This window comes from Macaca fascicularis, chromosome 11 (genome assembly GCF_037993035.2).
Source record: "Macaca fascicularis isolate 582-1 chromosome 11, T2T-MFA8v1.1".
In the NCBI taxonomy this organism is placed as follows: Eukaryota; Metazoa; Chordata; class Mammalia; order Primates; family Cercopithecidae; genus Macaca; species Macaca fascicularis.
Genome location: NC_088385.1, coordinates 53,230,889 through 53,302,977, shown reverse-complemented (window position 1 = coordinate 53,302,977; position 72,089 = coordinate 53,230,889). Strand labels below are relative to the sequence as shown.

Sequence of the window (72,089 nt, the reverse complement as noted above, 5' to 3'; positions counted from 1 at the left end):
TGGGGGCAAGGCATAGTAGAACAAAAGGCAGCAGACAGCTTCTGCTGACTTAAACATCCCTGTCTGACAGCTCTGAAGAGAGCAGTGGTTCTCTCAGTATGGCATTCAAGCTCCGAGAACAGACAGACTGCCTCCTCAAGCAGGTCCCTGACTCCTGTGTAGCCTGACTGGGAAACACCTCCTAGTAGGGGGTCAACAGACACCTCAAACGGGTGGGTGCCTCTCTGGGATGAAGCTTCCAGAGGAAGGATCAGGCAGCAATATTTGCTGTTCTGCAGCCTCTGCTGGTGATACCCAGGCAAACAGGGTCTGGAGTGGACCTCCAGCAAATTCCAACAGACCTGCAACTGAGGGGTCTGATTGTTAGAAGGAAAACTAACAAACAGAAAAAAATAGCATCAACATCAACAAAAAGGACATCCACACCAAAACCCCATCTGTAGGTCACCAACATCAAAGATCAAAGGTAGACAAAACCACAAAGATGGGGAAAAACCAGAACAGAAAAGCTGAAAATTCCAAAAAACAGAGCACCTCCTCTCCTCCAAAGGATCGCAGCTCCTTGTCAGCAACAGAACAAAACTGGATGGAGAATGAGTTTGATGAGTTGACAGAAGTAGGCTTCAGAAGGTCCATAATAACTAACTTCTCTGAGCTAAAGGAGCATGTTGCAACCTATCACAAGGAAGCTAAAAACCTTGAAAAAAGGTTAGACCAATGGCTAACTAGAATAAACAGTGTAGAGAAGACCATATATGACCTGATGGAGCTGAAAACCATGGCACAAGAACTTCGTGATGGATGCACAAACTTCAATAGCCGATTTGATCAAGTGGAAGAAAGGATATCAGTGATTGAAGATCAAATTAATGAAATAAAGTGAGAAGACAAGATTAGAGAAAAAAGAGTGAAAAGAAACTAACAAAGCCTCTAAGAAATATGGGACTATGTGAAAAAAACAAATATAAGTTTGATAGGTGTAACGGAAAGTGACAGGGATAGTGGAACCAAGTTAGAAAACACTCTTCAGGATATTATCCAGGAGAACTTCCCTAACCCAGCAAGGCAGGCCAACCTTCAAATTAAGGAAATACAGAGAACACTGCAAAGATTCACCTCAAGAAGAGCAACCCCAAGACATAATTGTCAGATTCACCAACATCGAAATGAAAGAAAAAATATTAAGGGAAGCCAGAGAGAAACGTCAGGTTACCCCAAAGGGAAGCGCATCAGAATAAGAGCAGATCTCTCGGCAGACTGTACAAGCTAGAAGAGAGTGGGGGCCAATATTCAACATTCTTAAAGAAAAGAATTTTCAACCCAGAATCTCATATCCAGCCAAACTAAGCTTCATAAATGAAGGAGAAATAAAATCCTTTATAAACAAGCAAATGCTGAGAGACTTTGTCACCACCAGGCCTGTCTTACAAGAGCTCCTGAAGGAAGCATTAAACATGGAAAGGAAAAACCAGTACCAGCCACTGAAAAAAACATGTCAAATTGTAAAGACCAGAGATGCTATGAAGAAACTGCATCAATTAACAAGCAAAATAACCAGCTAACATGATAATGACAGGATTAAATTCAAACATAACAATATTAACCTTACATGTAAATGGGCTAAATGCCCCAATTAAAAGACACAGATTGGCAAACTGGGAAAAGAGTCAAGACCCATTGGCATACTGTATTCAGGACACCCATCTCACATGCAGAGACACACATAGGCTCAAAATAAAGGAATGGAGGAAGATCTACCAAGCAAGTGGAAAGAAAAAAAAAAAAAAGCAGGGGCTGCAATGGTAGTCTCTGATAAAACAGACTCTAAACCAACAAAGATCAAAAGAGAAAAGACCACTACATAATGATAAAGGGATCAATTCAACAAGAAGAGCTAACTATCCTAAATATATGTGCAGCCAATACAGGAGTACCCAGATTCATAAAGCAAGTCCTTGGAGACTTACAAAGAGACTTAGACTCCCACACAATAATAATGGGAGACTTTAACCCCCCACTGTCAATATTAGACAGAGCAATAAGACAGAAGGTTAACAAGGATATCCAGGACTTGAACTCAACTCTGGACCAAGTGGACCTAATAGACAGGTACAGAACTCTCCGCCCCATATCAACAGAATATGCATTCTTCTCATCACCACATCGCACTTATTCTAAAATTGACCACAAAATTGTTAGTAAAACACTCCTCAGCAAATGTCAAAGAAGAGAAATCACAACATTCTCTCAGACCACAGTGCAATCAAATTAGAACTCAGGATTAAGAAGCTCACTCAGAACTGCACAACTACATGGAAACTGAACAACCTGCTCCTGAATGAGTACTGGATAAATAACAAAATGAAGGCAGAAACAAAGATGTTCTTTGAAACCAATGAGAACAAAGACACAACGTACCAGAATCTCTGGGACACATTTAAAGCAGTGTATAGAGGGAAAATTATAGCACTAAATGCCAGCAAAAGAAAGCAGGAGAGAGCTAAAATTGACACCCTAACATCACAATGAAAAGAACTAGAGAAGCAAGAGCAAACAGATTCAAAAGCTAGTAGAAGGCAAGAAATAACCGAGATCAGAGCAGAACTGAAGATTGAGACACAAAAATCCCTTCAAAAAAACATCAATGAATCCAGGAGCTGGTTTTTTGAAAAGATCAACAAAATGGATAGACCACTAGCAAGACTAATAAAGAAGAAAAGAGAGAAGAATCAAATAGATGCAATAAAAAATGATAAAGGGGATATCACCACCGATGCCACAGAAGTACAAACTACCATCAGAGAATACTATAATCACCTCTATGCAAATAAGCTAGAAAATCTAGAATACATGGATAAATTCCTGGACACAAACACCCTCCCAAGACCAAACCAGGAAGAAGTGGAATCTCTGAATAGACCAAAACAGGTTCTGAAATTGAGGCAATAATTAATAGCCTACCAACCAACCAAAGTCCAAGACCACACGGATTCACAGCCGAATTCTACCAGTAGTACAAAGAGGAGCTGGTACCATTCCTTCTGAAACTATTTCAATCAATAGAAAAAGAGGGAATCCTCCCTAACTCATTTTATGAGGTTAGCATCATCCTAATACCAAAACCTGCTAGACACACAACAAAAAAAGAGAATTTTAGGCCAATATCCCTGAGGAACGTCAATGTGAAAATCCTCAATAAAATACTGGCAAACCAATTCCAGCAGCACATCACAAAGCTTATCCATCATGTCAAGTTGGCATCCCTGAGATGCAATGCTGGTTCAACATAGGCAAATCAATAATTGTTATCCATCACATAAACAGAACTAATGACAAAAACCACATGATTATCTCAATAGATGCAGTAAAGGCCTTTGACAAAATTCAACAGTTCTTTATGCTAAAAACTCTCAATAAACTAGGTATTGATGGAATGTATCTCAAAATAATAAGAGCTATTTATGACAAACCCACAGCCAATATCATACTGAATGGGCAAAAACTGGAAGCATTCCTTTTGAAAACTGGCACAAGACAAGGATGCCCTCTCTTACCACTCCTATTCAACATAGTGTTGGAAGTTCTGGCTAGGGCAATCAGGCATGAGAAAGAAATCAAGGGTATTCAATTAGGAAAAGAGGAAGTCAAATTGTCCTTGTTTGCAGATGACATGATTCTATATTTAGAAAACCCCATCATCTCAGCCCCAAATCTCCTTAAGCTGATAAGCAACTTCAGCAAAATCTCAGGATACAAAATCAATGTGCAAAAATCACAAGCGTTCCTATACACCAATAATAGACAAGCAGAGAGCCAAATCGTGAGTGAACTCCCATTCACAATTACTACAAAGAGAATAAAATATCTAGGAATCCAACTTACAAGGGATGTAAAGGACCTCTGCAAGGAGAACTACAAACCACTGCTCGGTGAAATAAAAGAGGACACAAACAAATGGAATAACATTCCATGCTCATGGATAGAAAGAATCAATATTGTAAAAATGACCATACTGCCCAAAGTAACTTATAGATTCAATGCTATCCCCATCAAGCTACCACTGACTTTCTTCACAGAATTGGAAAAAAACTACTTTAAAGTTCATAGGGAACTAAAAAAGAGCCCACATAGCCAAGGCAATCCTAAGCAAAAAGAGCAATGCTGGAGGCATCACACTACCTGACTTCAAACTATACTGCAGGGCTACAGTAACCAAAACAGCATGGCACTGATACCAAAACAGATATAGAGACAAATGGAACAAAACAGAGGTCTCAGAAATAACACCACACATCTGCAGCCATCTGATCTTTGACAAACCTGACAAAAACAAGCAATGGGGAAAGGATTCCCTATTTAACAAATGGTGCTGGGAAAACTGGCTAGCCATATGTAGAAAGCTGAAACTGGATCCCTGCCTTACACTGTATACAAAAATTAACTCAAGATGGATTAAAGACTTAAATGTAAGACCTAACATCATAAAAACCCTAGAAGAAAACCTAGGCAATACCATTCAGGACATAGGCATGGGCAAAGACTTCATGACTAAAACACCAAAAGCAATGGCAACAAAAGTCAAAATAGACAAATGGGATCTAATTAAACTAAGGAGCTTCTGCACAGCAAAAGAAGCTATCATCAGAGTGAACAGGCAACCTACAGGATGGGAGAAAATTTTTGCAATCTACCCATCTGACAAAGGACTAATATCCAGAATCTACAAAGAACTTAAACAAATTTACAGGAAAAAAAAAAAGAAACAACCCCATCAAAAAGTGGGCAAAGGATATGAACAGACACTTCTCAAAAGAAGACATTTATGCAGCCAACAGACATATGCAAAAATATTCATCATCACTGATTATCAGAGAAATGCAAATCAAACCACAATGAGACACCATCTCATGCTAGTTAGAATGGTGATCACTAAAAAGTCAGGAAACAACAAATGCTGGAGAGGATGTGGAGAAACAGGAATGCTTTTACACTGTTGGTGGGAGTATAAATTAGTTCACCCATTGTGGAAGGCAGTGTGGCGATTCCTCAAGGATCAAGAACTAGAAATACCATTTGACCCAGCAATCCCATTACTGGGCATATACCCAAAGGATTATAAATCATTCTACGGTAAAGACACATGCACACATATGTTTACTGAAGCACTGTTCACAATAGTAAAGACTTGGAACCAACCCAAATGTCTATCAGTGATAGACTGGATTAAGAAAATGTGGCAGCCAGGCGCGGTGGCTCAAGCCTGTAATCCCAGCACTTTGGGAGGCCGAGACGGGCGGATCATGAGGTCAGGAGTTCGAGACCATCCTGGCTAACACGGTGAAACCCCGTCTCTACTAAAAAATACAAAAAACTAGCCAGGTGAGGTGGTGGGCGCCTGTAGTCCCAGCTACTCGGGAGGCTGAGGCAGGAGAATGGCGTAAAAACCCGGGAGGCGGAGCTTGCAGTGAGCTGAGATCCGGCCACTGCACTCCACCCTGGGCGACATAGCGAGACTCCGTCTCAAAAAAAAAAAAAAAAAAAAAAAAAGAAAATGTGGCACATATACACCATGGAATACTATGCAGCCATGAAAAAGGATGAGTTCATGTTCTTTGCAGTAATGTGGATGTAGCTGGAAACCATCATTGTAAGCAAAGTATCACAAGAACAGAAAACCAGACACCACATGTTCTTACTCATACATGGGAGTTGAACAATGAGAACACATGGACACAGGGAGGGGAACATCACACACTAGGGTCGGTCAGTGGGTGGGGGGGCTGGGGGAGGGATAGCATTAGGAGAAATACCTAATGTAAATGGTGAGTTGATGGGTGCAGCAAACCAACATGGCACATGTATACCTATGTAACAAACCTGCACGTTGTGCACATGTACCCTAGAAGTTGAAGTATAATAAATAAATAAATAAATAATAAAAACGTTTTAAAAAAGAACACATTTATGCAGCCAACAAACATATGACAAAAAGCTCATCGTCACTGGTCATTAGAGAAATGCAAATTAAAACCACAATGAGATGCCATCTCATGCCAGTTAGCATGGTAATCATTAAAAAGTCTGGAAACAACAGACACTGGAGAGGATGTAGAGAAATAGGAACACTTTTACACTGCTGATGGGAGTGTAAATTGGTTCAGCCATTGTGGAAGACAGTGTGGTGATTCCTCAAGGATCTCAAACCAGAAATGCCATTTGACCCAGCAATCCCATTACTGGGTATATACCCAAAGGATTATAAATCATTCTACCATAAAAACACACGCATACGTATGTTTATTGCAGCACTATTTACAATAGCAAAGACTTGAAACCAACTCAAATGCCCACAATGATAGACTGAATAAAGAAAATGTGGCACATACACACCATGGAATACTCTGCAGTCATAATAAAAGAATGAGTTCATGTCCTTTGCAGGGACATGGATGAAACTGGAAACTGTCATCCTCAGAAAACTAACCAAAACCAAACACTGCATGTTCTCACTCATAAGTGGGAGCTGAACAATGAGAACACGTGGACACAGGGGGTGGATCATCACACACTGGGGCCTGTTGGGAGGTCAGGAGAGAGGGGAGGGAGAGGATTAGGACAAATACCTAATGCATGTGGGGCTTAAAACCTAGATGACAGGTTCATAGCTGCAGCCAACCACCATGGCACATGTATACCTATGTAACAAACCTGCATATTCAACATATGTACCCCAGAACTTAAAGTAAAAAATATATATAAAGCAAGACTCAAACTACTACTTGCTCATGAATATTCATAACATTCACAATAGCCAAAAGGGGAAAATAACCCAAATGTCCAAGAATGGATAAATGGATATAAACAAATGGTGCTACATAAAAAATATATATATATATTATTGGTCACAAAAAAGAATGAAGTGTTAATAGACACTACAACTTGGATGAACCTCAAAAATTATGTCAAATGAAAGAAGCCAGACACAAAAGGTCACCTGTTGTATAATTTCTTGTATATGAAATATCCAGAAAAGGCAAATCCATACAGACAGAGAGCAGAGGAGTGTTTGCTAGGGTATGGGTGGAGAGGGAAACAGGGAATGAGTGCTTGATGAGTATAGGGTGTTATTCTGGGATGATGAAAGAGTTTTAAAACTAAAGAGAGGTGGCTATTGCACAATGCTGTGAGTGCTCTAAATATGACTGAATTGTACACTTTAAAATGGTCAACTGTGTGTTATGTGAATCTCATATAAGAAAAAACACCATACAAGATCTACTCATTAGAGCTTCACCATTATTTGAAACACTTGAAAAGTTACATTTGTCAGTAAAAGGAAGCAAAGAGCTATTAGTCTTTAAATGTAATTTCAATGACTGTAAACTTTTCAGTCATCTTAAAATTTATTTGACATGTTCTATCAGATACATATTTGAACAAATTTTTTCATTAATGATGGTTCTTAAGACTTTAAGGAGATCATCATTAGAATGTCTTGATCAGGAATTGAATGTAGCCGTTTCAAGCATAGGATTAAAAAAATGTATTTGTAACATTTCAAGATCCTTCAAACATTTGAAAAGATTTTTTGGAAGTTCTTTTTATTTACAAATTCACTATTTAACATATCTGTCCTCTAATACATTTTGTTAAATTTTTCTTATCATTATTATATAGTATAAGGATGTTTCTTTTTTTTTTAACCAAATGCCATACCGGAATTAATCCTAATTACTTCCAAATTTATAAATAAACTAACTAAATAAGATTATTTTCTATGTGTACCATGATATGAAAACTGTTAAAAAGTTAAGAAGTATCTGCACCTCAAAATAAATTCAATATTGTACCTTTTATTGCTAAGTCTTGTATTCCCAAGTAGATCAAAATTTGCTCAAGAAATGTGATGATGCCTTCAATCGCTATACTCTTATATTTTCCATAACAAACAGTGTGAGTAGCTCAATAAATCCCTGTTGAACTGAACTGTATCACAAGGAAGATATTCCACTCTGTGAGGTTAGCGCAAGCCTGGCCTTGAGCTGTTTACTTTGCAACAAGCATAACACCATATCCAGAAAGACTTATGGTAAATATTTGACTGTCTAGAAAATCTCAGGAGCTCTCTTACTTTTATTCACTTTCAACTGTGGTCTTCCTATTTCCCCAAGCCACCAGAAGGCTTGTGTGCCTTAGGCTGGAGCCATGTGTGCTCATGATTGTTGACTGAAGTTGTGTCCCCTCGTGGAACATTAGCCTTGAACTGGTGTTGTCATGGGACCATGGACAATCTACTCAACAAACAGGAAAATGAGATTGCTCCTCCACAGAACTGAAAATCAAATGGAGATGAAACAGTCTATTTTATAGGGATCTGAAAAATACCTCCTATTTCAACACTCTCCTTGTGAAGAAGAAAAAAAAAAAACCTGTGTGCTTTGATTTGCTAGCTTGTTTCTCATTGAAAAATAAATCAGAAGTTCCAACTTAACCAAAATTGGAAATTAACTGTATCTGTATGCTCCACTGCCAGAAACCATGCCAGGTGTTTTCTTCTCCTGACACAACAGAAGCGGGTGGGAGGATCTCAACTGAGGCAGAAGGAAGGGGATATGCCAGGCCAGATTTAAATGTGGGTACGAATTTCTATGAAGTTTATGTGGTCATTTTAAAATAAAACTTCATTATTTACCCTGTTTACAAGAGTTTTTTAGAATTATACAGAATAAATAATAGCTCATAGAACAAGAAAGGACAAATGAGGACTAACTGAGATTATTGCCAAGTCTCAAGGCTATTTTTACTCACAGAATGAGAGAGGAAGGAGTCAGGATATATGGGCTCAGTCTCTTTAAGTGTCCAGCATTTCCACCAAGGGGCTCTGCAGAAACCTCAGAAGCATATACCTAGTTAAAGCCTAGTTAAAGCCAGCCACATGCACTTATTTCTGGAAAGAATGTCTCAAATTGAACATGCACTTACCATTTTTCTATTCACATTGTCTTTGGTCCTCACAGCAGGAACACATGCTGTGCTGTACATCACGGCTGCTTGGCCCTGGGGAATCAGGCCCCTAAAACTGTCTTTGTTGCCCATGGGGTTGCATGTAACACTAAGCTATTTCTGGGATTTTTGAGAGTAAAGTAGCTTATTACTGAGATATTAACTGAAGGGGAGGCTGAGAATGGAAGAGGAAAGTGTGTTAAGCCAATGGCACTAACCTTTAGCTGACCAGGAGAAGAAAATGAGAAATGATTTCCATGAAGCTGAGGACATTACTCTTGAGTCATAGTCTCCTTACTATGCCATCCACATTTTACCAAAAGGAGAAGGAGGGGTGAGGGAATGTTAGGAGCCATAAATAATTTTTTTCTGTTTCTGAAATCCAAGGTTTTCCAGCAAGCATATTTCAGTCTAAGATGTGCTCCCTTTCAAACAGGGACACATTGAACATAGCGTGCTGGATGGGGAAAGCAGTGTAGAAACCATAGCTGATTCCTCTGCTTTACAGATGGCAATGCTGTCCATTGTTTCAATTCACAAAATAATTTAATGTGAGAAACCTGGGATTCTTGGCCTTCAGACCTCTTCCCTTTCCACCTCACCACATTCTGTAATCAATGACAAATTTCAATCCTAAAATGCATCTTAAACAGGGAACTTTTCTATTTTCATTAACCAGAACTTCACAAAGGGAGGAAAAATACCCATGAGCTAAACAACAAGTTAATTATACTTGTATAAATCCATCCACCAAAAACCGATTTTATTTACAGTCTGTGCTTGCCTAACTACTCTTGTGTGATTACATAACTCACATTATTGTTTATCAACGTGTGTTAAGATAGAACTTTCTGTATTTTATTAACCCTGAAGTTTTCAGAATAATGTTATAAATTTTGACAGTATTTGTAGAGGTTAAGATAAATTGGTGCAGTTTAGATAGTATGAGAACCAGGAACCAAAAAATACTCAAATCCCATTCTATCAACCCACCCTCTTCCCTACATGCTCCTGAGGAACCAAACAGCCGATGAACCCATCCTACTAAAAGTCCATCAGAGGCCTTAGATGCCAGCAAAGAGCATTCTGTCTTAGACTTGGGGGATCTACTTTTCCAGGCCTAAATAAGGTGTTCTACTTCTCATTACAAATTAAAATCTGAGAACCAGCATGTTCAGACAATCTCCAGGGAGAGTTGTTGAATCTATACAAAAGACCTTGGCTTAACTGGCGCTCTCAGAGATATAAGGGCAGAGGCAGAATAGAAGAGCATGTTCCTGAATATGAATTGCCTTTTAAGGCAGCGACCTTGCCCATCAGTGAACATGGTATAAGATGTTTATATAGTGTAACTATGGTGCAAGACATGGGAAATCTGAAATCAATATATGAATTTAACTTGAGATTGCCTCAGGGCCTTACTGGCAAGGGTTCAGATTGGAGAAAACCACTAAGCACAAACCTTCTTGGCCAATTCCTGCCTGTCTGACTCTAATGTCAAAGAGAAAATGTGTCTGAGTCTAGCTCACCCAGAGTTTGGCAGGATATTTACACCACTCTGGATCTGGAACAATAGCAACAGTGAACTTTCTCTTTGAGTACCCCCAGGTCAAAGCTTATCTTCCAGGAGAGCACTCAAGTTAATCACTGGCAGCACATTCTATTCTCCAAGTCAAAAGCAAGCAACTCCCCGCCAGTCTTCACTAAATATTCCTGGAAAACCTCTACTCCAAGTTGGTTTCACAAGTCGTTGCTGTTAAAAAAAAAAAAATCAAACGTGGGGGTTTGACAAAAACAGTAGATTGAAACTGAATCATAGAAGTTTTTAGCATTCTAGTTATTTTTTTCTTCTTAATTTTTTGCATTATTTTAATTTGGAAAAAATAAAAAATACATATATAAAAATGCATGTAAACCAGTGAGATTTACAGGGACCCTAAAGTTGTTTGTTAATCGCCACGATACCTAGGCTTCCAACTTTCAACTATACAAACATTGCTTTCCATCTGGTACATTTACTGGTCACTTACTCTGTTCAAGGTACTAATCTGTAAGAAGTATTGTGAGGAGTATAAAGATAATTAAGACTTAGTGTAGTCTCTTGAGAATCTCACTATCAAGTAAGAGAGACAAAAAACATCACAAACAGTAATATAAAAGCTGCTAAGGCAGTTTATCCTAACATTAAAAGACCATACTTTGGAGTCATAACTACTGGGTTTAAATCCCACTTCAGTTATGTATTCGCCTGTGGACCTTCAGCAAAGATATTGACTACTCTGAGCCTCAGTGTCCTCACCTGTAAAGTAGAAGTAATTTAAAAATAGTATCAATATTATGATTTTTTAAGGGTTAAGTGATATTTTTTTCCATTCTCCAAGTTAAAATGGCTGGTTCATATTAATAACTCAATAAATTTAGCTATAATTATGTAAAGGGTGGCATGAACAAAAATATATTAATACAGATATGTGCTTAAAAGACAGCCCCTACAATCACTGAACAAGTCCAATTCTTGGCCCTCTTTTGATAGGTGACAGAGAGAGACAGAGAGATAATAGACAGAAAGATTAATAGACAAATAGATAATAAAATATGAAAACCAGCTTGCTTTCACCCAATAGAACTTTGGGAGATAATTATCTCACATTATTACATAAAGAAAAATCGAATTCGTTTAAATTACAGCTAGTGTCCATCTTTCTTTTCCTAATTCCCTGTCTAGGGCAGTGCTAGTTGTTTGATTGCCCCCACAGTGGAATATTTCCTTCTTCTTTCTTTGACTGGAATGCTCTTTGGGGTGAAGATTCTAAGGCCAGGTCCACACTAAATGCAAAAATAAACATGAGGGTCTTTTAAGTAAAATATTGATATAAAAAGCCCATCAAATCAGTACACTAAAAAAGAGTGAATAATTCCCAAAAGTCTAGAATTCCCAAATCTCAACAATAATGCTGGAATGAACTATTCTCTGTATTTTTAAGAAAGGTCTAACTAGTATAAATTATCATTGTGGGTTAATTCATTTATTAAAAATTATTTACTGAATACTTATAGTATGCCAGGTGTTGTTATAAGTATCAAAGATAGAACAGAACAAAACACAATAAAAACCCCTGTTTTTATAAAATTAATATTGGCAATTCAATACTATTGAGTTGGCTATGTGCTTACAATGATCTTTGTAGCACCATAGGGAATACTAACAATATAAATGTTACTGAGCATTGATCTCCTGGTGCTTTATATCTCAGTAAGCCATGGAGGTGGAGTGAAAATAAGATTTGCTCATATGAAGGGGTCCATTGCAATGTAAAGCAAAGAAATCAATGCAAGACAAGAGTTTAAGGCAAAACAAGTGACTCAGGGTATCACAGTTCAAAAAACCTGAATGTGCTTTGTACTTAGTAGGCATATTTGAAAAGTAAATTCTTCTTTTTGCAAGCAGAGTTTTTGAAAAACAATTTTGTGGAAGTTGAGAAGCACCAAGAAAAATTAGAAAAATGGTAGAATATACATAATCAAAATAAGGTGGGTTACAGTGTCTCTATTATTGCTTATCTATTTGCTTGCTCAGAGAAAAATACTCTATAATTTACTAAAACTGGGAGTAAAATAGCACTTTGTGGGTCCTGAAACTTTGATATAACGTTGTTATTTAAACTCATATTGGCAGTTACAGATTAATATTGACTAAGGCATTCAAATTACACAAAATTGTATTTTATGTAGCCAAGTAAAGTGACTGCCAAATGCGTTGGATTGATGTCCAAGTTTAGACCATAGACAACTTGCAGACTGCCTGACACTAAACTTACTTGATTAAATTTTCCAGTCTCACTGTTTTCCAATAATGGTTTCTAAACTACCTTATTCATATAGTTAAAAAGGTAATGAAAACAATATTTTTTGGTGGGAGGGCAGAGTATGAGTGAAGCTGTTTTGTTTCTGCTTTCTTAATATTTTCTTCTTTTTTTTTTCCCCTAAGGTCAGAACATCATTTCCAAGATTTAGTTTATAAAAAGAGGTAAATTCAAGTATTTCTAATGATGGAGGCAAGTGGATGGGGCTTGCTATTATGTTTTCAAAGCTTGTTAAAAGCCAGGACTGAGGGATGGCATTATGGTTTATAATCAACAATTCTAAGAACTAGAACTTCCCTATATGGAATCTGGTTTGGCAGTTTTATCTTTTCCCACAACTATAAAAAACTTACTGCTTTCTGATACATTAACATTTTTATTTTAAACATTTTTCAGCAGGCTGGTTTCCTCAAATACATGCTTCCTTTCCTTACTGCACTTATAATCTTTTGACAGAAACAAATACACTAATTGTTTAAGATCATAATCTAAAGCGCAACTGCTAGGTGTTACCCAAGTTTGAAACTCTCAAACTTCTAAATTCCAAGAGAAAAATGATTATATTCTGGGTAGAGTTGCCCCTAAACACTTTTATACACAAGATGACCAAGTATACACCACAGATCAGTAGTTAAATAGCTACACTTAAAGCCCTGGAAATGAATATTGAAGAAACCCAGTTTGCATATTAAGAAAAAGGGAACTAGCATGTATTTTAGAAGAAAGGTCTAGTAAGCCAAGCAATCTAGCTTTTTAGGAAAATTGCTATTTTAAACATGGGCTACATGGAACTGAGTTCAACCACGATTACCCATAGATTTAATGACGATCAACAAATAGGCAATGATCACAGCTCCATTAGAGTAGCTGCTAAACATACCTAGAGGTAAACCAGAATGTGAGATAAAAATTGACCTGCTGTCCAATATGAGACAGAAGTCCTTAGGGCCCCTGCAAAGAGCTATGCAAAATCTACAAAGTTTGTGGCAGCAGATGGAGGGGCTTTCTTAAGTCACAATAGTGTGTCCTATATCACAACAGTGGTATTCAATAGACAGTGCCACCATTGTAACTAACTATACAAATCGTTAGCAAGTTATTCAAATGTTTGAAATTTGAGGAGGAAAAGAGAAGGTTGGAAGTATATCCATGGGGCCAGCAAACATGCTGTGGCGCTCAGCATATTCCTTTATACTGGTGGCCAATGACACTGGAAATTCTCCAGAAAATCAATCTCTCCACTTCAACTTTGGAAGGTGCTCTCATAAATGAGGCATTTTCCTCTAAGAACTAACTCCCGCTTAGCTTTTAGAATTCCTATTCTTAATTCTTATAAACCAGTTTTAAATAGTTATTCACTATACATAAAATGTGTTTGCTGACAGCCTAGTAATTCTCTAAATGATGTCACCAAATCCTCAGACAGAACCAAACCTCTAAAAGAACCTCCTCATTTCAACAGACAGAATGCGAGCCCGTTGGAATGCCAACAGCTGTGGCCAAAACAAATATAATTTCTTCTAAAATTAGTGTGCTTCTATTATAGTGTCTTTGGGCTCTTGCAGGGGAGGGGTCCCGGCTGTTCTTCAACACTTCCCCAGACAGTTAATACACTGACAGTTATACGAGTTTGTCCCTGCAATAAGTCTTGTATGATTAATTGACTCACAGCACTGCTTGTGTACAGAAAAACAACACTGTTGACAGTGATTGCTAAATGCCAAAATTTTAAAAGACTATGTGTGACAGATAGCCCGTTCTGCCTTGTGAACTAACTGCCTAGATGAGTTGGGAGTGGGTGAAAATTGGGAATGAAAAAGTGGAAGAGGTAAAGAGTAATTATTTACTTTTTACTGTGCATAGAACACTATATATTATGCAGCAAAATGAACTTAACATACGTTCCATAAACTGCATGTAATCTATTGGGTAAAACAACCTGAAACCCATAAAAAAGACCTTAGGACACATCAAAGCAACATTCTAGTGAATGTCTCTACAAGCACTACTTTACACTCTCAAGGATGGTTCTCAACCAGAAACAATGTTACACACCACAGGACATTTGGAAATTGTCTAGAGATATTTTTGGTTGTCACAGCTGAGGAGGATGAGATTTACTGGCATGTAGCCAGTAGAGGCCAGAGATGCTGCTAAACATCCTACAATGCACAGAACAACCCATTGACAGATAGTTATCTGACCCAGAACGTCAATACTGCTGAGATTGAGGGACCCTGCTCTAAAAACAGTACTATCCAGTAAAAATTTAATGTGGGCCACATATGTCTTTTTAAAATTTCTAACTGTTTTATTGTGAAATATAGAAAAAAGAAATGGGAAATTAAATTAATAACATTTTATTTAACCTAATATATCCAAAATATTATAATTTCAACATGGAATCAATATTTTTAAAATTATTCAGGTATTTTATATTCTAATTATTTTGGTACTAATTCTTCAAAATCCATTGTCTTTTACATGTATAGCATACCTCATTTAAGGTCAACCACATTTCAAGTGGCTAATGGCTACCCTATTGTAAAGTGTGTTTCTCAAGGTTTAGAAATAGATATTTCACTTTGTTGTTCATGAAAGAAGTCCTCTCCCAAGCTTATACCAAAGATTTTTCTAGTTCTAAACAAGTGCCATGACAGACAAAATTGAAGATGCTGTTTGGAAAGCCTCAAAGGGTCATATATAAGGAGCAAGTGGATTTAAAAAAAGAGTTGTCTACCACAGGCTGATGAATATTGACTTTATTAACTGAATGGTTAATGAAATCAAATAGGACACAGCCGAAGAGCATTGCTGAATGCTTGGAATATAGAGCACATGAGTCCACTTACCCACAACATTTGAATTCTTCAGAATGTATTAAAACTGGTTATCTAACAGAAATATTGTAAGTCTTAAAGACTCTTTTTCTTCCACCCAAAATGTAAAACAACTTTTGAATAGCAAATAAAAAAGGTTCAAGTCCCAGATCAGTTAGCAACACTTATTTAGCGAACACTGTACATGGACTATGATATTATGCAATAAAAGGGGATTAAAAACAGCTCCTTTGAGTTGCTTACAATCTGCCTGGGGATAAATAAATGATAACATATGAAAACAATTTTAGGTCATTTACAATGCAACATTTTACTGAATGCTTCTATAAACGCTTTTATACTCTGGGGTGTTTTTAAATAATATAGTTCCCTTCATTAATGTAGAAATAGCTGTATATTACCGAAATCTATTAAAATTTACTGCCCCGAATCAGTCTGCTAAGCCAATTACAAACAATTGAGTGCAGATTTGTTTTGGAGCACACAAGTATAATTAGTTAAATCATTTTTTACTCTTTTAAAAAAGTTCCTCATGTTATATTTTCAGAAAGGGGAAATTTCGTGGCGAGATTTCATAAAAATTTTGACCATACGAATGTCACAAAATAGAAAATCATTCTTTCTCACCTGTATTCTCAAATTGTAAATAGATTCAGATGTGCATACAGCAATGGCACCTTTATGAGGTAACAGGTGAAACCACACTTTTACGAGCATTGGAGGACCCAAACCACAAGATAAAGTTTGTGTCTTCTTCTGTCCTGAGTTTAATGCCAAATATATCCTGAAAGTGGAAAACACACTGTTATTTGCATATATTTTCTAGCATTTTTGTAAGCAAGACAAGAGTCTGAGCCTAGTTCTTAGAACTTTTAGCCAAGTACAGAAATAGTTGTGAATGTGGGCAAAAAGGATACACACTGATTGGAAAAATCATCTCAAGCATCTAGCTAGGCAAAGATAGCTAGAAATATTAGATCTGTGCCAAGTGTGCCTGAAATTCATTCCACTTAATCACATTTTAATTCAATGTTTCGTATGCTGTTTTCTAAATGAGTAGAATTAGTAGCTGCAAATAATGAAAATCACAATTGGGTAAATGGTCAGACTTTAACTCTTTAAGGTTTAAAATTTTTCTTTACAATTCAAGAATGAAAAACAAATAATTATCCTCAGCAAACTAACACAGGAACAGAAAACCAAACACCACATGTTCTCACTTATAAGTGGGAGCTGAACAGAGAGAACACATAGACACAGGGAGGGGAGCGACACACACTGGGGCCTGTTGGAGGGGAGGAAGAGCCTTAGGAAAAATAGCTAATGTATGCTGGGCTTAGTACCTAGGTGATGGGTTGATAGGTGCAGCAAACCACCATGGCACATGTTTACCTGTATAACAAACCTGCACATCCTGCACATGTACCCCGGAACTTAAAATAAAAATAAAAATTTAATGGGACAAAGGACATGAATAGACATTCTTCCAAAGAAGATATATAAATGGCCAATAAGCACATGAAAAGATGCTCAACATCACTAACAATTATGGGAGATTAAAAAAAAAAAAAAAAAAAAAAAACTCTAGTGTGACATCAGCAAGATGGCTGGCTACAGACACCTGGCCCTCATTCCCCCAACAAGAAAAGACAAAAGCAATGAAAAAACATTTAACATTTGAATGGAGTGTTGAAAGGAGAGAGTACTAGAGGGCAGTGAGGATGTAGAGAGACAGCTGTGGTAAATGGAAGCACAGAGGAAACTGTGGATGCAAAGTCTGCAACCTCATCTCCTTCACCCCCATCAGATCAGCGAGGGACTTCCCTTGTTGGGGAAAAGGTAAGCACAAGATCCCCACCAGTCCCCATTGCCATTGCAGACACCTACAGTTCTTACTACAGGAGAATCCCACAGCGCTTGCAAGCCCTAAGTCCAGTTTGGAGAGCTGCCAGAAATTCACAAAGCTGCATTGCTCCAGATTAGGAGGGTAAGATGAGCACTCCCCACCCTTCACGCACTGCCTGTGAGTCAAGCTACTATAGCACCATACCATCTTGAGATCAGAGCCACCTCTGGAGTGTGCGCTCCTCTGGGATCAAGTAGCCAGTGCACTTCTCTTTCAACAGGGCTCCATCTTTATTCCAGCAAGCTCAGAAGGGTGGCTGAACACCACAAACCCAGCTTTGCAGAGCGTAGGCCCAGGATCAGCTGCAACTCTGGCCCTGCACAACAGGAAGACCAACTCCTGCTATCTGTACTTCCAGATAGAGGAATAGTTTGGCAGTCCTACCCAGGGCAAACCCACCCTAGAGCCAGCCAAACTAATGCTTGCCATCTGTCCCAATCAGGAGGGGTCCCTGAGTCACTGAGCAGATAACATACCCATAGGCTAGTGGTAAAGGTGCATACCCACATCCAGGGCCTGAGAAACAGCCTCATGGCACCTTCCAGACATGCCCCTGGTGTACCCAAAGTCTGTACACCAACAATCAGGGTCTGAGTAAAGTCTTATAGACATCCCCTAGCAATGCTCCCACAAGCCAGCTGAGCAACTCTGTGGCCCACATCCTGAGCCTGACAAACAGCTCCACAGACTGCCCATGGTGGGCACACCCCCCAGGCCAGCAAAGAAGCTGTGTGCATATGCCCCTGGCATTAGAAACAGCCTATAGACCAACCCCAGCAAACATGCCCCCAGGACAGCCAAGCAACTACGTGCCTGTGCCCCTGGCCAGAGTAACATTCCCAACCCTAGTGGCCAGAACCCAAGCTGGCCACCATGTGCACACATGCTCCTTTGACTTGAGAAATAACTCAGCTAGTCCACCATGGCAAAGCCACATCACCATCACCACAAAATCTCAGCCTAGGCCACTGAGAAAGTCACAAATGTCACTGGCGTGAATTATGGCTGAAGGAACTACACAGAGACTACACTACTACATTCACCTGAAACCAAAACCAATGTACCCCGTCAAACCAACACCCTAAGTCCCATTTATAATCAGTCTTTCTCTATACAATCCATTCTATAAAATTGGAACAGGCAACTCATCCACCAGATGCATAAAAATCAATATAGGAGCACATCAAACATAAAAAAGCAAGAAAACATAATGCCTCCAAAGCAATACAATAATTTTTAAGTAACAGAACACAATCATAATATATAAAATGCCAGACAATGAGTTCAAATTAATAATCTTATGAAACTCAGTAAGATACAAAAAATACAAATAGACAAATCAATGAAATCAGGAAAATAATTCATGATTTGAATGACAAATTTAACAAAGAGATATATGATTTTTAAAAAAAACCACAGTGGCTCACTCCTGTAATCCCAGCACTTTGGGAGGCCGAGGCAGATGGATCATCTGTGGTCGGGAGTTCAAGACCAGCCTGACCAACATGTAGAAACCCCATCTCTACTAAAAAATTCAAAATTAGCCAGGCATGGTGGCATACGCCTGCAATCCCAGCTACTTGCAAGGCTGAGGCAGGAGAATTGCTTGGACCTGGGAGGCGGAGGCTGTGGTAAGCTGAGATCACAACATTATACTCCAGCCTGGGCAACAAGAGCAAAACTCAAAACAAAACAAAACAAAACAAAAAAACAAAAAAAACTTAGAGCTGAAGAATTCAACAAATGAAATTTAAAAAATCAATAGCTTCAACAATGAAAGAGACCAAGCAGAAGAAACAATTTCTAAACTTGAAGATAGATCTTTTGAAATGACACAGGCAGACAAAAATAAAAATAAAAGGAATGAAGAAAGCCTATAGGATTTATGGGACACCATTAAGCAAAGCAAACAAATATTCTCATTATAGGTGTTCCAGAAGGAAAAGAGAAGGGAAAATGTGTAGAAATCATATTTAATGAAATAATAGCCAAAAACTTCCCAAGTCTTGGGAGAGAAATGGACATCCAGATCCAGGAGGCTCAAAGAACCCCAACACATTTAACCCGAATAGGTCCTTATATTTAAATTTTCAAAGGTAAAAGACAAAATAAAATTCTAGAAAATAAATGAAAAGTGTCAAGTCACATATAAAGGAATCCCCATTGGACCAGCAACATGTTTCTCAGCAGAAACCATACAGGCTAGGAGAGAATAGGCTGATATATTCAAAGTACTGAAAGGAAAAAAACAAAAAAACTGTTGGTCAAGAATGTTATACCCAGCAAAGCTATCATTTCAAAATAAAGGAGAAATAAAATATTTTACAAACAAGCAAAAACTAAAGGAATTCATTATCATTAGACCAGAATTACAATGAATATTCAATGGAGTCTTATATCTGAAAATGGAGAAAATGAAAACCAACATCGTGAAAAAAAGCAAAACAATAAAATTTATGGATACAGCCAATACACAAAAGAAAAAGAGAAAGAAATCAAATCTTGTCACCACAGAAAGCCACTCAATCACAAAAGTAAGCATAAAATTGGAAGCAAGAAACAAAAATTATATAAAACAACTAGAAAATAATCAAGAAAATGATAGGAGTAAGTTCTCACGTATCAATAATAACCTTAGGTATAAGATTTAATTTCCCCACTTAAAAGCTATAGATGGGCTAAATTGATATTTTTTATTAATAAAAGACTCAATGATATGCTACCCACAAGAAATTCACCTCATCTGCAAAGATACGTATAGACTGAAAGTAAAGGGATGGAAAAAGATACTCCACACAACCAGAAACCAAGAGCAAGCCAGTATAGCTATATTTATATCAGATAAAACAGACTTCAAGTCAAAAGCCATAAAAATAGACAAAGACATTATATAATAATAAAATGATCAATTCAACAAGGGAATATAATAATTGTAAATATACATGCAACCAACACAGGACCATCCAGATATATGAAGAAAATGTTACTCATTCTAAAGGGAGAAATAGACTCCAATATAATAATAGCTGGGGACTTCCTTCCACTCTCAGCTTTAGACAGGTCATGTGGATAGAAAATTAACAAAGAAACATCAGATGATTTAAACTGCACCATAGATCAAATGGGTTAAACAGACATATGAAGAGCATTTTATCCAAAAGCTGTAGAATACACTTTCTCCTCATCAGCATGTTCAACATTCTTCAGGACTGACCCTATATTAGGACACAAAACAGATCTCAAAAATTTTTTAAAACTTGAGATTATATCAAGTATCTTATCTGACCACAGTGGAATAAAACCAGAACACAATAAACAAGAGAAACATTTGAAACTATATAAACACATGTAATTTTTTTTTTTTTTTTTTTTGAGCCAGAGTCCCACTCTGTCGACCAGGCTGGAGTGGAGTGGTGTGATCTCAGCTCACTGCAACCTCTGCCTTCCAGGTTCAAGCTATTCTCCTGTCTCAGCCTCATGAGTAGCTGGAGCTACAGGTGCACACCACCATGCCTAGCTAATTTTTTATATTAAACACATGAAAATTAAACAACTTTTCCCTGAAGGATGATTGGGTGAAAAAAGAAATTAAGAATTAAATTTTAAGATTCCTTGAGACAAATGAAAAAAGAAACACAATGTACAACAACCTATAGGACACAGCAAAAGCACTAATCAGAAAGACATTTAGCAGTAAATGCCTACATCAAAAATTGAGAAAGACTTCAAATAAACAACCTACTGATGAATATCAAAGAGCTAGAAACGAAAAAATAAACCCAAAAATGAGTAGAATAGAAGACATTATAAAGATCACAGCAGAAATAAATGAAATTGAGATTAAAAAATACAAAAGATCAACAAAACAAAAAGTTGATTTTTTGAAAAGATACACAAAATCAACAATTCATTAGCTAGATTAAGAAAAAAAAGAGAGAAGACCCAAATAGATAAAATTAGAAATAAAAACATATTACAACTGATACCACAGAAATACAAAGGATCATTTAAAACTACCATAAACAACTATATACCAATGTATTAGAAAAACCAGAAGAAATGGGTAAATTCCTGGACACATACAATATACCAAGATTGAGTCCAGGAGAAATAAAAAACCTGAAAAGACCAATAATGAGATTGAATCAGTAATAAAAAGTCTCCCAACAAAGAAAAGTCTGGGACTAGATGGCTTTGCTGCTAATTCTATCAAAACTTCAAAGAAGAATTAATACTAATTCTTCTCAAACTATTCCAAAAAATGAAGCAAAGAGAACTCTGTCTAACTCCATCTACAAGGCCAGCATCACCCTGGTATCAAAACCAGATGAGGACACAACAAAAAAATAAAACTACAGACCAATATTCCTGATGAACATATATACAAAAATCCTCAATGAAATACCAGAAATTTCATCTGCCAATATATCAAAAAGATTACACACCATGATCAAGTGGGAGTTACTCCAAGAATTCAAGAATGGTTCAAAATATGCAAATCAATAAATGTATTACATCACATCAACATAATGAAGGACAACAACCATATGATTACTAAAATAGATGCGGGAAAAGCATTTGATGACATTCAGCATCCCTTCATGATAAGAATTCTCAATAAATTAGAATAGAATGAAAGTACCTCAACACAATTAAGGTCATATATGACAAACTGACAGTAAACATTATACTAAATGGGGGAAAAGCTGTAAGCTTTGCTTCCAAGTACTGGAACAAAACAAGAATGCCTATTTTCAGCACTCTTATTCAACATGGTACTGGAAGTCCTAGCCAGAGCAATTAGTCAAGAGAGAAATAAGGGGCATCTGAATTGAAAAGGAGAAAGTCAAATCACCTCTGTTTGCAGACATAATTTTATATACTAAAAAGAAACTGAAGACTCTACCAAAAAAAAAAAAAAATCTTTTAGAACTGATAAATTCATTAAAGTTGCTGGATATAAAATCAACATAAAAAATCAGTAACATTTCTATACAAAAGAGCAAACTAATTAAAAAGAAATCAAGAAAGCAATCCCATTTACAATAACTATGGAAAAAAGAAGGCCTAGGAATAAATTTAACCAAGGAGGTGAAAGAACTCTATAAGGAAAACTACAAAACACTGATGAAAGAAATCAAATTGGATACCAACAAATAGAAAGACATTTCATGCTTATAATAGAAGAATTAATATTTTTATAATGATAATACTACCCAAAACAATCTACAGATTCATTGCAAACTCTATTAAAATGCTAATAACATTCTTCACAGAAATAGAAAATAAATCTTAAAATTTGTACTGAACCAAAAAAGATTCCAAATAGCCAGAGCAGCTCTTAGAAAAAAGAAGAAAGCTTCAGGCTTCATACTACCGGAATTCAAAATATACTAGGAAGCTATAGTAACCAAAACAGCATGGTATTGGTATAAAACAGACACGTAGACCAATGGAACAGAATAGAGAACCTGGAAGCTAATCCATCTATCTATAGGCAAATGGTATGGACAAAGACATCAAGAACATTCACTGGGGAAGGGACAGTCTTTTCAATAAATAATGCTAAGAAAACTGGATATCCATATACAGAAGAATGAAACTAGACTCCTACCTCTTATCCCATACAAAAATCAACTCAAAATGGATTAAAGACCTAAATGTAAGACCCCAAACTATAAATCTACTAGAAGAACACACAGTAGAAATACTCCAGAACATTGATTTAGGCAAATATTTTATGGTTAAGACCTCAAAAGTACAGGCAACAGAAGCAAAAATTAACGAATGCGATTACATCAAACTAAAAAGCTTCTGCACATCAAAGGAAACAATAACACTGTGAAAAGACAATGTACAGAATATGAGAAAATATTTGCAAACTGTTCATCTAACAGAGAATTAATACCCAGAATATACAAGGAATTCAAACATCTCAACAGCAAAAAAATCCAAATAATCTAATTTTAAAATGGGCAAATGATCTGAGCAAACATTTTTCAGAAGAAGATGTACAAATGGCCAACAGGTGTTTGAAAAAAAAATCCTCAACACCATTAATCATTAGGGAAATGCAAATCAAAACCACAGTTAGGTATCCCAGTTAGGATGGCTATTATGCTATTGTCAAAAAGCAAGAAAACAATTACTGGTGAGAATGTAGAGAAAAGGGACTCAATCACTGTTGGTGTGAATGTAAATGGTGCAGACACATGGAAACAGTGTGGAGTCTCCTCAGACAACGACAAATAGAACTACCAAATGATCCAGTAGTCCCACTACTGGGTATTCATCCAAAGGAAAGAAAATGTGTATATCAAAGAGAAATCTGTACCTCCATGTTTATTGGAACGCTATTCACAATAGCCAAGATATGGAATCCACTTAGGTATCCAACAACAGATAAATGGATAAAGGCTACATGTTTTCACACAAACTAAATAAATAAAAAATAATAAAAAATAAAAAAGTTGATCTCCTAGAAGTAAAAAGTAGAACAGAGGATACTGGAGTCTGGCAAGGGTAGGGGGCTGTGGGGACATGCATGGATTTGTTAAAAGATATAAAATTACAGCTAGATAGAGGGAAGAAGTTCTAGTACTCTATACCATATAGGATGACTATAGTTAACAATAATGTGTAGATTAAAATAGCTAGAGGGAAGATATTAAATGTTCCCAATACAAAAAATGATAAATATTTGAAAATATGAAGATGCTAAGTACCCTGATCTGATCACTATACATTATATGTATTGAAACATCACATTGTACCACATAAATATGTACAATTATTATATGTCAATTTAAAATTAAATTAAATTTTAAAAGAAGAAATCTTGAGAGGGATGATAGTGATGGTTGCACAACAATGTGAATGTGCTTAATGCATCTAAACTGTACACTTAAAAACAGTTAAAATGATCAATTTTATGTTATATATATTTTACCATAATAAAGAAAAAAATAAAACTTCTGTAGAAGTCTCAACTGAGTGCATACAGAAGTCTTTTACTGTGTTCTGTTTGTGTTCTTGCTGTATTCCTACCCCTCATTATTTCCTTGTGCCCCAAAGAAAGAAACAGACTGAACAGAAAGTCTGTTGTATTTGTGTTTTTTCCTGTGTGTCAAATCCATGAATCAACTACCATTTCCACTTGATGTCACACAGGCATCTGAAACTCAAAGTATTGCACAACTGAATGCATTGTCTTCTCTCCCATGCCGACTTTTCCTTTTCTATTCTCTACTCATATTGGCATCAAAATTGTAAAGTAAAAGCTTTGGCTTTAGTCACAGACCCTTGTATTTCAAACAACCACAGTCCAGCTTCCCAAGATACCTCAGAGGTGGGTTCCAGCAGCACATGGTGTATTGCCCTGTATCTCAACCATCAAATAAAAAAACTGAGAAGCTATACTTGATTTCTCCTCTACTCAGCCCTGCATCTAATTCATCATGAATAACTGACTCTACCTCCTCAGACCTCACAGATCTGTCCCACTTCTTCATTCTTTCCAGTATTACTTCAGCACCTAACCAGTCTTGCTGTTGTTAGCTTTGTCTTCCCCTAATCTATCCTTCAATGTGTTATCAGAGTGACCTTTCTAAAATACAAATATGTGTAGGTACATTTCATGTCTGAAAAACTAAACTAAGGATGCCTGCTGTTGCCATTATAGCAACTCCTATTCCAGGAAATAGGAACATAGATGGAAAGAATATAAAATAGGAACGGAAAGACATGTAGTGTCTGTTGACCAAGATTACATCACTCTGGTAACATCCATATGTATCGCTGATGAAGCATTTGTAAGTTAAATAACCTGTCATAAATTGGTCTCACCGAATAGTCCTTTCATTTTTTACAGTCAATTTTTTCCCACTTACTTCTATTCTTAATTTCAAAAAGATTTAATCTTATAATTAGATTTCTCACACATTCAAGAAAATGACTTGGAATACATAAATAAAATGCAACAGCATCTGTGATATCACTAAGCAGTGAGCACATCTTGTAAAAAGAGAGAAAGGTACACTCCCAAGGTCTGTGAGCAGGTGCAATACACCTTCGCTGCTTAAACCCACATCTGCAGAGTCCTGGGCAGCTGAACTATGAGTGCTTGAAGTGCAAATGTATGTGATTAAAGCCAAAGGTTTTACTTTACAATACTCTAAAAGGTTAAAAGTGTGATGAAATACACAACCAAATAGGTAGTTTAAAAATAAAAAATTAAATGATCTTTATCCATAAGCAATGATTTTTGGTTTAAAAACCTCAGTTGAGTCAACTGAAAACATTAGAAAAAACGAGCCCAGAAACATAGCTAATCATAAGATAAATATGCCAAAGACCCATTGCTTTCTTGGAAAATCACAAACATATATTTAGAAAGTATGAGAAAAAAATCCCTATTCTCAAAAGCAACAAAAAACAAAATATCCTAAAAATCACCTTTTAAAATGCACAGGGATGTAATGAGATATATATCATGGTTCTGCATAAGGATGCTGAATTAATTAAGTTAAAAGTATAATGCAATTATTATCAAAATTTTAATAGGATTTTCCTGGTAATGAACTGTTTCTAAAATTTATCTGAAAAAATAAATTCTATATATTTTGAACAAACTCAGAAAACCTCTTACTCTCCTCAGTTTATTTTTTCAGAAAATCCTAGGCTGGCTTTTAAGTGCCTTGCCTAATATACACCTCTGGCATTATCACACTTCACTGCAGCTCTTCATTTTCATGTCTTTCTTCCCTTGGGCTGCCTGAAGTCAGGGATAGTATCACTTGTCTTTCCCACCACCCAGCATGAAGCCTGGCTCAGGGAGCGTTCAATATGTTTGTGGAGTAAGTGATTTTTAAACTGGTTAAACAACCACACCCAGAGAATGATGGTTAACAGATCAATGTCACTCTGAAGGGCGGGCACCAGTGCCATAAAAGGTTTCTCTTTGCCCTGCTTTCATCTCCATTTTCATCAGTGATTCAATGAATTTGTGTATGATACATTTGCTATTTTGTGAATGACAAGAATCAGGGAGGAATAAATCCTAACCAGGCAGAAATGAGAATGCTACTGAATTCTAATAGGCTGGAAAAATAAGCCTCATTTAGGAGGGTAGATTTCATTAAGTGCAAGTGTAAAATATTGTTCATACACATACATGCACACACACACAGCCCTATGTGAATAAGAATTGGAGTACACAGACAGGAGTAGGTTTTTTAGAACAAACTTGGAGCCTTGGAAGCCACACACAGAGATGCATCCTCGAAACTCTAAAACAAAGTGGATTTTTTGTGGTCTAAATGGTCCTAGACTCATCTTGAAAAGCAAAAAAAAAAAAAAAAAAAAAAAAAAAGTTATAGTGTTTCCAGAAGTAACAACAATCTTCAGTTTTTTATGGTTGTATTTGTTTGAATTAAAATCGCTTAATATTTGACTGACATTTTAGATTTCTATGGTATCAGTTTGTGTCATCTTTTTTTAAGCAGAAATACAATTTAGTGCCACTAAACAATTGCCTCTGTGAGTCTTGGGAAAATTAAACCTTTCCCTGAATCTTCATGTAAGCATGTAAGGACTCGACCAGATACAAAACCAGACACGAACTTGGCCTTCAGCCTTTCCCATAACTATGAGAATAGCATTGTTGTGGCCAAATGTAGATACGTAGACAAGGAGCTTGTTCTATTGGAACACTTTGGTCTTTTCTGGAAGGTTCTCAAATGTCAAGATATATGATATGAGAGTTGCTCCATCAAATTAATTTTCCTTGAGAACCCTCTCAGAACATCAAGCTGCAGCAGTGCAAGGCACATCTGTTAAGCAGAGAGTATGCAAGATTTACCAAATAAAGAAATTAGACCTGCTGTTTGTGCCATATCTTAAAACATCTTTGTTTCCTTTGTCTTTTGTCTCTATTTCTCTCTCTCTCTCATCCATTTATGTGAATATTTTGCCACTACCAATGCAGCAGAATACAGTGGAGGCACGTGCATAAAAACTCTAACAACATAAACAAATTATATCTCAAGTTTATTTTCACTTTAGATATATGTGAAATTTGCTCTTTTAAAAGGTAAGTTTGAGCATTAAGTTATTAATACTTTTTTCACTCTATCCCATGGCCATTATTCATAAGCGATAAGAGCCAAAAAATGTGGGTATCTTCAAACATGTAGTTACCAGTCTACATGACTCACAAAACAAAACTACTTCCTGTAAATATTTTCACATACAAACAAATTTCCCTGTGTACCATAAGGAATGCGACAGAGACAGGCAACCTACCATTATACTTCCAATAAATGCAAGCGCACAAGATGGTTCCTGAACTGTCGCCACGGATTTCAGCAATATCTTTTGGTTTACCAGACACATAATTGACTAGCTCAGACTTGACTAAAAAAAATAAAAAATAAAAAATAAATGCTAAATGTCTGGTATGTCTGTAGAAGAAAATGCCAACAATATCATGTGTTACACTGTTAACACTATGAAAGTAAAAGGAGTGCTAGAGATCAAAATTTTCCATCCTGACTTTGTCCTTTAATGAATTGTCATATTTTCAGACTTTATAAATATAGAATAAATATCATCTGGGATCTACTCTCTCCTTGATTCAAACATCCATCCCATGGATTGTAAAAGACCAAAACTCTCTCCAAAATATCTAGACATATGTGGGGGAAGGAAAGCTGGAGAAGGAAGAGCTGGTACTTTCTTGGCTCCAAATGCCTGCTTCTGCTTAATTTACTCATTTACAACTCTTCCTGTTGGTGCTGACCCTATTCCACCCAACATGGAAGGAAACCTTTCCCATAATTTTCAATCCAAAAACAAAAGAACACCCTCAAAAAATGGGTGCTTATGAGAGACTTTACTAAAGGTTGAGGAGTTGGAATACATTACAATTACAGAAACAGACACTGCTTTAGTAACAATTAAACTTTCTAGTGCTTAATAATCCTGCAGACACTCCAACACCTGGATTTTCACTCACTGCCTTTACCCTCTGTGATTTCCCAGTATTGCATCGTCCCCCTGGTTATTCTGCTCCTCTCCCCTTCCATGAACATTTCTCCTTCTCTACCCCTTCTTTCCTGTATCTTCCCAATTCCAGTGAAGTCTCTGCATATCCAAACACCAAAATTAGTACTAAGACTACCTTAGCATATTCAGATCCAATATGGTGCTCAGCAGACCAAAACATCTTCTCTTTACAGTATCTGACTTCCTCTGAAGCCAGTTGGGGTTGGTCTTGGCCGTTTCCCCCATTTAAATGATAACATATGTGTTTGTTAAAATAATTTGGAGCAGGATTTGAAAATCTGGAGAAACTAGTTGTTTATATCTTTGCATGTCACAACTTTTTAAGAATATAAATGTTAAATTAACCCAAATATTCAAGGTAACTGGAGTGTGTCATGTCTCTCTTTTTGTGCTCATGGTTGCTTACTCATGAAAAGACCATCATATAAAGAACCAGGAGATCAAGTTTGATTGAAACTCTTTCCTAACTTCCTCATACTGTCAGCCACCCTGGCTCAGCATCTTGAAGTAGTCCCTCCAATGTAACTATCCTTAAATGATTTGGAGGATAAGAGCAAAATAGAAGGGTCTTAATATGAGTGAATTGTGACAGTTAAGAAAATAACATTGTATCCCAACTTCAAATGATTTGTTAGTACATAAATGTTACCCTAATTGCCTTTTCTTCTAAATTGTTTTTTGGCTTTTTACAGATGTATGCAGCATTAACTTTTTTACACATTTTATGCTTATATATTGTTGTTGCATTTTGTAGTCACGTAATAAATTATGCTTACATAGATGGGGGCAGAATCTGCTATTTTCAAACATTGCTTATCTCATGTCTTGCAGATGCTAGCATCCGATTCTCACATATGAAGTGAATCTAAATGGTCTCACACAACAATTTTTGTTGTGGGGTTATTATTCTGATGATATCAGTTTGAAATAAGATTCACCTTGAACAAAGAAAGAAAGATGTAGTTTGCTAAAGAGAAAAAGAGTTCCCAGATGTACCTTTTTTTTTTTCATCTAGCCAAGGCCATATTTCTTACTGAGGGTGTCTCTTACTCACCTTGTTGTTCAACTCATGGTTTAGAGATGCCCTCGAGGTGAAAATGACTGCTGAAGGGCTTATTCCATCCAACCCTATGATTCACCAGTTCTATGAGCCATCGTTTGTAATTGCAACATAATGGAAGATATTATTTTATGAAAGGAGAAGCTATGACATGTCCAAAAAAGAAATATACATTATAGTAAATATAAGGTGAATTAGGATACAAATTAACACTTTCCTTTTGTATGAACAGGATTTGCGTGAGTCATTTTAGATGAGAAAAAAAGAGACTAAAAGTTTAACTGATTATTTAAAAGATTTGGTTTATTCTTAATGAGTAAATCGTCCTAAATTATGTGTTTTCTTTGTTCTTAGGAAACTGAGCTTTTGAATAGAAGGATTTAAATACTTGAATATTAATTAAAATGTATTTCTACTTCTTTAGTTACTTCAGAAATATATATGTTTCAAATTTCCTTTTATAGAAGCTATATTTCTACTTCATTAATCAAGAAAATTTTATTGGTGTCATATAAGTACAAGCATTTAAAAGAAAAGTAAGCAATTTGCCAGTATGAAGAGTAGCCAAATTTGAAACTCAAACACTTTAAGAACCAACTGACTTACGGTAATTGTGTTGTATTTTTCCATCACAGACAAGAACATTTTGGACTATCTTATTATAAATTCAGAGTCCAGGGAATTCCAATGAGATAATGTCATTGACCTTGAGTACAAATAATCAGTGGCGAATATTGTAATATGATAATGTGAAAGTTGCAAGAAGCTTATTCTCAGACTCTATTAAAAAACGTGCTAAATAAACAATAGGATGAGGCACAGTGCAAACTAAGGGAGCAGAACTTTAAGGCATGTTACCTAAAATAGAAAGGCTTCTAAATAACTCTAAGAGATTAAGAGTGAGCCCTCATGCTTAACTGCTGTTAAATTAGTTCAGCATGTGAGCATCTATCATGTATCTCTCTCCTCTGCATCATGCAAGTGACCAAAGATAAATGTCAACTTTCGTCTCAATGATTTTCATTTAGTTTTTCTCTTGCCTATTGTATCATTTAAGTCAATTAAATCTTCCACCATTCTGAAAGCACGCAGCTTCATCAAAAATGCTCCATTTTCACAAGCTGCACACTCCACTGTGAATAAGAGAAAAATGTTGACTCTTTAAAAGAGCAATGCCATAAAAGAAAAAGATCATTAGAGCTGTACTATGTATGTCTGCACCTATGGGCTGCCAAAAAACTCCTTGATATTTGTCAGAAATGCAGCTGTAATTAGGGAGAGCAAAAGAAAATCAACTTCAGTTTGCTAACTGACCTGAGGCATCTAATTTATGTGCATGTTCATTTTGTTAAAACATGCAAGCAAAGAGCTATTGGAGGCCATATGCCATTTGTTATGAAAAGCACATTCCTTTAGTCTTTGTAATGAAAGCCATATGGCTTTCTGAAAGTTAATTATATCATAAATATGCCGTAATAGTGGGGAGTGTGGTCTAGCAGTTGCTGGAAGAAACTGTGAGACTGGTTTTGAGTCAGTTTCTCAGTTGATTCAATTCAGAATCTCGGGGAAGTCACGTGCCCACTGTGCCTCGGTTTCCCAATACTGAGAGTGATGATAATAACATAGCATCTAAATAAGAGAACTGAAATGTTTTCCTACTTAAAGGTAAATGAAAAATACAAACTATAATTTAGGTCAATAAACAAACAGTAAAAAGACTCCTTTGAAATATTAACTGGATAATTTATCAAAATTGTCGCTTCCTCCTTCCAATGCTTCTTTCCCACCACCAAAAGAGTAATCTTTCTGAAACACAAGTCAGATTGTTTATTCCATTGTCATACATTATTTGCAAAATAGTGCTTGAATTCTGTATCAGTGGTCTCCAGGCTGCTGGTCCAACCTCATCTGCCACTAGTCTCTCCTTGCCCTGTCACAAAGACATACCCACCATGCCCTACATAGGTTTCACTCATTACATCAAAGGTGTCCTATATCCTCTTCTCCATTTAACTCATGTGTGTGTCAAGGCTCAGACAATCATTTTTCCCAAAGGAAGGCCTTTGACTCCTTTAGGCCATTGGTAGTTCCTTGCTCTGAGCTACAATAGCACTTGCTGTATACCTTCATAAGCACTTACAACATTGTAGAGCAATTATTTTTAAACACACCCCTCTCTTTCCACCAGAATTCAGGCTCCTAAAGGAGCAGGTGCTCAATAAATAGTGTGTCATCCACTTTGTTTTATTCTTTTTTTTTTTTTTTTTTTTTTTTTGAGACGGAGCCTTGCTCTGTCACCCAGGCTGGAGTGTAATGGTGCAAACTCGGCTCACTGCAAGCTCCACCTCCTGGGTTCATGCTTTTCTCCTGCCTCAGCCTCCAGAGTAGCGGGGACTACAGGCATGTGCCACCACGCCCGGCTAATTTTTTTTGTATTTTTAGTATAGACGAGGTTTCACCATGTTAGCCAGGATGTTCTTGAGCTCCTGACCTCATGATCCACCCGCCTCAGCCTCCCAAAGTATTACAGGCTTGAGCCACCATGCCCAGCCCATCGTCCACTTTCTAAAGTCAGAGGTAACTAGCTGTTTGACCCAGGGGCCTAGTTGTTAACTAGTTTCCATTTCCATTTTCATCTCAAAACCCTCTCTCAGTTAACATTTTATAATACTCAGAAAATGATCCCAAGGGACTTGTAATGTTCTTAACTATTGAAAACAGCTTTCCACTGTGCTATCCTTTTGATGCAAGAAAATAAACTTATTTTAGAAAGTTTTTCAACAAAAACTAAAGCCAAATGTTTTCTGCTTAAACTTAAGCTGACTAAAAAATTAAATAAGGCTAAACAAAAAGCAGCAGAAACCTCAGCAGAGGTAAATGCCCCTGACAGCTTTGAAGAGAGCAGTGGATCTCCCAGCATGGAGGTTGAGATCTAAGAATGGACAGACTGCCTGCTCAAGTGGGTACCTGACCCCTGAGTAGCCTAACTGGGAGACATCCCCCACTAAGTGCAGACCGACACCTCACACCTCACACGGTGGGGTACACCCCTGAGACGAAGCTTCCAGAGCAAGAATCAGACAGCAACACACGCTCTTCAGCAATATTCTATCTTCTGCAGCCTCCACTGCTGATACCCAGGCAAACAGGGTCTGGAGTGGACCTCAAGCAAACTCCAACAGACCTACAACTGAGAGTCTTGACTGTTAGAAGGAAAACTAACAAACAGAAAGGGTACCCACACCAAAACCCCATCAGTACACCACCATCATCAAAGACCAAAGGCAGATAAAACCACAAAGATGGGGAAAAAGCAGTGCAGAAAAGCCGGAAATTCAAAAAATCAAAGGGCATCTGCCCCTCCAAAGGAACACAGCTTATTGCCAGCAATGGAACAAAGCTGGGTGGAGAATGACTTTGACAAGTTGAGAGAAGAAGGCTTCAGTCGATCAAACTTCTCAGAGCTAAAGGAAGAACTACATAACCAGTGCAAATAAATTAAAAACCTTGAAAAAAGAATGGATGAATGGAAAACTAGAATAATCATGCAGAGAAGACCTCAAAAGAACTGATAGAGATGAAAACCATAACATGAGAACTACATGACAAATGCACAAACTTCAGTAACCAACTCGATCAACTGGAAGAAAGAGTATCAGAGATGGAAGATCAAATGAATGAAATGAAGCAAGAAGAGAAGTGTAGAGAAAAAAGAGTAAAAGGAAATGAACAAAGCCTCCAAGAAGTATGGGATTATGTGAAAAGACCAAATCTATGTCTCATTGGTGTACCTGAAAGTTACGGGGAAGTTGGAACCAAGTTGGAAAACACTCTGCAGGATATCATCCAGGAGAACTTCCCCAACCTAGTAAGGCAGGCCAACATTCAAATTCAGGAAATACAGAGAATGCCACAAAGATACTCCTCAAGAAGAGCAACTCCAAGACACAAAATGGTCACATTCACCAAAGTTGAAATGAAGGAAAAAATGTTAAGGGCAGCCAGAGAGAAAGGTCGGGTTACACACAAAGGGAAGCCCATCAGACTAACAGCAGATCTCTCAGCAGAAACTCTCCAAGCCAGAAGAGAATGGGGGCCAATATTCAACATTCTTAAAGAAAAGAATTTTCAACCCAGAATTTCATATCCAGCCAAACTAAGTTTCATAAGTGAAGGAGAAATAAAATCCTTTACAGACAAGTAAATGCTTAGAGATTTTGTCTCCACCATGCCTGCCTTTCAAGAATCCTGAAGGAAGTACTAAACATGGAAAGGAACAACAGGTACTGGCCATTGCAAAAACATGTCAACATGTAAAGTCCATTGATGCAGGAAGAAACTGCATCATCTAACGAGCAAAATAACCAGCTAATATCATAATGACAGGATCAAGTTCAGACATAACAATACTAACCTTAAATGTAAATGGACTAAATGGTCCAATTAAAAGACACAGACTGGCAAATTGGATAAAGAGTCAAGACCCATCAGTTTGCTGTATTCAGGAGACCCATCTCACATGCAGAGACACACAGAGGCTCAAAATAAAGCGATGGAGGAAGATCTACCAAGCAAATGCAAAAGCAAGGGTTGCAATCCTAGTCTCTGATAAAACAGACTTTAAACTATCAAAGATCAAAAGAGACAAAGAAGTCCATTACATAATGGTAAAGGGATCAATTCATCAGGAAAAGCTAACTATCCTAAATGTATATGCACCCAATACAGGAGCACCCAGATTCATGAAGCAAGTCCTTAGAGACTTACAAAGAGACTTAGACTCCCATACAATAATAATTGAGAGACTTTAACATCCCACTCTCAACATTAGACAGATCAACGAGACAGAAAGTTAACAAGGATATCCAGAAATTGAACTCAATCTGCACCAAGCGGACCTAATAGACATCTACAGAACTCTCCACCCCAAATCAACAGAATATACATTCTTCTCAGCACCACATCGCACCTATTCCAAAATTGACCACATAGTTGGAAGTAAAGCACTCCTCAGCAAATGCAAAAGAACAGAAATTATAACAAACTGTCTCTCAGACCACAGTGCAATCAAACTAGAACTCAGGACTAAGAAACTCAATCAAAACTGCTCAACTACATGGAAACTGAACAACCTGCTCCTGAATCACTACTGGGTACATAACGAAATGAAGGCAGAAATAAAGATGTTCTTTGAAACCAATGAGAACAAAGATACAACATACCAGAATCTCTGGGACACATTTAAAGCAGTGTGGAGAGGGAAATTTATAGCACTAAATGCCCACAAGAGAAAGCAGGAAAGATCTAAAATTGACACCCTAACATCACAATTAAAAGAACTAGAGAAGCAAGAGCAAACACATTCAAAAGCTAACAGAAGGCAAGAAATAACTAAGATCGACCGGGCGCGGTGGCTCAAGCCTGTAATCCCAGCACTTTGGGAGGCTGAGACGGGCGGATCATGAGGTTGGGAGATCGAGACCATCCTGGCTAATATGGTGAAACCCCGTCTCTACTAAAAAATACAAAAAACTAGCCGGGCGAAGTGGCGGGTGCCTGTAGTCCCAGCTACTCGGGAGGCTGAGGCAGGAGAATGCCGTGAACCTGAGAGGAGGAGCTTGCAGTGAGCTGAGATCCGGCCACTGCACTCCAGCCTGGGTGACAGAGCAAGACTCCGTCTCAAAAAAAAAAAAAAGAAATAACTAAGATCAGAACAGAACTGAAGGAGATAGAGACACAAAAAACCCTCCAAAAAATCAATGAATCCAGGCGCTGGTTTTTTGAAAAGATCAAAAAAATTGATAGACCACTAGAAAGACTAATAAAGAAGAGAGAAGAATCAAATAGATGCAATAAAACATGATAAAGGGGATATCAATACCGACCCCACAGAAATACAAACTACCATCAGAGAATGCTATAAACACCTCTACACAAATAAACTAGAAAACCTAGAAGAAATGGATAATTTCCTGGACACTTACACTCTCCCAAGACTAAACCAGGAAGAAGCTGAATCCCTGAATAGATCAATAGCAGGCTCTGAAATTGAGGCAATAATTAATAGCCTATCAACCAAAAAGAGTCCAGGACCAGACGAATTCACAGCAGAATTCTACCAGAGGTACAAGGAAGAGTTGGTACCATTCCTTCTGAAACTATTCCAATCAATAGAAAAAGAGGGAATTCTCCCTAACTCATTTTACGAGGCCAACATCATCCTGATACCAAAGCCTGACAGAGATACAACAAAAAAAGAGAATTTTAGACCAATATCCCTGATGAACATCGATGCAAAAATCCTCAATAAAATACTGGCAAACTGAATCCAGCAGCACATCAAAAAGCTTATCCACCATGATCAAGGGGGCTTCATCCCTGGGATGCAAGGCTGGTTCAACATATGCAAATCAATAAACATAATCCAGCATACAAACAGAACCAAAGACAAAAACCACCTGATTATCTCAATAGATGCAGAAAAGGCCTTTGACAAATGCTAAAAACTCTCAATAAATTCGGTATTGATGGAACATACCTCAAAATAATAAGAGCTATTTATGACAAACCCACAGCCAATATCATACTGAATGGGCAAAAACTGAAAGCATTCCCTTTGAAAACTGGCACAAGACAGGGATGCCCTCTCTCACCACTCCTATTCAACATAGTGTTGGAAGTTCTGGCTAGGGCAATCAGGCAAGAGAAAGAAATACAGGGTATTCTGTAAGGTAAAGAAGAAATCAAATTGTCCCTGTTTGCAGATGACATGATTGTATATTTAGAAAACCCCATTGTCTCAGCCCAAAATCTCCTTAAGCTGATAAGCAACTTCAGCAAAGTCTCAAAATACAAAATCAATGTGCAAAAATCATAAGCATTCTTATACACCAGTAACAGACAAACAGAGAGCCAAATCATGAATGAACTCCCGTTCACAATAGCTTCAAAGAGAATAAAATACCTAGGAATCCAACTCACAAGGGATGTAAAGGACCTCTTCAAGGAGAACTACAAACCACTGCTCAGTGAAATAAAAGAGGACACAAACAAATGGAAGAACATACCATGCTCATGGATAGGAGGAATTAATATTGTGGAAATGACCATACTGCCCAAGGTAATTTATAGATTCAATGCCATTCCCATTAAGCTACCAATGACTTTCTTTGCAGAATTGGAATAAACTGCTTTAACGTTCATATGGAACCAAAAAAGACCCTGCATTGCCAAGACAATCTTAAGCCAAAACAACAAAGCTGGAGGCATCATGCTACCTGACTTCAAACTATACTACAAGACTACAGTAACCAAAACAGCATGGTACTGGTACCAAAACAGAGATATAGACCAATGGAACAGAACAGAGCCCTCAGAAATAATACCACACATCTACAGCCATCTGATCTTTGACAAATCTGACAAAAACAAGAAATGGGAAAAGGATTCCCTATTTAATAAATGGTGCTGGGAAAATTGGCTAGTCATAAGTAGAAAGCTGAAACTGGATCCTTTCCTTACTCCTTATATGAAAATTAACTCAAGATGGATTAGAGACTTAAATGTTAGACCTAAAACCATAAAAACCCTAGAAGAATATCTAAGTAATACCATTCAGGACATAGGCATGGGCAAGGAATTCATGTCTAAAACACCAAAAGCAATGGCAACAAAAGCCAAAATTGACAAATGGGATCTCATTAAACTAAAGAGCTTCTCTGCACAGCAAAAGAAACTACCATCAGAGTGAACAGGCAACCTACAGAATGGGAGAAAATTTTTGCATCTGACAAAGGGCTAATATCCAGAACCCATAAAGAACTCAATCAAGTTTACAAGAAAAAAACAAACAACCCATCAAAAAGTGGGTAAAGGATATGAACAAACCCTTCTCAAAAGAAGACATTCATATAGCCAACAGACACATGAAAATTGCTCATCATTACTCACCATCAGAGAAATGCAAATCAAAACCACAATGAGATACCATCTCACACCAGTTAGAATGGCAATCATTAAAAACTCAGGAAACAACAGGTGCTGGAGAGGATGTGGAGAAATAAGAACACTTTTACACTGTTGGTGAGACTGTAAACTATTTCAACCATTGTGGAAAACAGTGTGGCAATTCCTCAAGGATCTAGAACTAGAAATACCATTTGACCCAGCCATCCCATTACTGGGGATATACCCAAAGGATTATAAGTCATGCTGTTATAAAGACACATGCACCTGTATGTTTATTGTGGCACTATTCACAATAGCAAAGCCTTGGAATCAATCCAAATGTCCACCAGTGACAGACTGGATTAAGAAAATGTGGCACATATACCCCATGGTATACTATGCAGCCATAAAAAAGGATGAGTTTATGTCATTTGTAGGAACATGGATGCAGCTGGAAACCATCATTCTCAGCAAACTATCACAAGAACAGAAAACCAAACACCGCATGTTCTCACTCATAGGTGGGAATTGAACAATGAGATCACTTGGACACAGGAAGGGGAATATCACACACTGGGTCCTATTGTGGGTAGGGGCGGGGGTGAGTGATAGCATTAGGAGATATACCTAATGTAAATGATGAGTTAATGGGTGCAGCACACCAACATGGCACATGGATACATATGTAACAAACCTGCACGTTGTGCACATGTACCCTAGAACTTAAAGTATAATTTAAAAAATTAAATAAAAGTTAAGTCTTCATTCCCCAAATATTTCAGTTAATCATGGTTTTCTAGAATCTTCATGCAGCATGGAAGCTGAATGAAACAAGAAGTCAGCTTATCCAACAGACAATTATATCCCCACCTTGACATAACTAACTGAAGATAGTTGTGCTTGGCATAATAATAATGATCCAAAATTGTCTAGCATTAAATTCCCATTCCAGTGATACAGAACATTATTCTAATGACCTAATTTGATTTTTAAAAATTACCAACCTGCACCTTGTGCACATGTACCCTAGAACTTAAAGTATAATTTAAAAAAAAATTGGTTTGGCTATGCTTCTGGTTTATACTTTAGAGGAAAACCTCTCTCAGATTTCATGGGAGTTGGATTTTGTAGAGAGTAGGTGTTCAAAGAATCCTGTTTTAGGAACTAAATCATATCCACATGTTCTAAGAGTAGCAAAAAAGCAAGAACATTTATGTCTGTAATATGTTCATGTGACTCAGAGCAAAATCAGAGAGGAATGTCTAAATGTCAAAGAGGACGTTGGACAGAGTCTGACTTACAAATTTGTTGGGAGCTGCTTTACAGGAAACAAGCTTTAGGATCTGATTTGAAGACAAGGCAACAGGAAAATTACTAATAACAATAATAATAATAATAATGGCAATAGGGGATTATTGATAGAATTGAGCTCCAGAATTTTAATTTCCCCAAAATAGTTTCCAGATGGTGAAAACTATCTTTCTATGTACGATATTTTCAGGCACTAAATAAAACATTATTTATTTAGTAAATAAATTAAAAGTTATACATTTGCCTACATGTTAATTTTTCAGTAAGATAGCACATTAATTTTAAATACTGTCACTGTTGATACTAACCATTTGATGCTCAAGACACCTACCTGTCTGGGGGTGAGCAGTATGTTCTAATTTCATCAGAGCTTCAGATTTGTCACCACCCCTGGGATGCAGGACTTTGAGTCATGAGGATATAACAAACCTGTGCTTTAATATCCACTTTCCTCCCAGAAGGAGAGTCCTAACTAACTGAAGATGCTCTCCCTTCTTCTTTCTGCATCTATAGGATGCAAGTTATGAAACTATTGCAGGGGAAAAGAAAGGAAAACTACTAATGAGGGAAATAAGGTGGCATTTACTGATTCTCCAAATCCTTTGTCATCTTACCAGAAGCAGACCCAAACTGGGACTCAGAAGACTGGAGACTCCTCCTCAAGTCTGCCTCTCTGCTAAGTTAATGAGCTGCTTTTTACTCTGTCAGTCTTCTACTTTCTTAATAGAAATTTACTAAGAGTATGAACAACCCTATTAAGTACAGGTGAACTTATTAAGAGGCTATTATATAAAAACATTGACTTGCAAAAGATCATTTTTATTACCAAGTCATGTACTTATTCATTCATTCATTTGACAATTATGTTTGAATGCCTACTATATATCAGAGAATGGGTGCTGGAATTTAATAATGATGGAAGTACAGTCCCTATCCTTGTGGAATTTAAAGTCTAATAATGAAGACAAGGGTTGATTGAATAACCACAAAACAGAAAATTACAAACTGAAAAATATAGAATTATAATACATAATTATCATGATCCAGAAAATACTGTATTTTCACTATTGAATGCTATAGTTTGTTCTCTAATTTGTATATCGGTTCATTTTAATCATCATGGGATTCCTGAAAAATACTTTTGCCAGTATAGCATGCTATTTGTAAGTTGAGGCTTTTAGAGAATGATTAGAATTGAGATTTACAGATGAAACTCAGTCCTGATTTTGTGAAATAGAAGAAATGTTGGTACAAATTTAAAACCAGAAGATAGGAAGGCAAGACCTAAAGGACTTTTCCTAGAAAGACATGCGACATATTTACAGGAAAACCGTCTTTCAGTCCTTTTAATATGAAGATCCTACATCTAACCTGAAGGACATAGCATTAAGTGAAATTAGCCAGGAAGAGAAATACAAATACTGCATAACCTCTGCTTATATTTGGAATCTAAAATAGTCAAACACAGAAGCAGAAAGTAGAATGGTGGTTACCAGGAGCTGGAGGCAGGAGTGAGGGGAAGATTCAGGAGATGTTAGCCAAAAGATACAAAATTTCAGTTAGACAGGAAAAATATGTTCCAGAGCTCTATTGTACAACATGGTGATGATAGTTAATAGCAACATATTGTACACTTGAGAGAGATTTTGTGTTCCCACCACAAAAAATAAAGGATATGTAGCTGAGGTAATATTAACTTGCTCAATTTAGCCTTCCCACAATGTGTACATATCCCAAAACATCATGTTGTACACCATAAATATATACCACTTTTATTCATCAATTAAATAAATAATCCTATATCTGTGGTGATAGTAACAGCTTACCCATTACATATGCCAAGATAATGTACCAAGCACTTTATAAATATTAACTTGTGTAATCATTGCAATAACCCTCTGAGATAGGTAGTGTTAGTGGTAGTGAAATTATCACCATGTTACAGATGAGGAAATTGATGTACACAGAGATTACACATAGCCAGATTCTGGAGCAGATCCTGGATGCAAACCCAGTCTGTGCTCTTATCCACCGTGTTCTATGGCCTCTTATTCATACAACTGTTCTGCTGAAACATGTCAAAAATTATGGTTTTTTGGTTCAATGAACTAGAGAGCATATTGCAAATATATCATATATCTCTACCTCTTTTCATATTCTACGAATAAATTCTACTTGATAATTCCTGATGGGAGTGATATTCAAAACAAAGCAAAATAAAACCTTCAATTATTTTCAATGAGAAATTTAGTCTACTTGGATTTAAAAAAAAAAAAAAAGATGATTTCTTAACTACTTTTCAAAAACAAGAGGCTCAGTTCCTCATGCTTTAGCAAAAGGCTTCTTTATTATTGCAGACTACGTTGCACATAGGTTTGATAAACATTCTACTGTGAAGGAAATGATTCTCCTAAAATTGGTACAGCACTATGTGAAATGGTGCCATTAGTCTAAAGTTTAGAATATAGATTAATGTGGAAAATCAGACCAGAACTGGCCCTGCTCTATCTGCATGTCATTTTGAAGCTAGAAATGCATCTACAGAAGGTGTGTTGATGACTAAACCCTTGTCATCTCAAATCATGCTGCTTCCTGGGTTTCAATCATTCCAGAAGATTTCAAGGAAGGAAGAAAAAGAAACAAAGCAAAAGAGACACCAATTTAGTGTGAAGAATGCCTTTTGATTTTTTTGATGGTAGAAAGATTATTTTTGAGATGAAGATTAAGAAATGATTAGGAATAAAAGTCCTTATTTGATTTGAGAATTAGCACAGAGACTATTTTTGGAAACTAAAATATCAGAAGCCCATATTGAAATAAAGAATTACTACAAATACGTCAACCATTGATACGCTTGATACTGCTTATCAAACAGACAAAATAAGCATCTTTGGGGTAATTGCTATCAAGCTGTGTTTGAGAGCAAGAGTTTTACTACTAGACAGGAAATCGAATAGATAGAAAATTGCATATACTTGTTAAGATACGTCACCAGCTGAAACAAAAGTAACAGCTAGAATTTTATAAAGACTTTTCTTCTGGGTAGATATTATTCGTTGGGTCCATGAAATACATCGAGTGCAGTGATTATTCCTCATTTTGTAGATGAGGAAAAAACACTTAATTCAAAAAATGACAAGTTAATACTTCAGGAAAATGAGTATAGTGGAATATGTGAATATACAGTTATTCCTTAACATAGAACTCTAACTTGCACCTCCTAAACTTGTTAGGAAAACGTTAGCTTTAAGCAGGTGCATCCTTCTCAGGAAGGGGAAGGAGCAGGCTAAGCAATGGCGATTGGCTGTCAGCAAGCCATATGTAAATGAGGCAGATAAAAGGAGGAGCCAGCACTCTGTTCCTCTACCTCATTATCACCTTAAATTTAAGTGTCTTCAGATAGGTCAGAGTTGCAACTGCTGGACTATGGGTGATATTCAGGCCACCTTACATGTCCTTCACCCTACTCTATAGTACCGTACCATAAAGAACTTAAAATGCTCTAAGCAGGATACACTAAGTTTTTTGTTTTGTTTTGTTTTGTTGTTTGTTTTGTTTGTTTGTTTGTTTGTTTGAGACAGAGTCTTGCTCTGTCACCCAGGCTGGAGTGCAGTGGCACAATCTCGGCTCACTGCAAGCTCTGCCTCCTGGGTTCACGCCATTCTTCTGCCTCAGCCTCCCATGTAGATGGGATTACAGGCACCTGCCACCACTCCCGGCTAATTTTTTTTTGTTTTTAGTAGAGACAGGGTTTCACCGTGTTAGCCAGGATGGTCTCGATCTCCTGACCTCATGATCCACCCTCCTTGGCCTCCCAAAGTGCTGGGATTACAGGCGTGAGCCACCGCACCTGGCCCAACACACTCCTTTTGATGAAGGCAAAGCTGTTTGCCCAAGTGTTTGTTCGTTTGTTTCTTTCTTTCTTTTTAGAGTTAAGGTACTGAGGTTAGAGCAACATAAAAGACTCAGCTTTTCTCAGCCGAAAAGGGGATAGGGATGATGTAGGAATTAAAAGGATACCAAAGCTACTTATTCTATTTTGTCGACGTATAACTAAGTTTAAAGGTCTTAGAACACAGAAATCTAGTGAGTAGGTTTCAATTTGAAGAGAAAAATTATTTAGAATGAAATGCAGTCAGTCACTGCATTAAACGATTGACAGTCCATTGAGGGAGACCTCCATCTTTTAACAGAAGACCTAGGAAGTGATACAAAATAAATAAAAGTTCCCATCTTTATGCTAGAGGAGCTTATCAATTGTCTGGGAACTGCCCACGAAATAGTCACAAAAATTTTCAAAGCAGTAAACCATAAAAAGCAAGTGCATATGGCTTCATTAAACTGGGTAATGAATCACAGCCAGTATTTGTCAAATGTCAGGTACTGTATGATGTGCTTTATGTACATTTCATCCCCATTTCACAGGTGAACAAATTGAGGCTCTAAAGGGCTTATTTACCTTGTGCAAGGTTACACATATGTTGGCTACAAATTCTACTCTCTCCCTCTCTCTACTATCACTCACTACCCATAAATAGTGTACTACCCTTACTGAAAATGAAGGTAGTATAGTGGTGTAGAAAGTTACAAAATATTGTTAAATGAAAAAAAATCATACAAGTTGTATACATCACAACCATGAAAAGTTTATATGCAGGTAGGATAGACTTGGAAGGAAACAGAGAAGTTTAAGAAGTTGTGTTAAGGTGGTAGGATTATGGAGGACATTTAGAAAGTTCTTTCTATCTTGTTGCAAAATTAGGTAAAGTGTATTTAAATTAGATAGAAAGGTGTTGATATCCATCAGGGAAGACTTCCTGGATAAAGGCACTTTTCATCACTGTTTCAGAAGGAAGGAGGGTTTCATGTTGGCTATGAGGAGAAAGAAGTCGTCAGAGCAGTGACAAGACAGTTAATTCAGCATTTCAAAGTATGCACAATAGTTACCTCCTTATTCTCAGTTTCAGTCACCCAGGATCAACTGCAGTGTGAAAATAGTAAATGGAAAATGTATAAACAATTAATAAGTTTTAAATTGCACGCCATTCTGAGTAGTGTGATGAAATCTTATGTCATCCTATTCCATCCCTCTCAGGAAATGAATCATCCCTTTGTCCAGTGCACCCATGCTGTACCGTACGTATGTACAGGAAAAAGCACAGTATATATAGGATTCGGTACTAACTGCAGTTTCAGGCATCCACTGGGGGCCTTGGAACATATCTTTGTGGTCCCAGAGAGATTCATGTCAAACAAGTCTGCCATAACACAAAGATAGTTGTCAGGAAGGGTAAGCTGAGCTGTCTGAATTTTAAAAGTTAGAAAATGAGGAGTAACATGATGAAAGGATGTGAGAAACTTTATTCTAACTGCTGTGGAGCATGGTTGAGAGGAAAGAGAGAACAGAACAGGGAGCCCACGAGAAGACAGTGAAATGAGAATGAGAAAGACGTTTGGATGTGGTGTGAGCTGAGCATCAGAGCACAGCTATCTCAACTACCCCACAAATAGTCTCAGATAAATGTACCCACTGCTCAAAATTTCCATCCCCTCTCCCCCGCTTTTTTTTTTTTTTTTTTTTTTTGAGACAGAGCCTCACACTCTCACCCAGGCTGGAGTGCAATGGCACAATCTCAGCTCACTGCAACCTCCGCCTCCCGGGTTCATGCGATTCTCCTGACTCAGCCTCCCAAGTAACTGGGATTACAGGCACACACCACAACACCCAGCTAACTTTTTATATTTTTAATAGAGATGGGGTTTCACTATGTTGGCCAGACTGGTCTGGAACTCCTGACCTTGTGATCCACCCACCTTGGCCTCCCAAAGTGCTGGGATTATAGGCATGAGCCACCGCACCCGGCAAAACTTCCCCTTCTTTAAAGTGAGGGTAGGGAACCTACAACCTTGGTAATCCCATGAGGCTGTTACCATATTACACCAAGGTTGTCATAGGCATAAAGCTCTACAGGTACACAAATAATATGAAGAGAGAATACTCAGAGTACTTAAGTGTTGCCTTCCCTCTGCTCTTGAGGAACCCAGGAAGATTTCGAATGAGTCTTATATGAGTGGGCATGCATGCCACACCTGTTAAACCAACAATATAGTTAAAGTGAAATGCTCTGACTTGCATTTCACCAGTCATCAGCAGATAAAGCAGAGCTATCAGTTTGTCTTTCTAGGATGGTGGGCAAACTGTAAGAGGTAAATATATTTTTAAAAAGCTGCTATTTTAGAATCACACAACATAAGGGCTTTGTACATTCCCTTTTGTGTGACTTCAGACCATGGAATAAACACATACTTCAGGAAGACGTGCTCTTGTTCTAATTATGGAAATGACTGAACTGATCAAATTACTGGCAGCATATCTTGCGTTACACCAAAGAAACGATTCCAACAAAGGGCTTTGATTTGATGATTGAAAATTGCCAGCCTTTTCTGTGGGACTTTGAAGAAATGGAAAGCTCAACTGATGAGAAAAGCATAAACAAGGGCAGTGGAAGGTCATTTAACCTTTATTACCACTGTGCTGGTGGTTGTTTTAGCTTTAGTTACCACTGCCTAATTCAAAGAAAAATAACTATTAAGAAAAGGAGTTCTGTTAATTCTCTGTAAACTTTGAACAGAAATCCTGATTTTTTTTTTCTGATGATTCTTCTAATAGTTGGATGTTCGATTTGTATCATATTTACTAGATTTTAAAACAAGCACTTTTCCCAATTAAAAAGATTGAGGGAGAGGGACAAGGGAAAAAAAAATGGCCCGATGCTGATAATCTGATTGGCTCGTTCCCTGTGTCCCATTTCCTGCCAATAACAACAAAAGATTCACTCTTTGCCTAGATTGGAGAATAAAAGGCGAATTGCCTGTGGGTGTTTGGTTGAGGGAGGTGGTTAGTAAAGCAACCAGATAAGGCAACCCCTCAATCATTCTTGAAGCAGAAATGCTTGGTATTTTTTCCAGGAAATAGAATGAGACTTCTGGGAGTGCCTAGGGGCATGAAATAGAGAACTCAGCAGCCCAATGAATATAATACACATTCTTGTCGTTTCATGTTCTAGACAAGGTAATTAAAATATGCATAAGATTTTCTGCTCCCCAGTTATTTTTACTTCCAGGTAGATTGAACAGGCAGCTGATTCATCTTGTTGGGCAATGCCCATTCATTCTTGACACTCTCCTATTCCCCATCCTGTCCATAATCCCTCCTCACACACGAGCACATGCCAAAAGGTGAGATAGCAAAAGTAATAATATGTCCATTTAGCACTAGTATGCCTCTAGAGATGTTGAATTTTCAGTGGCAGATCTACAAACTATCCAGTTTTTCCCAAAGGGGTAGCTTCTGTCAAGTGCAGAAGGACACCAGGAAGTCACATCTCTGAATATGTTTTTCTTTTTGCCCTTTCTGACTGGCCTATATGACAAAGAATGATGAAAAAATTCATAAATTAAATTTCTATTTGTCAGTACGTTACTGAGAAACCTGTACTGACGTGCATGAAAACGGCATATTGGTTAACCTTCATCAGTTAGTTTGTATATTCCTGCCTTCCAGGCCAGTCTTCTTCGTCTCTCTGCTGACAGAAATTTCCCTGCCCTACTCTCAAAATGTGTTCACAAGATAGAACCCAAAAGACTGATTCTTCTTCAGGGAAGAAATAATTAATGGGACTTTAAGTGGGTTCTTCTTTAGCATAAAGGACTTCATTTTGAAGGGGCAGAATGAATCTATGATTGTAGAATTTCAGGTTTAAAAAAAATTAAAAAGCTGAATTTGGGGGAAAGGTCTTCCTAGTGCCTCTGAAATCATGCCCTCTTTACCCAAGAGTTCACATTCATTCTGGAATTGACTCAGGTGCCTAATACCCCAAGAACTGACAGCAGTTCATCACTTGTATTTTATTTGCATCTGCTCCACTGATACTTACTGGTTGTGTGGGCGTGTGTTTTTTTGCTGTGAGTTCAGCAGTTACAGGAAGCTTACGGGGTTAATGTGCTTAACCATGAGATGAGACGTAAGCTGCCTGTCCACCTCTATGGAACCCTGAGCTTCCTTGTCTGTGGCTTCAGACACTGGGTCCCTTTTTCTCTTGGCATTCCCACTAAAGCTAGAAACGCTGACCTAAAGAACCCTGCTCCTTTATATCTCCTTTATCAGCAACTACTCTGGAAAGGGCAGGAGAGAAACACCATGAGGTCAACAGGATGCTTGTAAAGGGTACCTTCTCGGCTCCCTCTTCACCTCCCACCCCTCCCACCCCGCCAATTCCTCCAGATAAGAAGGAAGGAAGCACTGCTACTCCCATGCATTTTCATGCAAGCAAAACCCAAAATAGTTGGATATTAGAACACATAATACTATGTGATCACCATCTCCTCCCTTCCCTCTCCAAACCTCTTCCTGTGGTGTTCAACACAGGAAGTGCCTGTGTGTGTGTCATAGTAATTGTTGACATGGGCTTGGGAGCCTGCACAAATCTCAACACCACCGCTTACTCCATATGAGACACTAGGCAGGCTTCCTAATTGCTCTGAGCTTCACCTTCTTCATCTATAAAATGGAGAAAATAACTATTTTGCAGATTGATATGAGGATGAAATAGAATAATGCATGCAAAGCACTTAGCAGTATGCCAGGTACATAATGAGCACTCAGTAAATGGTACCTATTATTATTAATGGAGCCACCATATATCTAGTTGCTCAAAATTGTCAGCTACCTTAGACATCATTCCTCCTTTTTTTCCCTGTAGCCAACCCGATCTTAAGTCCAGTGAATTCTACCACCTAAACACAGCTGAACTCGTTTCCTCCTCTCTCTCACTGCCTTAATAGCTCAGGCCCATATATTTCCCTCCCTGAACTACCATTATAACCTTTTAACTCTACTGGTATATCCAGCCTCTTCCTATTCCACCATTCTGCACATTTCCCAAATGTGAATTTTTGAAAATAGAAATGTGCTCCCAACACTCAGTTAAGATCGCTCAGGGACTCCACACCTTATTTCTGCAAACCCAATTCCTCAGCACAACTTTCAAGGCCCTGCACCCCATTTCCATTCACTATGCACTTTTTTCTCCCAGTGCCATCTGAGCTTCTTAAAACAGCCCTCTTGTCCACATGTCTTTGAACATGCGAATTTCCTTCCTTTCTTTACATTACTGACTCTCACTCATTCTCTAAGACTCAGCTCTCAGAGTTCTTTTCCAAGAAATCTTCTTGACTCCTCATTCATGTTCTACATTGTTTCATTTTTTATATACTTATCCTTCTCCTTCTGTTTAGAACTGAGTTTCTTGAAGTGAGAAACTGTACCCGGCTGCATTGCAAGTGGTTAACATAAATGCTGATTCAATTTGTTCAACAAACATTTACTGAGCACCCATTCCGTGCAGTACACTGAGCTGGGAGTTAGATGCACATGGGCCATCAGTGCACGGTCCCTTGCTGTTTTGTGATATTGGTGTCATGGGAAACTGGGAGCAGAGTCTGACTACTTTAGGTAGAAATACTTGTGTATAAATGTCATCTAAATTTATTCTCACAACTACCTTGTAACATAGATGTTATCTCAGTTTTGCCCATGAGAAATGCAAAGCTCAGGGAGATTTAATGACTTGCCCACATCATCCAGCTGGTGATTGGCATTAGGTATTAGGGGAGGCAGTGTTGCCTGTTGGTTATGAGCTAGCTTTTGGAGTAAGATCAACTTGGGTTCAAATCCCAGCCTTTTCACATATGACCCATGTAATGTTACCAAAATTACTTCACATATTTGAGCTCAGTTTCCCTTCCTAGAAAGAGGAGGAAAATAATACCCACTTTCTTAATCACTCTGTGGTCCTTATATTCTGAGAAAGCATTGGGACTGATTGAAGAAAAGTAGATTCTCTCTGAAATTGCACAGGGAGCCTAAGGCTCAGACTGAGAATGCCCTTGTTTCTAGCAGTCAAAGACACCAAGAAAATCGCCTGTGTGTCAACTACATTGTAGATATTCCCTAGAGAATTCAGATCTTGCCAGCCATCAAATAATGAGACTTTGAGAAATGTGAAAGTGCTTTGAAAAATGCAAATAGGCAGTATTATTTTTATTGCTAACTGTCTAAGATGGGACTCTGTGTGACTCCAGTGAACTTGTCAGCTTGCCTAAAAAATCATTTCCTTCTTTCAACATTTCTTTGGCTATTATATCATGATTTTGTAGTCTCTTGAACGCATGCTATATCTAGTATGTTATTAATTCTTTAGAGTACTTTGATGCCATTTTGCAAAAATAAGGTAATCCAATACAGATGTGACAAAATGGAATAAAATTTGCACAATTATAATAATAATGGGCAATTATTAAATAGTAGACAGTAGTAATCATATTAGGTGTTAGGTACTGGGGTTTAAAAAATACACTAATTTATTTAATGGAAGAAATCCAGTAAGAAATCTGAGATTTAAAGGGGCTTAAACTCCTTGCCTCAGGCAGGTCACATGCTGTGAGCACAGAGCAGGAATCAAACTTGTCAGAAGCCAACTCCTCATCAGCCATCCTGTACTGAGCAGCTACTATATAGAAGACCCTGGACTATCAGAAACCAATGTGAACAACACAGTGCCCCATCCTCCAGGGACTTATCATTTAACTCCAACATAAACTCCATCTTGCACAAGATGGGGGATAAGAAAATACATGGGTAAATGTAACGGAGTAGTCAGTCACTAGATGTAGTCTTTCCTTGCTGAGTCCGCTGGCACAGTCCTGCAATCAGATGATAAAAAGTCATGTTCTGGAAGTTCTTGACTTCTAGACCTATAACATATTGATGGCTATACATCAAATATTATTCAAAGTCAGTAAATTGCTGCCTGAAGTGAAATATAAATGAAGTAAGAATGAAAATCACAGCTGGAGAACCAGGAAAGACCCTGTGAAAAACATGACATCTGAGATTGCGTAGACCTTGCTAGCCATGTCTTAGCTCCCAGCATCACTCTGCTATTCTCATTAGAGTTTCCATTCTATTAATAATTTTGACCTAAGTCCCAGCACCTGTTGGAACTTTATCTCACAATCAAAGTAAGAAGATCTGGCTTGCCTTTCTGTCTTCATTTTTGCAAGTTTGTTCCCTCTGAAACATTACTGCGCCTTACCCTTGACATTGTGTGACTGCCACCAGGGTCCACAGGTCCATAGCTTACTGAGTCTGAGCCACAAAGACGTTTCATGTGAGGGCAAAAGGGACAGCAAGAGCTCTTGGATTCAGTAGGATTTGTCTTCCTTCTGAAAACAATGGGGACCTTAGATCAGTGTGTCTTTTGGGTTCAAACATAAAACCATTTTGTGAAACTGCCTCTAAAACACAGGCTTCATGTTGAGACCAAGGTTTTAGTAAAGTTAAAGCCTATCATTTGGTGCCTTTGAAAGTGACCTTTAAAAATACCAACATTATGATTCAGTAATAGGATAGCAATTACTTTTGACTCGAGTTTAACAAAATTTTACCTTATTATTAGTTCTTGTGCTGATGGGCTATTCAAATGAGTTAATAATATCCTCAATATGTTCAATAGGAATATACAAACAAGAGCACTTATGCATTATCCTATCTAACTTATCCAAGACTTAGATCATTGCATTCCCTGATGCTAACAGGTCTTCCTGGCTTTGAGTTACAGTTTAAAAAACAAACATCTGAAATGCAGACACAAGAAAATATCTGCATGAGGTTCTTGCAAGCTATAGAGACACAGGTTTTACACAGTCCTCTTTGTAGGGTACTCTCAAGCACTAGGACGTGCCCAGAAACACGAGATGGTCAAAACTGTGCACCGCTGCCCCGTGATCAGTCTCTATGCACTCCCTCCCACCAATCCATAAACTTCACGGTGACCAGGGCCATCTCTCAATAATACAAATGTGGTCAGGTCCCTTCCCTGGTTAGGACCTCCCTATTGCTTACAGAATCAAGTCTTAACTCCCTAAAGAAGAGGGTCTTCCACAGTGTTTCAGCCTGAGTTTCAGCCTCAAGCCCCATGCAAACTCTTTCTTATGCCTGCGCCCTCTGCTCAGTGATATGGTTTGACTCTGTATCTCCAGTCAAATCTCATGTTCAATTGTAATCCCCAGTGTTGGAGGTGGGGCCTAGTGGGAGGTGATTGGATCATGGGGGCGGTTTCTCATGGTTTAACACCATCCCCCCTTGGTGCTGTCATCACAATAGTGAATTCCAGTGAGATCTGGTTGCTTAAAAGCATGTAGCACCCTCTCCATGCGCATGGTCCTGCTCCTGCCGTGTAAGACGCCTCACTTCCCCTTTGCCTTCCGCCATGATTGTAAGTTTCTCAACACCTCCTCAGAAGCCCAGCAGATGCTACCTTGCTTCCTGTACAGCCTGCAGAATCATGAGCCAATTAAATCTCTTTTCTTTATAAATTACCCAGTCTCCGGTATTTCTTTATAGCATTGTGAGAACAGACTAATACAACTGGGCTGCCTCTCAGTCAATGCCCTTTGCCCAGGCTGTCTCTCAGCCTACAGTGGCTTCTCATCTGGGTAAACATTCCTATTTATGTTTTAAGAACAAATTCGGACATCACCATCTCGGGATGGCTCCCTGTGACCCTGCCACACACACATCCTCCTCTGGGATCCTCCCCTTCTCGTTGCCTGCTCCATCTGTGATACTTCTTACATAGTGCCATTACTACCTGTTGACAGGGTAGTCTCCCCTACAGTCAGAACTTCCAGAAGCCCAATTATTTCTTCCCCGGCCCTTAACAAAGTGCTTCACATACAGTAGATTCTCAATAAATATTTGTCTAATAAAGATATGAACCAAATAGGTAAAATTTATCTGTAGGCTTCCGCTCATCATCAGCTGCCTTTTCTCAGCCTTCCCTCCCTCTTCCCCCCATTGACCCCACCACTGTTAATTCCCTGTCTCCAGCCCTAGCTGTCCAGTTTTATCCTAATCATCAACATGAAATGCTGCTCCCAGGAAAGGTTTTGATAAACTCACAAGGCTGACTCTCACACAGGGTTTTTACAATTTACTAGTTGACAAAATCATAAGCCAAAATAATAGATCTCTGATTGTGGGATTTCTTTAGCCTTGTAAGAGGCCCTGTCACAGTCCCTCTGTTTACACTTTGGCATTTTGTGTAGGGCTGCCTTTTCGTGATTATTAGAGGTGCCAGAATCTCTATAAACCCTTGTCTGTATGATCTGGGTTCCTAGTAAATCTGTCTGCTTCAAACTGAACGGTCCAGCCAATCTCCAAGAACTGCCAAAGTATTTTGCTTTTATATTGAAACTGCTTGAAAAAAATATATCTTTCTGATAAGGCTTCACATCTGACATATAAGGAAGCCTTTACCTACTAAACGATTTAAACTCAGCAGATGTAATTTAAACACTGATTGATTTTATCTTTCTTATTTGGTTAACTATTTAACATGCAGTTATTAACAATTCCTAATGGGGTAAGTAAGAAAGACATCATTAAAACCCGAATAGGAACTGAGCAAAGAATTCTTTCCAGTAGTCTTTCAGGAGATAACCAGTCAAACGCTGACAGTGAAAAAAGATGATCTCAGAAAAGTAACAGAGTTCAATAAACATCCAGCTCAGTTTCCTAGGAATTCTGCAAGCTCCCGCTGAGTGTTTTGTAAGAGACCTTTTTAGGAAGATGAAGGATAGATGGTGAGTTCTATGGTGCCTGCACATCAGAAGAGGGAGTGACCCACTTGGGAGTGACACACACTGCCCAATTTTCTTACACAGAGATGAAATAACTCATGTTTAAAATACATAAACAGGATTCTGCCTGCCCAGCTACCCTCATGACAGAATGGCCCTGTGAATCCCTGCTGCCAAGCAGAGACAGAGAAAGAATCATCTAGCCATTAGGCTATGAAAGTTTTCAGTCTGCTAAGGCAGAACTGACAATAAGTCAGTAGATTTTACCTTTTCTGGCTGAGTCAGCTTCATGGTGGTGCAGCTGTGCACTTAGATGGTACAAAATCATGTTCTGGAAGTTCTTATCTTCCAGACCATAGCAATATGATACCATATTGAAGACTAGAAATCAAACGATATGATGGGTGAGGGGACACCTTTAAAACCCCGAACACTTTATATCAGATGGTGGCATTACTATGTGGGGGTACACAATGCCCTTGACTGATAAAGTTGATCTGCTACATTGTCAAACCCAGGACAAACCAATATAAGCCACCTCTTCCCCTACCCAACTCAAACAGACTATGATTCAAGAAAACAATGCTATATATTTTAATAGCTAGCAGACATTTGGGCCACCAGAAAAGGCCACTTAAGTCATCTGATTATAATATATGTTATACTAGATTATGTATTGGTTTGGAATGGAAAATGGTTCTGAGTTCCAACTCAGGATCTTGAGTTTGTCTACACACCCCTTTTAGTGAGGATAAGATTCCTTTGCTTCCTGACTTCCCCATTTCCCCAGAGTGAAACAAAGGTCTGGAAGCCGAGACGTATTTCCTGAGATATTTAATGCTGGAAGAAAGATGAGGAGTCTTCTAGTCCAATTCTCTGATGCAGTGTAGTAAAAATTAAGAGAGCTCATACATGTAGAGCCTGTAGCACAATAACTAGCATACACTAAGCCCTCAGTAAAAGTTGCTATTAATAGTACCAACAGTAATATCTCAGAGCTGTTTAGTGGAACTGGAACCTGTCTGTCTAGATGCTCAACCTTTGCAATAAACCCAGTGGCCTCCCACTGTGAAAGGACTACCTAGAGGGTGAGGCTTTGAAAACCTGCTTTAGAAGAGCCAATTATTTCCAAGCAATTTATTTTATTGTAAATCCCACCATTTTTATGCTCAGATAGTCCAGTCTAACAGTATCAACAGATAAAGTCTGATTTATTTTAGATTCCCAAATTATTTTCCCATTTCCTTTAATAAAAGGAGTCCAGACATACAAAGCAAATGTGCTAAAGAAAATCCCTAAATGATTGCTTTCATTAAAATTGTGTTTACTTGAAAATTAGACAATAAACCCTCATATCTCAGGGCTCCAGCCATACAATTTGACAAAAAACGGCACCTACAGATATATTTCAGCAAACACACTCCCACAAGATGCTTCAGGCTTTACAAAGTGCCATGGCTGCTGGGAAACAACTTGGAACCAATGACCTTCTAAGCCTTATCCAAAAACAAAGGAAAACAAAATGAGGAAATTACTCCATCCCCCAACACAAGAACAGTAAAATATTTTCCTGTTTCCTGCCTAAAGCAATGGAGGACCTATCCAACATAGTTACTTTTACTTTACTCAGTCATTAAACAAATTGAATGGTTTGAATCTACCAAACCAGAAAAGTTAAGTGTGGCTTCATAATCTCTCTGCTTAAAGGGCATCATTATTGCCTGAAATAAATCAAACATTGACGTTTAAATTTAAGTGGCAATAATAATAACAATAATAATGATAATGGCCAGGATTACAGAGAGGGATATTGTTGGGGGAAAAAAGGTTCCACAGTCAAAATAAGTTTCAAAAACTCTTATTCAAATGTAGTTAAACCGATAAAATTGGCCACGTTTCTTTACCACAGTATACTCCAAGGCTTCAGTTCCCTAATGTGAATTATTTCACCAGGAAAGTAAAATATTATGCAGCAATTTTCAAACATTTCTTTGCAGAGAATCAGATGGAGCTGGTATTTCCTACAGCCCATTGTGGAATACTCTTAGATTACAGGCAGGCATTGAAAAGCGCCTTCTAATATCAAAGTAACCATACTGTATGGAGTAAATTCTCACATTAGATCTTTAATACCTACCAGTTATATAATGTTAAAATATATATTGCTAACCATTGTCTATAGAAATTGAATTCACATTAAAAGTGAAAAGAAAATTCACCACTTCTTACCAGAAAGATTATAGCTTGTTTACCACATACATTTAATTATTTTAAAAGGTTTTCAATATTTGGCATGAAGAAAATAAACACTTTTTCCTTCTTCAGGTCACTGCAATTAAAGTTGACCTTGTTGAGCTAATGTAAGCATCAGTATAGATTTTTAAGTGTATTTTTAAGTTATTTTCTTATGAAAGTGCCTATCTACTTATTACAGAAAATTTAGCAAATGCAGAAAAGATTTTTTAAACAAAATAGTAACTGATCACTAATAATTTCACAGCCTAGAAATAAACCTTGGTATGTTTTCTTTCACAGTTTTGTCTTTTAATTTTTTCACATACTGAGCATTTTCCCTTGACATTAAAAACTATATAGATTTGAAAGTATGTTATCCATGGCTAAACACGGTGGACTGAAATCATGCATTCATCTTCTTTGTCTCCTATTAAAAATTGAAAAGTTACAAAGAGAATTTTAGAGTAGGCAATGCCATTTTTTTTTTTTCCAAGATGAAAAGTAGATGAAAGCATGGTGATTGCCTTAGTAGAACAGAAAAAAACTGAAACTCAGTCTCTACGGCTGGGGATTTTATCTAGATACAAAAAAATTCACTCCAGAATCTTATCCAAAGAGTTCCACAGAAAGTGGAGATGAGATATGGAGCAGAAAAGGACTGGCTTCAAATCTGCATGGGATTAGATGCCCAATCCCCACTGACTATTCCTTCTCACCCACCAAAACATAGATGGTTCATTCTTTGGAGAAAATAAACCAGAGAACCTCCTAGACAAGGAATTGCCCAGCCCAGAAAAGGTCAAGACAGAGACTAAAGATGATCCAAGAGACTAAAAGTGGGAGGTTGAGTGAAAGTCTGTAAATAAAAAGAAGAGACCCCACCACCATCAACCCCCATCAGAACACTGGCAACTAAGCTGATACCTGCAAGGTAACAAATTGGAGAATCCTTCTATGAATAAACAAAACTAAATAAACCCACATACTTACAAAGCCATTTTTACTAGTATTTGTGGCCCAACTAACAGAAAAGCTAACTCTCTGTCCTATTGTTACGGGATCTTTGGGTCATCACTTTCCTGGCTGGAAACCTCTGTGCAGCTGCTACAGTAGAACAGGCAGCTCCAAGTGCCAGCATGGGCACCGGCTCTCTGTCAGGCTACAACTGGACCAGACAAACCACCAGCAGCTTCCACGGCTGGCACCAGGGAACATGGTGGCACCTGGAAGCTTGGAGACACCAGGGCCCCAAGGAAGGAGTCACAGCCCTGGCTCAGGGAACTCCCAGGACTGGGCACACCAAAGGGCCACAGCTCTTCTCTCCTTCTCTTCACCTGCAACATGCCAAGCCAGGGGCATGTCTCAGCCCTGTTTGTGTTATAGCTCTTTTAACCTCACCACTCACGAGTTCTTGTCCTGCAACCAGGAAGAATGAGTTACACAAAGAAGTAGAAGGTGAGCAAGAGGAAGAGGAGTTTTATTGAGCAACAGAACAGCTCAGAAGGGAACCACAGTGGGTAGCTCCTTTCCACAGCCAGGGTCTCCCAACAAGTATTCAGCTCCTAGAAGAGAGGGTAGCTCCTCTCCGCAGCTGGTCGTCCTGTTGTCTCTCTGTCATCTGTTCTGCTCTGGCTGAGCCCAGGGTTTTTACGGGCCTCAGAGGAGTGCCTGCCAATTAGTCCATGGGTGGCCATGGGAGGTCCTGGAAAAGGCACCACAAGTCCCCACTCCAGTCTGTGGGACTGGCAGCCCAGTTCCCAGCCTTCAGGCCTTCCCTGGCCTGAAGGTGGGGCCTCACTGAGGACTCACACCCTTCTACCCAGGAGCCTGTCTGCTTCCTGCCACTGTCCATGGCACCCAGGCTGCCCACACCAACGGGCAACTGCAAGCCAGCTCCCTGCCGCCTTCAGTGACCCCCTCAGTTTCCCTGCCCTTAAGCTTGTCAGTGCTCAAAGTCCGGAGGGAGCCAAGACAGCAGGGGGCTGTTGCGTCAGCACTTCCCTGAGCACACGCACACCCAGCTAGACTGTGACAGTGCCCAGGCTCAGCCCCAATCCCTCTCCAAGACCTGAGAGGATAGTGGGAGTGGGGAGAGGCCAGGCAGTGGGAGCAGGCACTTCAGGACCTGCAAGGGCAAGGTTGTGGCCTTCCTGAGCCCCCAACAGTGCCAAGAGGCCCAGTCCACAACCAGGACTTGGGAGGCTGCAGCTACCCAGAGGTCGGGAGTTGCAGGGAATGGGGGGACGGCTCCTGCCTGATCCCAGCCCCCTCCAGCTCAGTGGGCACACAGCCACAGCTACACCCCCTAACAGCCTTGGGTGGGCACTCCAAGTGCTTGCTATGCCCTGGCCAGCATCAGGAGCAGGGGCCCTATTGCCATGAGCTCCCTGATTCCCCCAGCATTCAGGGGTGGCCCAGGGCTTAGCGGATTGAGGCCCTGGCCCAGCCATTGGGAGTGTCAGGCTCGGCAGTCACCCCAAAATGGGATGGACCTTGGGGACACAGAGCTGGATGGCCTTGAACACAGCCTCCTCCTGAGGTACAGGAACCCGGTGCCCTCCATGGGGTGGGCATAGTGGTTGCACCATTGGCCAGGTCCCCAAAGCAGGCACCACTCCCACTTCCCACCCTGGGCCTCCAAAGCATGAGCCCAGTTCCACGCCCTAGGGTCAGCTCTCACACTCCATGCACAAATATGGCACCACCCCAAGCCCAACTTCACCTCAGGGCCCCTGTCTGCCCAACCGCACTGCTCCCCTGCCACACTGCTCCCCCACCAGCAGGCAACCCAGCCAAGCCCCATGGCAGTAGCCCCCAGTGCCATGGGCTGCAGGAGGGCTGTCCACCTCCTCCCTGCACCCTCCCTGCAGCCACTGATATGATAGCAGTGGCTTCTCCAGGCAGCCTGCAGCTGCCATCACTATCATCTACAATAATACTCTGAACTTAGTTCCCAGCCAGCTTTATGGTGCCTCACTCTTAACTATACATGGAGAGACAAAAACTCCAGACATGGGAGGAAAGCTTGAAATGTAAACAATAAATAGACATTAAAAACTAGAACTTAGCAGAACCCCAGATATTTCAGGAAAAAGGATGAAACATAAAAATAAAACCGTGATAAACATCAACATATATACATAAGAAACGATACTGCAACCATGAAATAAAAAACAGAATCTGTGTCAGGGGACACAGGGAGTGAGGGGAAAAAAAACTCAGATTTTTTTTTTATTTATTATGGAAATTTTAAAATACTACAGCAAACAAATCAATAGAACTTTGGAATGTAATGAGCTACTTCCCAGAAAGTAAAACAAAAAGACAAAAAACATGGGAAATGGAAAGAAAAGGAAATAAAATTAGAAGGTTAAGCTAAGAAGTTCAATACCTGACTAGTAGGATTGCTAGAAAAAGAAATGAGAAAACAGGACAAAGAATGCATAGGAGAGAATAATAATTATATTTTTAAATAGATAGGATTTTTTATTAAATATACTATTTTCCAGAAAAGCTTTAGGTTCACAGTAAAATTGAGCAGAAAATACAGAGATTTCCTGTATATTCCCTCCTCCCCTATACACACACATACACACTCCCTTACTATCAACCTTCCCCCACCAGAGTGGTACATTTGTTGCAATCAATGAACCTACATTGTCACCCAAGGTCCATAGTTCATATTAGGGTTTATCCTTGGTCCTATACATTCTATGGGTTTTCAAAAGTGTATGATATGAATTAATTATGATAGCAACTTACAGAGTAGTTTCACTGCCCTAAAATCCTCTCTTCTCTATTAACCCCATGCTCCCCACTAACCCCTCAAAACCACTGATCCTATTACTATCTCCATAGTTTTGCCTTTTACAGAATGCCGTATAGTTAGAATCACACAGCATGTAGCCTTTTCAGATTGGCTTCTTTCACTTGGCAATATGCATCTAAGATTCCTCCATGTCTTTTCATGGTTTGATAGCTCATTTCATCTTAGCACTCAACAATATTGCATTGCCTAGATGTACCACATTTTATTTACATGTTCACCAACTGAAAGATATCTTGGTTGCTTCCAACTGTTGGCAATTATGAATGAACCTTCTGTAAACATCTCTATGCAGAGTTTTGTGTGAACATAAATTTTCAGCTACTTTGGGCAAATACCAAGGACAGTGATTGCTAGATTGTACAGTAGTAGTATGTTTTGTTTACTAAGAAACTGCCAAACTGCCCTCCAAAGTGGCTATACCATTTTGTGTTCCTACCAGCAATGAATGAGAGTTCCTGTTGCTCCACATCCTTACCAGCATTTAGTGTTGTCAGTGTTCTGGATTTCAGACATTTAAATAAGTGTGCAGTGGTATCTGTTGTTGTTTTAACTTGCATTTCTCTGACGACATATGATGTGCTGTATCACTTCACATGCATATTTTCCATCTGTATATCTTCTTTGATGAGGTCTCTGTTAAGTTCTTTGGCCAATTTTTTAGCTAAGGTGTTTGTTTTTTATTGCTGAATTTAAAATGTATCTGTATATTTTGAATAACAGTCCTTTATCAAAGATGTATTTTGCAAATATTTTTTACCAGCCTGTGACTTGTCTTCTCATTTTCTTAGCAGTGCAGAAGTTTTTAATTTTACTAAAATCCAGCTTACCAATTCCTTCATTTATGGATCATGACATTGGTGATGTATATAAAAAAAAACAAATTATTGCCAAACCCAAGGTCACGTAGATTGCCTCCTATGTTAATCTAGGAGTTTTAGAGTTTTGCATTTTACTTTTAGGTCTGTTATCTCTTTTGAGTTTGTTTTGTGAAGGGTGTAAGAACTGTGTCTAGATTCTTTTTTTTTTTTTAATTGATATCCATTGTTCCAGCATCATTTGTTGAAAAGACTATCTTTGCTCTACTGTATTGCTTTTGCTTTTGTCAAAGACTGGTTGACTGTATTACGTGGGTCTATTTCTGGGCTCTCATATATGAACATGGAATATCTCCCCACTTATTTAGTTCTTCTGTGATTTCTTTCACCAGAGTTTTAATTTTCTTCATAGAGCTTTTGTTCATATTTTGTTAGATTTATACCTAAGTATTTCATTTCCTTGCATGCGAATGTAAATGGTATTGTGTTTTCATTTTAAATTCCATCTGTTTATTGCTAGTGTATAAGAAAGCAACTGACTTTTGAATATTAACCTTGTATCATGCAACCTTACTATCATCACTCAGTTCCAGGATTTTTATTTATCTTTATTTATGTTTACTTTTTGCTGGTTCTTTCAGATTTCCTTCGTAGACAATCATATCATCTGTGAGCAATCTTTAATTTCTTCTAGATCAATCCATATATCTTTTATTTCATTTTCTTCTTGTATTGCATTAGCTAGGACTTCCAATGTGATATTAAGAAAAGCAGTGGTGAGAAGGAATATCCTTGCCTTGTTCTTGATCTCAGTGGGAAAGCTTCGAGTTTCTCAGCGTGAAGTATGGTATTAGCTGTAGGGTTTTTGTAGATATTTTTTATCAAGTTGAGGAAGTTCTCCCTCTATTCCTAGTTTTATGAGAGTTTTTATCATGAATGGGTGTTGGATTTGGTCGAATGCTTTTTATGAATCTATTGGCATAATTATGTAATTTTTCTTCCTTAGTGTGTTGATGTGGCAGTGTTCCATACAATTCCTGGAGAAAAGTTGTATTCATACATTGCATTCTGTAGCAGTACTACCTGCTGGGTTGTCTACCTGTCTCCTGGCCAACTGCTTTTGCTAGGAAGCCCAGCTCTCTCTGTGCCCAGGAACACCCAAAGGTATTTTGTTATCTAACCCATTATCAAAACAAAAGTTCTACTATTATAGATTCAGTTGGTAAATAACACTCTCCCACACAAGACTTTAGACAAAAGGGCTAGCACTCTCTTTCATAGCTTCCTTGGTGTCCTAAGCCACAGAGCAGCCCCTGATTTTGTCCTCATTCAATTTTTAAGTGCTTCTAAACTTACTAGACCAGAGTAGAAAAAGGACGGTAAATAGTTTTCATTCCTCTACCAAAACCAGTCAATTAGTAGAGCTTACTAGAGCACTACGTTGAAAGAATTCTGAGATCTGGTCTAGGCCCTGTAGAAAAGAGGGCACACCGTGAACCTGCAAGAGATTATCTTTTTTATATGGAGCAATTCTCGATTTGATTTAACTGTGATACCTTCTTTTCAAAGAACTTATCTTGGGAGGAGTTTTTACAGAATATAGTCTAGAAAATGATGTGCCTCACATTGTACACTGCTCCATGTCTCAATAAGCTCATCCCTGGAGTCACAAAGGAACATGGCACATTTTGTAGCAATTCATATGTTGGAGGGGTCACGATCATATATAGAGACTGTCTTGCCATTAAAAATAAACCAAAGTGTTTTAAGATTTTGCTGACACTCTTTGTAGTAAGATATTACTCTTTATGATGAAAACTTCAGTCCCTGAGCTCTCCTCACTTATTGTATTCCTAATGGAGAGACCTATATTCTGGGGAACCCTTCGTAAAGATTGAGAAATAGAGAAATTGGGGACTTTTCCTACTTAATTAGCAGAACACAAAGATGTCTCTAGACATTTTTCTCAATACAATATGATTTTTCCAATGAAAATCTGAAGTGCCCAAAAGAGAAGAGCTCACTTTTCAGAAGTTCACACATGGATTAGTCCCTGTCATGTAACATTAGATTTGCATGTTTCAGTAGGTCAGCTGTTAGCATTGCTGCTCTAGGGGCAGATAGAGCAGGGGGCAGGGCCAGGGGGGTGGGGAGGTGGCCTCTCAGCTGTTGCATTTGGCATTGCACCTGTGCGCCTACTCAGAGCTTTTTGAAATGTAGCCCCATCCAGAATACTGCTAGTTACTTGAATGCTGGCAAAGACAAATGCATCGCTTTTTAGTTTTGAAAAAAAAATGCCCAAAGGCATTTTTCTTCTTGCTCATTTTTCTTCTTGGACTGTAAAAAACACTCCTTTTCAACTCTTCTGGAATTCAGGCAATCTTGGGGAAAATATATGGATTTATTTTCCACCTTTTCTTGGCACCCTCCAACCGAGCTGTATTTTTTTCTCTAGCAAAGGGGTCCTAAATCCACATGCCCAGACAACCCAGATGACCTGAACTTTTCAGTGAATCTATGCTACACTCAAATCCCGGACCATGGCTGCCTTCCTATGCCTCTCTCTTCCCATTCTGTCTGACTTAGAGTCTCGTCTTCTTTCTTTCTCTCTTCCAGACGTCTAAGTGAAACTTCTTTCTTTTTTTAATTGTTTGTATCCTCTTTATTATTTTTAGCATCTCAATCTGGAGAATCAGCGAATGGTAGCAGAACTTCCATGAATATTGGTATCAGATAGTCTGGGGCTCAAACTCCAATTTATCCACTGTCTCGATTTGGGCAAGTTATTTAATCACTCTGAGCTTCAGTTCCTTCATCTATACAACAGATATTTTAATAGCTAATTTGCAGGGCTTGTGGAGAAATAAATGTGTGCAAAGGCCTAATGGTAGATGCTAAATAAATGGTGCCTATTATTGTTGTTACTTTAATTATCATGCTTCAATCTGCCGGCAACCGCTTTCTATGGACTTCCCCTCCTCACCATGTTGCTGTCCATCACCCTCTCCCTTCACTGTCGTGGGTACAAAAGCAGTGATCTGAAACCTGAATTGCTAGTTCTCTTGTCCAAGACCATTTGGTTACTGCCCAGGGAAGAAGAAAAGCTCCCTTCCCATCCACTTGGCACAACGGGTCACATTATTTGCTAAAAGGCAACTAAATGAGACGAGGAGATCTTGTCATAATCAAGCTACCACCTCCCCAAACCAAAGTGAAAATGTGAAGACTTTTGGGCAAGACCAGGAGTGAGGACTTCAGGTATTTATCAATTACTTCAAGGGCTAGGCCCTATTCCAGATATCTTCACAGCAACAGACTTTCTTTTGCAGTTTAACTGTAGTCAGTGACTCCAAACCATTCCTCCTTGGGGAGAACGTGGAGAGCTCCTTGTTTGGTTCAGGATTTGCAAACCTGGGGAATCCTCGTCTTTACTAACATGTTGCCTTGGTCCAGCTCTCTAGAGATCTCAATGTCCCATGGGAGAATGAGGCACAGCTGCAGCTTGCAGTGAGCAGCTCCGCCAGGCAAACAGCCACCTCCCTTGTCAGAACAGAGAGGAAAACCAGGCCCATGGGGCTCTGAGCCAGAGGAATTTAGAATGTATTCCCCCTCTTGGGTCAGCTGCTTCCCTGAGCCTAAAGGACTTCCCACGCCTGCTTTTCTCTGACCTCTCTGAGGAGTCACAGTTCCTCAACAAGCTAGCCACACTGATTTAGCATCCTTCCCCACCTGAACTATCTCCTACCCCCAGCCTCCTCCCATTTCCATCCCCAGTCTCTTTACTTGCTCTTTCCTATGAATGGAAAAATCTGGCATAGTCCTTCCCATTCTGACCTTCTGCCCTGAAAGGCACAGATGGAGAAATACTTCTTTGCTGAGCAATTACTTTGACACCAGTCACATTTGGGGAGAGAAGTGGAGACACTACCAGTTTTTAGGACTTCTCTACTTCTCTACAATTGGGTCCTTGTTATTAGGACTAAATTACTGAAACTGCCAGCAGCAGAGTTGTCAAGTCTCTCAGGAAAACTGTACTAGATATTCCTAATCTTCTCAAGAAAACCCGCTCTGTCCACTGGTCTGAAAGAAGCAGCTCTGTGCTCCCATATAACTCTAACTGCATGGGCCATGACTGAATCATGATGAACAACTGACCAAAAAGAACTCAATCCTTTAGCTAGACAGTGGCTTATGACTCATATGGTCCAGCTTAAACAGATGAGCTGGGCCAATCAGACCCTCACAAATTGTGTATCAAGACACACACAAGCCAGTTGCTATCAGTGCTGTCGGGAAGGCCACTGGAGTCATACGCAAGATGAATAAGCAGAGGAATTTGGTCAAGATGGGGCAGGAGGGAGCAGAAGCATAGACCGAGGCAGAGATGGGAAGGCCATGATGATATGAAGAGACAGAAGAGCCCCAGCTGTGTCTTCTAGCTCCCAGCCCCACCCTGTGAGGCTGACTCTACCTTTCATCTTTGTCCTATGACTTTCATTCAGTCCCCTTCTGGTGGAAGCTAGTTTCAAACAAGGTTTCGTTTCTTTACAGCTAAAAGAATCTTGATGTAAGTAGTTTCTCCAGAATAGATTCCTGTGTCTAAACATTCTTCCGGACGTGCTGCATTGTAGTCTGAGTCTCCTGTTAGTTTGTCTAAATAATAAACATAGCCATCACTTTCTGAATGCTTACTTTGTTCCAGGCAGTGTGCTAAGAGCTTCATGCACATTATCTCATTTTTTCTCATAGCGATGTAGTAGTAGTATTCTTGTTATAACTAAGAATTAGAAAAGCTAAGCAAAATTGCCCAAGGTCATGCACTTTCTAAGTGGGAGACCCAACATCTGACTCTATGCTCCTAACTATCCCTAGGATGTTGTCTTCAGTACAGTCAGACTGACAGGATTAAGCACTGCAGCTGCAACCTGCAGGAATGTGGCTGTAGGCTCCACAGGCTCTCCTGGGAAGGGCCAACATCCTAATGCTACAAACCAACAAGGATGTCCGAGGTGGGACTAAGAATTATAGAGGCCACCACAGACACTGGTCACAACACCTACTGTCCCACCCGTGGGTCTCAAAAAAGATCAGAAGCTTAAATTCCTTTTCCCATCTCCAGCTCATTACAGGATTCTAAGAGGAAACGCAAAAATGAAAATAGGAAGCCAGACGCGGTGGTTCAAGCCTGTAATCCCAACACTTTGGGAGGCGGAGGCATGCGGATCACCTGAGGTCAGGAGTTCAAGACCAGCCTGGCCAACATGGTGAAACCCCATCTCTACTAAAAATACAAAAATTACCCGGACACTGTGGCTTGCTCCTGTAATCTCAGCTACTCAGGAGGCTGAGGCACGATAACTGCTTGAACCTGGGAGGCAGAGGTTGCAGTGAGCAGAGATCGCGCCACTGTACTCCAGCCTGGGCAACAGACTCCAGCCTGGGCAACAGACTCAAAAAAAAAAAAAGAAAGAAAGAAAGAAAGAAAAGAAAACATGTTAGGAAAGGCAGATGTGACTGCAAACTTACCTACAGCCCTGATGATTTTTTGAGGAATAATTCCTAAATATATTAAGTAATACAGAGGTAAACTTGATTTTTAAAAAAATCCTTTATTTGTCCCTTGGTAACCCTAAACATATTTCTAAATGAACATTTTCTAAATATAATGTCCTGGAGATTATTTTTAGGCTTCTGCTTCACTGAGACACAATTCACAAAACACATTTATTTGTACAGGAAAAGATAAAAATCAATGCAGGTTGACAGTTAATGAAGTATAGATGGCAGCATGATATTTACTAAGTTGTCCAAGCCCCAATTATGATCAAGCACTATTAGTTATCCTCCAGAGTATCTGCTAGGATAATAGGAATGACATTAAATAAAGATGTTTCATTCAATAACTCATTTACCTTTCCAGGACAGATGAATGACTGACATTGGGGTCAGTGTATAACACTCCTATGGTAAGAATGACAATGATAAGTGCAAATAGCAATTAAATGTGCTCTAGAAGTTGTCATGGTTTTGTGCGTGTGTGTGTGTGTGTTTAACTAGAGCTGTAATTACGGGGCTACTAAAGATGTGAAGTATATAGTTAAGGTTTCGTCAGCACTTTTATTGTAATACTTAGTGAGATTAGCCATTTTAGTTGTTCTCTTTGCATGCCAAAAATGGAAGACAGCTGTTTGTGCACTAAAAACTGCTTTTTAAAGGATAGTTCTCTCTGGTTATCAAACATATTTTGCCATCAGGGAAACATATTTTAAAGCTTTTGCACTGTCAAAATGAAGTGTGTAGGAATGATTGCTTTAGCTGTTACTTCTAAATAATGACAGGAAGACTTAACATGTGGTAATACTGCACAAGGATGATACAAAATATCTGGCTAGATTCACAACTATTCCAATTCCTATCTGTTCCTGCAAGATGTATTTCTGATGGTACTCATCAGACCCTGAATTCATTTCCTGAGCTTGAAAGTTCTGCAGAAGGGTTTAGGGCCAGTTCTGTGGCAGCCCTCATGGAAACAAAGAGAAGTCTAAGGGCTGGTAACCTACATCACAACCAGCCCATCACCCAAGAACACAGCCAGCTCCTTTTGCAACGTTGTACCTATTAGTCAATCAAATCTAAATCTGAGAGTTGTGACTGGCTTAGACCTATTCATCTTCCAAAGCAGAAACCTCAAGGATTTGTTTCCACCAGTGCATTAAATATTTGCCATCTAACAGACCAAAAAGCTTGAAGCTTAACTAAATTTTAAATAAAGCTCATGTGTATCATTTGTTCTTAGTTGCAACATGTCAAGTTACCAAGAGAGGTAATATTTATCTCTCTTCTGTGGATGTTTTGAAGATCAACATCCTTTTTATTCCAGAGGCACTCAATTATTTTCTTCCCCTATTCAACCAATAACCTAATAGGAAATCTACTGGGCTGCTTTGCAGAATGATTTTTTTTTTTATGGTCTTGACTCTTAAAGTTTTACTGTAGTTATTGAATAAGACCTAAAAACATAAAACAATTAACCAACACTAATCAGTGTACTAAAAGATGTCTGTGGCATGGATGGAGAGGTACAGCTCAGACCTGCTCTTAAGAGAAGAGTCACTGCTCATCTGTCAGGACTGTGGGGAACAGACAACTTCCAGCTGTTAGCCTCTTCAGCTTGCAAGCCAAGGTCACACTCTTCTCAGGAGGCACCCAGACAGTAATTGAGCAAGGCAGTACTACAGAACCTGGCCATTTACACCGAGTGAGTGCTCCTCTAACAAGTTCTCTGCTACAGGACTCTCCATTGGGCTGGCAAGAACTTTATCAGGTCTGCATGCCATTTGATGGTTCCTGTGCCCAATCCTGCTCTTTTTCTTTCACCACAAACACTTCTCAATAAATCTTTTGCAGTCCTAACTATGTCTCAGAGTCTGCTTTCTGGAGATCCTAAGCTGCAACAGGGTCAAAATATTAGCCAAAGTCAAGAAAGGGTTGGGACGGGACCAGGACTCTGCCATTATCAGAGATGAAGAGGAGTCGGGAGAGGTATTAAAGTTCGCCAGGGGAATTGTGACAATTAATGAGCTTTGAGCCCCACTGCCTTAAATGATACCTGCACGTGGAAGGCCAGGGAAGATCAGGAACTAGTGAAAGAGAGTTCCAATAAGACCACTCCGGTGTAGGTTAGGGAGGAAGGGCACTCGAGGAAGGAGGAGGTGGCTCTCCTCCATTCCTCTCCTGAGAAAGGGAGCTTTATAGTGATATCATGGGGGAAATTCATACCTTGCACTGAGAAAACTTCAACTGGAGTCCTAGCTCTTTCACTGATAATCTGTGTGACATTAGACAGCCCACTTTACTTTCCTGGATGTCCTTCTTTCACTAGGTCTGATGTTGGTTCTCCTGCCCCCCTCAGAGGGCAGTGATGTGGAACCAAGTGAGGCAGTGACAGAAAAGCATTTTATTGGCTGAACAGCCCTGTGATCACTACGACAGGGTAAGGTCTTGTTACCACGCCACATATGAAGGGCTGGGAGGAAGAATATATGATGGTGGCCAAGGGGCACCACCACCACCTCCTTCAGACACCAAGTGAGGGTGTGCAGAGCTCATCCCTTCTGAGGATGTCCACTCCCCCACTCCTGAGCATTGGACCCAAAGTCTACAGACTTATGCTGTAGATACATTTAGCAAATCTATTCCTTTTCAAATGTGTATCATTTATTCATTTTATTATTTTCTTCCTGATATATTTATAATTTAATCTGGTGATGCTAGGACAAAATATACACTCAACAAATATTTGGGCTGAACTGAATTGATCCCTTAATTATTTATTCTAGTGGTCTTTAAATGCTTTGTGATAGCTTTCACAAGCTGCTTTTTAATATGGTAACAGCCTATTCTCTATATCAGAGTGAATGTCACTAGGTGTTAAAGAACATGTTAGCTACCACATTCAATAGGAGAGAATGGCTTAGGACAGCAGAAAAATAAATATTCATAGCCTTTAGCTTGTATTTCATGAATTTTTTAAAGACAAAATTACCTGTGACGCTGTTAGTTCCTATGATGTATAAATTGCATTCTGGGCATGGGGGTGGGGAGACAGATAATGCCCTTTATTTTGTTTTTGTTTTGTTTTTCTTTTTTGTGTTCAGTGTCTCTTTTCCAATTTCTTCTCATAATAACACTCCCACTTTGGGCAGAGACTACACTCCCTATCCCCAGTTAGTTCTAGTGGAACTGCCAATCACAGTAACTATGGTTGGCCAGGATGGGCCCACAACCAGGATGGGCTCCATCGTGGTACTCATCCTCCCGGCCTACATGACTGACCCAGTAAAGTAGATATAACTCAAGCCAGCTAATTGAATTAACTTATAGATGGATACTCAAAAAGTGGTGTTCTTTTCGAGAGAGAAGAGGAGAGGGAAGAAAAGAAGAAAAGAGGAAAGAAGAGAAAGAAAAGTAAAGATGACTGAGAACAGTGTATAAATATACTACAGAATCAACAAAGTGAGATGTTTCAGTATTATCATGTTGACTTACTAGCTAAACCCCAAAAGAATACTGAGAAAATACATTTGTGATTGAGAAAATAACATACTTTTCTAGACTGGAGGGTACAAATAATCATATAGTAATTTTAGGATCATTAACTTGAAAACTTTTGAAACACTACACAAAATCAGGGATATTACTCTTTTTCCACATAGGTGATTAATTAGGATTCTTCAGTCAGAAACTATGTCCTTGTACTGCTGTAAGTGCCTTCAGCATAGCAAGTAAACAATATTGTGAAATTAACATAGAATAGATGGATAGAATAAACACAGTGAAATTTGGGGGTTCTCGAATCACATCCCCAAGGCTGCAGCTAAGGCATTACAACAAAGTGAGGAAACACATCTGTCTTTGGCTTTCTCTGCCTCCTCTTTCTGGACACTTTTGTCCCTTTTTGGTACCCCACACCCCAACATTTTTTCCACCTCTCGTATAATAAAATCTGCTTTCAAAAGACGATTTGACACTCCTGATAGTGTTGTAAACGACCAGTAGAACTTAATGGTCCACTCTTCACAGGGTCCTTCTAAGGGTCATTTTAAAAGGAGAACAAAGAAGCAAAGTTTTCAAGTCACAAAAATAAATATTTAATTCTGGAATTTCTGGCCTAAGTGAGCAAATGCTGGGAGCATTTGGGAGAACGGCACAGGAAGGAATGGGTCTCCTGGGACTCCCCTGGTCACAAGGGTGGCTATTTACATGCTAGTCCTGGGTGCCAGTAACACAAAGTCAGGGTTCAGGCGAAGAATTTCTGAAATTCTGACCACTAGGCCCTCAAAGGAAGCCAGTCTGCTTGTATCTGATTTCATTTGCTTATGTTTTGCATTTTTCTTGTCGAAAAATAAGGAGTTATTTTGGTCACATTATGCCACTGAAATCACAGAACATTTCCCAATGCTTTCAATGGCCATCCTGAAAAGAACAAATTTATCACTCTCTCACAACTTCAGAGAGTTTTTCAGAACCTATAAACAAAATATTTCATAATAAACTCTCTCTCACACACACACACACACATACACACACACACCACAAAGGAAGGAGTAACTAAAAATGCTCCATTCATCAATGATCAGTTTTGGTCTTACTACAGAATCATTTTAGTCGCATTTTCCTTGATTTACTGGTGAGTAAAAGCATGCCTTTCCTTAAGGATTTCCATGTACTTTCTGCTTTTAGGCTAGTGATGGTATAAAATGTTTATCTTGGTTGCCAACTCCTATGGATTGTTAGTGGCTGACTAACGCCCATGTTGACAAAGTTGCTGAAGCCATGTCCAGGAACAATGAGAAAAAAAGTACTATAATTGATTCTCAATGTTTGCCATGCATGCAGAGGGAAAAATAATCACATGCCATCAACTGTTTTTATCACTTGACATACATTGCCCCCTCTCCTGGTCCCCCTTGAAGCAATCACTCCTCCAAACTAGTTCATACTTCAACCTTAGAGAATAAAACCAGGTCTAATCTAATTAATATTTCACATTTTCTTGATCATAACGATAGTTTTATGGATACTCAAATAATCCAGTTAGAGGCAGTAAGACTTTAGTGGGGGATGCCACACCAAAGACTCTCAATTTTTTTCTGCAGCATTTCAGCTTGGGAGGCTTTTGTGGTTTCTAGTAACTATATTGCAACCGTAAGAGAAAGATCATCTGAAAATGAAAGCAACCCAGAGGTAGTGGAAACAAAATTGATGAGAGGAACTCTCCAAGGCACATCATTAATCCCTATTGAAAACTAGGCTTAAGCTACATAGAAATGTAGTGGGGGTGGAGTGGCCAAGATGGCTGACTAGAAGCAGCCAGCATGTGTGGCTCTCAGGAGAGAAATAGAGGGGCGAGTTAAAACAATGCCTTCAACTGAAACATGCAAGTACTCACATTGGGATTAATCAGTGTGAGTACTTTGTTTTCTCGGACACACAGAAAACAAAGAAAAGCAGGACACTGAACAACAGCCCACTGGGGAACAGCACAGAGCCAGGAGATCCTCCCCAGTCCTAGAAAGCAGTGAGTGAATGAGCAACCCTGGGATTGCTTCTCCAACAGATCTTTGCAACTCTTGGATCAGGAGATCTCCTTGTGAACCCACTCCACCAGGGCCTTCAGTCTTCAGTCTGATAGATAGAGCCATCTGGAGTCTCACCAGAACGGCCACTCAGGCATGTGTGGAGAGCGTGGAGGTTTAGGTACTTGGGCTTTCTGGCAAAAGTAGCTGCAGCTCTGGCAAAATCGGAGGTTAGACTCCAGTACCTACCCTTAGGAAAGAGGCTGGATCCAGGGGGCTGAGCAGGAACAGTCCACAGGCCCCACATCCTCACCACCTCACAAGCTAAGACCCACTGGCTTAAAATTCCAGCCAGCTACCAGTAGCAGCATTGCACCTCCCTAAGGAGCTTCTTGGGGAGGAGTGGGTGGCCATCTTTGCTGTTTGAGTGCCTCAGTCATTCCAGCCTTCAGGTTTTGGAAAGTCTGAGGCAATCCAGGGCAGAAGAGATCCCCTAGCACAGAACAGCTGCTCTACCAAAACACGGCCAGTCTGCTGCTTTAAGCAGGTGCCCAATCCTGTTCCTCCCAACCACTCCCACCTGAGAGGGGCCTCACTGAGTGGAGCCTCCCAACCAGGGCCTCCAACCACTCCCACCTGAGATCTCCAGCCAACAGAACTTTGAATTCCCCCTGGAATAGTGCTCCCAGAGGGAGGGGCAGGCTGCTATCTTTGCTGTTTGGGCAACTTAACTGTTCCAGCCTTTGGGCTTCAGAGTACCTGAGGTGACTGGGGGATGAAGTGAACCCCCAGCACAAAACAGCTATTCTATCAAAACGTGGCCAGACTGCTTTTTTAAGTGGGTCCCAATCCTGTTCCTCTTCACAAGGTGAGACCTCTCAACCAGGGTCTCCAGCCACTTCCTACAAGTGTCTTTGGGCTGACAACAGGTTCATACCTCCCTGAGATAAAGCTCCCAGGGGAAGGGACAGGCTACTATATTTGTTGTTTCACAGCCTTCATTGGTGACACCTCTAGGTTTTGGGAAATCCAAGGCGACTGGGAACTGGAGCAGGCCTCAAGCATACCATAGCAGCCCTATAGAAAAGTGGCCAGACTGTTACTTGGGTGCCTGTTCCCGTATCTCTTCACCAGGCAGGTCTTCCAGGCCTGGGCCTCCAGCCATCTCCTGTCAGAGCTAATCAAGCCAGCACCAACTCAGCAACTCCCTGGACAGAGCCTCCAGGAGCAACTGAAAACCCCTCAGCAGAGAACTGCCCTTGCTACCCTTAGACTAATAAAGGAGGAAAGACCCTAAGTGCCTTATCCACAACTCCATCAAGCTGCAGTTAATCCAAAGAGAGGAGGCCAGACTGTCTCCCACAGGTCCTACAATATCCTCCTTCCATGGCTAGTCACCAGACAGGGAATCTCTGGCTTGGGCTCACAGCACAG

At 38.9% G+C, this 72,089-nt stretch overlaps 1 long non-coding RNA gene across 1 annotated transcript; it reads right to left on the bottom strand.

The window, feature by feature from the left end:
- Positions 1-49,065: 49,065 nt before the first annotated feature.
- On the bottom strand, positions 49,066-54,215 carry LOC123567496 (uncharacterized). The gene is made up of 3 exons (XR_006690458.3): positions 53,436-54,215; positions 50,151-50,280; positions 49,066-49,758 (listed from the first exon to the last, which is right to left on the bottom strand). It is a non-coding gene; the product is annotated as an uncharacterized lncRNA (long non-coding RNA).
- Positions 54,216-72,089: the final 17,874 nt, after the last annotated feature.